Source organism: Oreochromis niloticus, linkage group LG11, assembly GCF_001858045.2.
Source record: "Oreochromis niloticus isolate F11D_XX linkage group LG11, O_niloticus_UMD_NMBU, whole genome shotgun sequence".
NCBI classification, from domain to species: Eukaryota; Metazoa; Chordata; class Actinopteri; order Cichliformes; family Cichlidae; genus Oreochromis; species Oreochromis niloticus.
The window spans coordinates 13937982-14010070 of record NC_031976.2 but is presented as its reverse complement, the minus strand read 5'-3'; the positions used below and the strand labels follow the sequence as shown (position 1 = coordinate 14010070).

Below are 72089 nucleotides of genomic sequence, written 5' to 3'. Positions count from 1 at the left end.
TGAGAGAGGAAATGAGGTGATCGGTTAGATCAATCTTACAGTAAAACCACTCAGCCGCTGCAAGGAGGCAATGCAGGTTACATCTCTCTCCCTGTGTCTCTCTCAGCCTCTCTGATCATCCACTACAGTGAATTTTTAATGCGCTGTTTGCAATGGTAGAGGCTGCCCCTGCCAGTGATGTGGTTACACAGTGGCTGCTTTAACAATACCATTACCATGACATTTGCATTGCGCTCAATGCCTCCTCAGCTTAGCAGATGCCTGTAATGCAGATGTATTGCACAACAAATCACAGGATCTGTTCACCTCTTGATCACCTCGCTGTTTAGCCCCTTCTGTTGTAAATCACACAGTACTGCTGGGATCTGTTGATTTAATTTGTATCAAATTACTAATGTGGTTATTTGTCATGCATGGCCTCTATGTATGCTTGTTTCCCCCTATTATGCCTATGCATTTACCTCTAATTATAGCAAATAATGATTGCTTGCTAGTTTGCTGCAGTAAATTTTCTAGGTGGCGCAGAGTGTGTCCTTGAGAACGACTTCACCGAGCCAAGAAAGCAGTTTGTTTTTCTCCTACGACGTTGGAACAACGCAATGGAAATATTCAGCACATTTACATCTATACTGCCTTGAATGATTGTGTGTTTCTATTTTTTCAGCTGTGCTTTAAGCTAAATGCCAGTTCTAGCATGTGCACAGTTACTATGTATGCTGATGTGTAACGAGTATTGTGCTTACTATACTTATGATAGCATGCATTCTGCTTGGGTTAAACATAAAACGCAACTCATGTAAGTAGGGAAATAGGATCCAGCCTCTGTTGAGCATGTGTATGTGCATAAAATCAGTCTGTCCCTAGAGCATAGTGCCTAGTATCACAAGAAAAAAAATCAGGAAGCTGACCTTTCAAGATCAAATCAGCAAGCTTGTTGTCTTTGCTTCTACTGACAGCAAAACTATTGCCATAAAAACCTGCCACTATAATTAAATTTCCATGTTTGGATGAAAACTGCAGCTTGCTGATACATCCACAGATGTTTAACTCAAAGAATAATACTGTTTCCACCTCCAGGAATAAATCCAGTCTCCCTGTGTTCATTTGTTCATTTGCAGTTTCTGCTCTTCCTACATGGCGCTCGAAAAACAGAAATCAGCATTATCTGGAATTCAGCAGCAGATAGAGGATAGACTCTGGAGGGAGTCAGCAGCAGTGTTTGGTCTGAGGCCCAGACCAAAAGCGGGCGCTGCAAAGCTGACTGCAGCACTGCATTTCATTTTCTCTGCAGTGTTGTGTTACCGATTGGTATCAGTCTGCTGAGAGATGATACTAACTGGTGGAGAGAGGGAGGTGAATGCACCTTGAAATCTTAAAATAAGACCTCTTTTATTGATTATTTTATGCAAAGTCGGTCATTTCAGCAGCAAATAGATCGGGTCCAGAAAAAAAGAGAACCTAAATAATAAAAAGAGCTCCCTTTTTTTTCAAGAGGTATTCAGAGTCTTTACTTTAAGTTAATTTGCAATAACAGAAATGTGAAGCTACACATTTGTAAGTAAATGTATTATATTAAAAACTAAAAAGCATAAGTGTTATATGAAAATGCCTTACTCTGGGTTCATTATGCATTACAAGCTTTCAAAGGGTTATAAAACAAATATTGCAGGAGTGGTAGCTTTCCAATGAATTGAGCCTTAGCTTGAATCCACAGCCAACAAGCTCTCCAAGGCTGAACAAAATGTAAAGAAAGGACAGTTAGATAAACTGAAACACAGAGAGGTTCAAATAACGAACTTATTGTTTTCATTTATTTCTTGTGAGGACAAAAAAAATGAAAACAGTTAAAAAGGCAAAAAAGGGGGGGGGGAAGAACAGACATTACCATATTACCATTATTGGATGGTAATGTCTCGGTGCAGTGACTCCTAAGCAAGGCGAGTGGCTCCAGCAGATCACAGGAACAACATCCGAGATCTCTGTCCAGAAGAGCGCAGTCCTAGGAACAGCAAAGATACTCCACAGGACCCTCAAGCTCCCAGGCCTCTGGTAGAGGACCCGAGCTTGAAAGATAAAGACTGCCTGCAGTTGCGGGTGAGAGGAGAATATATACATATATATATAATTTGACACTCCAAATCCACAGTCGATGTTTCTGTCTTCAAATTGAGATTGATACTATACTTTAAGACATTAGAGGGGATATCTTGTGTCATATCACTTCAGTAGTTGGCTGCAAGCTCAATGCTAATTCTTTACTAATATATAACCTTCACTAAGATATAACCTTTTTAGTATCACTTTTTCACATCCGCCAGGTCACCAATGTCCCAAGTAGTACGTTTAGATTTTTTAACCACATGCTTGGTGAAAATTATATATACAGGGCATGGTAATTGAACTCCAAATTCCAATATCCCAAACACTATGTGCATGTGTGGAAGTTAGGAAGTTAAACATTTCTTTTTATTTATTATATTTTTATTTATTTTAAACATTTATCCTAAAAGTTCGAAGAAGGCCAGAGCTGGGACTCCACGAACAGATCTGATTTGATGTGAGCGCTTCAGATTGAACCTGTTCAAACTCAAAAATGGTTTGGAGAAACCTGTGAACAGTAAAATGTTTGTGCAACCTATAGAAACTGGACATCATGAAAAAAATATACAGCTGGTTTGAAAGCCAATGCTCAACAGCGAACCAATTTACCAATAATATTATTAACATTATGATGGGGAAATCGTCGGAGGATGTTACAGCAGAGGAAACGTTTATCTTCATGAACAGTCACTTCTGCTTATCTTATTCATTTGTACCAGTATAAGTATAGAGTCCTCAGAGCGATATCAGTTACATGCACCAAGAAAAGGATCGCTGTGCTAGAATTACAATCACCCATATACAGTAATATTGCCGTCAGTAATGATGATGCTTCACCTTATTGCCTGAAGATGGCAGCATTGGACCTCTCAATGCAATCCAAAGCCCATGCACTTATTGCCCTGTCAGCACCGAAAGTCTGACTTTCTGAGAACAGGCTGTGTGAAATCCCTGGATTACAGCACTGAGTTCTGCAAATCACTGCTGTTCTGTAAAAAATATATATATAAATAAATAAATAAATAGTGATGTGAAAATTTAATGCGAGCCACCCTACCTTTTCTCACAGCGCTACAATCTACTGGCATGCCCCTCAGTACATTTATAAATGCAGGCACACAACTTCCTCTGGAGGATTCCTCTTAGAAACCTTCCTTCCCCGCCGAGGTATTGTGCAACATCTGGCTCCAGCTGCGTATTGATCTTGGCTGAGGTCAAGACGAGGGGGTGAGTATGTGTGTGTGTTGTGGGGGAGGAGGGTTGCTGTAGTGTGAGTTAAGTGCATAGGTCTTTTTTTAAGGACCTCTTGTTTGTCCCAGCGAGCATTTACCGTCAAGTGGTGCTCTAACGTTAGAGGAGAGCTAACGGCAATCCCAGAGGATATCCTCCAGCCAGAAACTGAATAATTCATCCAGGCCTGTGGCTCCTCAGAACACCACGAGTCTGAAATGATGAGAGGTTATAAAATGCTCCTTTACCTCCCAAAGATCCTACACTTTTTTTATTGTCTTTCCCACTTTAAGCTCATGGCTTTTTGCTACCTCATTGTAAGAATTCTAACCCCTTTGCACTCCCTCACTTTAATCCACCTTTTTCCTTCCTCTATCTCCCGCGTCTCTCATTTTTCAATTTCAAAGTTTGATGCAACTGATACACAGATGAAGATGCCTTGGATCTGATGTCTTAACGCAATAATACCTCCACCCTCCTAACCTCCCTCCACCCTCCCCACCTCCCTCAATGCTCTGCTGTGAAGGGGGCTCTTTGCGGGAAACTCTAGCATTCAATCGTATCTGTTCGCATCTCGAGTTTCTCAGTGGCACATCGCACCGATGTGAGGCAGTGCATTCTCATCATCCTAACCTTCAAATTTGCTTTTCTCCTCTACATTCACCGCCACTGCTATCTCATCCTCTCCCTGTTTTTCTGGAACTCTCCTCTCTCTTCCTCTCACGTTTCCCTTCCCTGTATTTGTCTACTTCATGGTCCACCTTGCAATGATGCAGCTGAAATTCCAATGGGGAAAAGTGACAGCAAGAGTTTGAAATCATGCATGCACAGGTCTGACCTATGAAACGGCCATTAAATGCATTAAAAACTGGTATATAAACCTAGGAGTGGTTCTACTGCTAATAACTTTGGAATTTTGCTTTTATAAAGTTTTCATCCTTTGCTAATTAATGCTGCATCCTCTCTTTTACTCTTGTCAATGCAAAACATGTGGGTTTAGTGAGAAGCAGATGTTAGTCCTTTTTTACATAACAGAAAATATCTCACTGACAAAGTGTAATACTGAAGTGCCTCAACATCCAAAGTTCCTGTAACAATCAATTTGTGATTCAAGTAAAAGCAGCTATTCAGGGGAAGACTGGCATCAGTGTAACAGTGAAGAAGAAATGTGATTTTGATTATTAGCATGATGACTAATAAGCTTCCAGTCAACCATTGGGAACATCCGTAGGCCAACCGCTAGCTTATCCCAGCAAGGCCTGCACTTCTTTAGCACTCCTGCCTTCAACTTTCAAGAGCAGGTTCACATGCTTTCACACTGTTGCCAAAAGTATTTGCTTGTCTACCTTCATGCGCATTGACATCCCATTTTTAATCCATAGGGTTTAATATGATGTCGGCCCACCCTATACAGCTATAACAGCTTCAAATCTCTGGGAAAGCTTTCCACAAGGTTTAGGTTTAAGTGTATATGGGAATTTTTGACCATTCTTCCAGAAGCACATTTGTGAGGTCATTCATCGATGTTAGTTGAGAAGGTCTGGCTCACAGGCTCTGCTTGAATTCCTCTTGAAGGTGTTCTGTTTGGTTGAGGTCAGGACTCTGTGCAGGCCAGTCAAGTTCTTCCACACCAAATTCGCTAACGACTGTTTTTATGGAGCTTGCTTTGTGAACTGGTGCACAGCCATGTGGGAACAAGAAGATGACATCTGCAAAATTTTTCCACAAAATTGCGAGCATGAAATTGTCCAAAATGTCTTCATATGCTGAAGCATTAAGAGTTCTTTACAGCATAATCCCCCTTCCACCAAACTTTACACTTGGCACAGTGCAATCAGACAAGTACTGTTGTCTTGGGAACGTACAAACCCAGATTCCTCCATCGGATTGCCGGAGAAGCGTGATTTGCCAGAGAACACATCTCAACTGTTCTAGAGTCCAGTGTTGGCGTGCTTTATGCCACTGCATCCAACGCTTTGCTTTGTGGTTGGTGATGTTAGGCTTGGATGCAGCTGCTCAGTCATGGAAACCCATTCCATGAGGCTCTCTACACACTGTTCTTGAGCTAATCTGAAGGTCACATGAAGTTTGGAGGTCTGTACCGACTGACTCTGTAGAAAGTTGGTGGCCTCTGTGCACTATGCGCCTCAGCCTCCGCTGACCCAGCTCCGTGTATTTAGCATGGCCTGCTACTTCATGGCTGCCTTGGTGTTATTCCCTGTCGCTTCCACTTTGTTATAATACCACTATCAGCGGACTGCGGAATATTCAGTAGCAAGGAAATTTTACAACTAGATTTGTTGCACAGGTGGCTTCTTGTCACAGTGCCACACTTAGAGCTTCCCATTTTTTCACCAATGTTTGTAGAAGCAGTCTGCATGCCTAGGTGCTTGATTTTATGCACCTGTGACCATGGAAATTATTGGAACACCTGAAATCAATTATTTATATTGGTAAGTAAATACTTTTGGCAGTACAGTGTACATTTACATGCCACACTGGTCACTGCTGCTCATGGGAGAGGCAGGATTTATTTTTTCTCAGTGTGTTCACCTGTTACAAATGCTGGAACCACATGATATGGGATACTTGGATTCTTTGAAATCACATGTTTTCATACTAAAATGCACATCTTAAATTGATAGCAACAGTATTATCATAGTTTTATGATATAGTGATTACTTTGCATTTCACAATTATGCAGTTGCTTTTTTCCTACTGAAAAAAATGACTGTAGAATGTAAAATGACTTAAAATGAGATCTGCAAATAAGATACTGAAATCAATTAATTTCTAACTTTATAATTTAGGAATTTGCACACAAAGCAAGTCCATCACAACAATGCTATGCAATTCTACATGCTTTTATGAAGCAGGTAATGGTTTAAAAAGTACTATTCAGCCCTAAGCTTTTATTTATCAGGATACAGTAAAAAGGTCATCTGGTACTTTATTGATCTGCAGCATTCAGGTGTGTCTTAACACAATGCCAAGAAAGAAGGACATCAACAGAGATGTTAGGAATGTAATTGTTGTCTGGGAAGGGTTATAAGGCCTAAAAATTTAAGGTCCATCATCTACAATGAGAAAGAGTATTCACCACTCATAGAAACTGCAAAAAACCCAACAGCTGAATCTCCAACTCTACAGACCTCAGTTAGCATGTTAGCATGACTGTACAATTTGAAAAAGACTGAAAAATTACGGCTTGTTTGCAAGGGTTGGCAGGAGAAAGCCTCTTCTTTCTAAAAAGAACATAACAGCACAAGTTAGGTTTGCAAACGCTGCTTCTGAACAAATCACAAGATTTTTGAAACAATATCCTTTGGACAGCAGAGAGCAAAGTGCACATAGCATGTAAAGCACCATGTTTGGAGAACACCAAACGCAGCAGGGGTGATGATTTGGCTTGTTTTGTAGCAGTAGGACCTGGGTACCTTGCAGGCACTGAGTGGATGAACTCCTCTGTATAACAAAGTATTCTAGAGTCAAATGTGAGGCCATCTGTGTGTCAGGTAAAGTTTGGCCCAAACTGGGTCATGCACAGCACCAAATTTACAACAGAATGGCTGAAAAAGAAAAGAATCAGTTAAAGCCCAGACCTCAACCTGATCGAATTCCTGAAGCAGGACCTTAAGAGAGCTGTGCATGAACGAAAACCTCAATGAACTTAAACAAGGTTCTATAGAAGAGGGGGCCAAAATTCCTCCACAACAATGTGAGAGACTGATAAAGTCATACAGAAAACCATTACTTCAAGTAATTGCTGCTAAAGGTGAAGCTACATGTCACTGAATAGTAGGGTGTGCTTAGTTTTTCCTGCACTATTTCTGCTTTTTGATTAGTTTTTGTTAAAAAAAAAAAAAATGACACAATTCCCCTCACATACCATCTGCTATGAAAAGACAAGGCAACAGACTGGTTGTTTCAAACAGGACAGATTTATCAAGTTTGGACACTAACAACATTAGCCTAGAATAAAGCACAAGGCATGGTAATACACAAATATATGCAGAGTTCCGTCTGGAAGGGCAGTCACTTACTTACCTTGCTAATGGCTACATAAAGGAGGGGATGCTTGCTGGACTGAGGGGGGTTGGAAAATTACTGGAATTAGTTCATAGTAATTATAGGAAGCAGCCCATCCAGATCAAATTTTGGAGTGGTTTGGGGGTGAGGGCTCCAGACGCTGAATCTAAAACATACTCATGTCTTTGAAAGTTATAAGTCTGTTTGTGTATTGTGGATACAGAGGTTGATATCAGCTCTACCGCTGAGGTCCCAGTACTAAAGTTGCAAAAACTGTTGGACACTGCGCTTCTAGTTGTGACCCTTCGAAGGTGTGGGCAGAGGAGGTATCCAACAAGCTTGCCTGAATCATCCCTAGACCTTCACTCAACAATATATTCATCATCTTTGTTTATAGTGGACACCAAATTCGGCTCATTTAAGTCTGCTGTCACTCCATTATTGGATTAAAAAAAGTTTCTTTCTTGTGTTCTGCTGAAGACAGACTGTGGATGATGTAATAAGGGTTTTGGAGTCAACAATGCATCGAGACCGATATAGATTAAAAGTCTAAATTCAGTGGCTGCACACAGGGCCGATGCATTACATCATCCCTTGTGTGCTGTTATTCATTTCTTGCAGCGTAATTGAAGCAGCCACAGATGATGTCATCTAAACAGAGGACTTCCATTCAGAAGTTGTTTTGTTGCTCCCGTACACGATTGGGTAGACTAGCCCCATCACCATAACTCTAATAAATGGACTGGATATGGCAAGCTGAGAGTGTACTTGGCCTTTACTGAGGAGATTGGCAGGTGTTTGATATTCACGGAAGGCTTACCCCATGCATCTCTGTCCCCTACCACCACCACCCATCCCATCTCCCTAACACAATTGCACTTCAGAGTCTAAATGATAGACTACAGGACTTGTAACTTGTTAGGAACAGCAAATAAGACATCTTGCACCGAGAGTTAGGGAGGTGAATACCCCTAACCCATGCCACTCATGAGATTAATGACCTATCAGACTGTGAACTGACACAAATGAAATCACTCCTCTTCGCTTACGCCAAGGGTCTTTCTCTCACTTTGTCTTTCCATTTCTGTGTTTCTCTCCCGCTCCATCATCCCCCTCCTCCCCCACTCCCACCACCATTCTCTCTGTCGCGGTGGCAAGGTTAGAAAGGTGCAATGAGAAAAGGGTGGGGAGTTAGGAAAGAGAGGGAGACGAGGTCTAAACAAATCTCTGTCCTGCCAGGACGTCCTCCTGCCAAGGTTTGTCTGGGAAGGCGGGGCCGCTGGGTGGGGAGGGCGGAGTGGAGGTGGGAGGGAGGGACGGGGGGCAACAGGGAATGACGTGATCCCCTTTATTCCGGCCAATAAAACAGAGTGGCCGGTAAGATCCGGATCCGTACGTGCCATCAAATTCAATAAGGTAGTGCTTTAATGTTTTCTTTTAATCAACCAAATTGCATTACACACTGCCTCCTCCACGAGGCTCCGCGGCGCAGAAGAAAGGGGGACTGGAGGGTGGCTGTTCTGGGGTGGTGGAACTACCAAGAGGGGGCATTCCCAATATCTAAAGGAATTTTAGAGAAAACTTTCTGATGAATGTAAGTTAAAGAATTGGTGCAGCACAGGCCCACCCAGTGTCGGTTCCCACTCAGTGAGAGGAGGAAGGGGCCAGTGTGAATTCAGGGTCAGACTGGGGACAGACATGGCGCACAGACATGGCGCACAGACAGACTACGTCATTCTGGTAATGAATGCCAGCTCAACATTGAGAGGATCGGCTGCTTTAAAGGCAGAGCACTCTCCTTCCTGGACGATGTTGTCTCTTATCATGTGCAATGCCCTCGGCAGTGCCTTCCTCCCTTCTTTCTCTTCCTCCTTTCCTACTCCAACAACTTCCTCCTCATCATTCTCGTCTCCCCATCCTCACTGACCTTACTCCTCCTCCCGCCGTTTGTCCTGCATAACATGAGTCAACCTTTCACGAAGGTACATCACGAATGCTCTTCGAAACACTTAATCATCAACCCCCCCAGCTTGTTTTTTTTTTCCCCATTATTGGACAGAGTAGCACAGGGCCCAGTCAAACGGGGAGGGATTGTACATCTGCGTCACCGGCTGCAAGATCAGCCTGCTGCCCCAGTCTGCTCGAGTTACTGGGGTTTTTATTCTGATTGGAGTTTTACGGTTGGATGTTTCATTCCACCTTAGATCAGGCACTGCTGTTGTGGCCCAAAGGATTACAGCCTGCTGCCGCTGTTGGCCACTCATCTGCGGATAGATGAAACTTCAGAGAGCAGTAATCCACCGAAGTAGGGTGGCTTTGCTGCTCAGCTGCCACAGCCACAACTTTAGAGCCAGCTGACATTTAACATAATGATCAGTCAGAGTGGCCGAGCGTTTACACACAGGAAAGGTTTCCCGGACACAATTAGACCACAGTCCTTGCATGGGCTAAAAATGAATCACAATGCACAATACCATAGTGTAGTCCTTCTATCCATCTAATGGTAAACTGTGAGTGGAGTGACTGGAAGAAAAGCCTCAGTCTCAGCTGTGATATTACAGTGGTCTATCCACAGAGTTTGAAAAGATGACCACAGCTACAATCTACTGTACAGTGTATAGTCTAGGAAACAGGCTGCATTTTGGTTTTAGCCATCCATCCTGGTGTGAGTCATTTACGGTATGCTATTAGAGAGAGGGTTACCCAAGTTTTCCAAATGCTAAAACAGGAATGATTGCAGGATGATTACAGGAATGTACCTCATTCAACCTTATCTATATTGAGGAAACAGTTTAATAATTTAGTACTCAGCTTCTCTCCCTCAATATACAACACACTTACATCACTACAAATATTTGTAAATGTGGTCAAATATAGGTGAATTAAACACCTTCTGTGTTCTCGCGCTTGCCTCTAAACTAAACTGATCTGAAGTTTGTTAAGTGTATTTGTAGCCAGTGAGTGGGCAGCCAGGATTCCTGCCTTATAAAGAAGCAGGAATGAGAAGAATTTGATTTCTTGCAGTATTTGGCTGACGTATGAGCATTAAACTTCATGGCATATAGGATGGATTGTAAAGTTTAGTAAAATTCCCATCGGTATTCACGTCAAGGCGGTACAGTACAGTTGTTTCCTGACATGAATAATGCGCAATAATACTGCTCTGTCTATTAGATTTGTGCTTAATTACCTCATACGACAGGATTTGGCTGATGTGAGACATCATCTGCTTTTTCGGGCACTTCTGCATTGTTACTATATCATTAAGTCAGAAAAGTGGAACTTTCAGAAGAATTTTCTGCTCATGATTTCAACTCACATGATGTGTATGCTATTTACAAGTCAGAAAACTGGTGATTATGGTCACTTCAAGATGCCATTGATGCAGCATAAGAGTGGATGTCTGAAACATCAATTTTTCTTTTCACTTTGTGAAAAAGAATATTTTTATGTCTGTAAATGATCAGTGACTTTAAATTATGGTTGTGTTAATTTAATCAAAATATGCACTGATAAGCTCTAACAAGCATTAAGCTAACCATCAGCTTTCACTATGAATGATTCATGTCGCCTGCAGATATGCAGGTCCGCCCGCTGCTCTACATCAAAAAGAACAGGAGGATACAAACTGAAACAACAACAACAGCATGCTGCCCGGTTCACGTTGAACTCATCCCCGAGGTCCCTGATGGGTGGATGACTTCAGCTGCAAAGTCACTTTGACTCAGTGAATCAGGAATCAGGTAACGGGATCAGGCTTCATTAGGTGACTTCAGCCGAGCTGGCAGACGGCCAGGTGAGTTGGACGCACAAATGGACATTGATTTTTCAATAAGGGCCCTGAAGCTGTCAGCCAACCAGGCTATGGTGATATCTTCTCTCGCGGGGATGGCCTTCTCTCGATGATGGCCTGACTGGCACACGACCACAGGCCACCACACCAGCCCTGGCTCTGTCTCATGACCCTACACTGGTGTTAATGTGCATTATCCTGGAGTACAGCTAATGGTATGAAGCGAGAAAATATTGTCATGTTTATTTAAAAGAGAAAAAAAGTTTTGTGTGGGTGGTTGTGTGTCTTCTTTTTACAAATCTTTGCTTAAGTTTCACATTTTTGCCCGTATTGTGGCAAAAAATATATAATGAGTCCAAAATATCAGAAGGCGATATCATGTTTTCGTGTCCTGTCGCCCATATATATCTAGTCTGATAGTCAGATAGGCTTTATGACACAGGCCATCCATCTGGCCTCCCTCTAGCCTGCCAGCAGCCTCAGCTCTCAGTACCTGTAAGAGCGCCATATGTTGGCCCTATGCTGAACCCTGAGGTCAGGAGGGCATCCTACTGTGAATGAGGTACAGGAGATATAGCCTGGAGTCAATCTATTGTATGATTGTACAAAATGCAAATAATAGATGTCAGACAGCACTGATATTAGGAGGGCAGCAGGAATGAAAGTAAGAGCAGAGAATAAATGAGACAGCCACAGCAATAAAAATAAGTTGTTTTCATACATGCACAGCAGTCCTGAAGTTTTCTTTCATTTCCCAAAGGGGTTTCATGTGAGAACGCAAACGTCTGATGCAGTACAGTTGGAAATTCAGCTGTGTCTAACCAGCCAAGTATAAACTGGATGTGATGGCCATTAGCAACAATGTAAGGATAGCATGGTTGGGATGCTGCATAAAGTGTAGGAAAAAACAGAGTGCAATGATTTGCAATGACTGGGTATAAGAAAAAGCATCTAAGTGAGGTGTTTAGGCACTTAGTTTCTCAGAAGTAAAGATGTGAAGAAGTACACAAATCTATAAAAAAAAAAACTGTGTCTACAAATTGTGTGACATTATCAGATGTTTCTCAGGGTAAAAGACTTTGAATATCTTATCAGCTACATAATATCATCAAAAGAGAATCTGGAGAACTGTCTGTGTGCAGGGGACAAGGCAGAAAAGTAATAATGGCCATGATCTCATCCCTGTTTTCACTGCTTGGGTTCAAGAAAACACTGTATATAAGGACAATTGACAGATAGTCCCCAAAATCCAGGTTAAAGCTCTACAGGGAGTGCAGAATTATTAGGCAAATGAGTATTTTGTCCACATCATCCTCTTCATGCATGTTGTCTTACTCCAAGCTGTATAGGCTCGAAAGCCTACTACCAATTAAGCATATTAGGTGATGTGCATCTCTGTAATGAGAAGGGGTGTGGTCTAATGACATCAACACCCTATATCAGGTGTGCATAATTATTAGGCAACTTCCTTTCCTTTGGCAAAATGGGTCAAAAGAAGGACTTGACAGGCTCAGAAAAGTCAAAAATAGTGAGATATCTTGCAGAGGGATGCAGCAGTCTTAAAATTGCAAAGCTTCTGAAGCGTGATCATCGAACAATCAAGCGTTTCATTCAAAATAGTCAACAGGGTCGCAAGAAGCGTGTGGAAAAACCAAGGCGCAAAATAACTGCCCATGAACTGAGAAAAGTCAAGCGTGCAGCTGCCAAGATGCCACTTGCCACCAGTTTGGCCATATTTCAGAGCTGCAACATCACTGGAGTGCCCAAAAGCACAAGGTGTGCAATACTCAGAGACATGGCCAAGGTAAGAAAGGCTGAAAGACGACCACCACTGAACAAGACACACAAGCTGAAACGTCAAGACTGGGCCAAGAAATATCTCAAGACTGATTTTTCTAAGGTTTTATGGACTGATGAAATGAGAGTGAGTCTTGATGGGCCAGATGGATGGGCCCGTGGCTGGATTGGTAAAGGGCAGAGAGCTCCAGTCCGACTCAGACGCCAGCAAGGTGGAGGTGGAGTACTGGTTTGGGCTGGTATCATCAAAGATGAGCTTGTGGGGCCTTTTCGGGTTGAGGATGGAGTCAAGCTCCACTCCCAGTCCTACTGCCAGTTTCTGGAAGACACCTTCTTCAAGCAGTGGTACAGGAAGAAGTCTGCATCCTTCAAGAAAAACATGATTTTCATGCAGGACAATGCTCCATCACACGCGTCCAAGTACTCCACAGTGTGGCTGGCAAGAAAGGGTATAAAAGAAGAAAAGCTAATGACATGGCCTCCTTGTTCACCTGATCTGAACCCCATTGAGAACCTGTGGTCCATCATCAAATGTGAGATTTACAAGGAGGGAAAACAGTACACCTCTCTGAACAGTGTCTGGGAGGCTGTGGTTGCTGCTGCACGCAATGTTGATGGTGAACAGATCAAAACACTGACAGAATCCATGGATGGCAGGCTTTTGAGTGTCCTTGCAAAGAAAGGTGGCTATATTGGTCGCTGATTTGTTTTTGTTTTGTTTTTGAATGTCAGAAATGTATATTTGTGAATGTGGAGATGTTATATTGGTTTCACTGGTAAAAATAAATAATTGAAATGGGTATATATTTGTTTTTTGTTAAGTTGCCTAATAATTATGCACAGTAATAGTCACCTGCACACACAGATATCCCCCTAAAATAGCTAAAACTAAAAACAAACTAAAAACTACTTCCAAAAACATTCAGCTTTGATATTAATGAGTTTTTTGGGTTCATTGAGAACATGGTTGTTGTTCAATAATAAAATTATTCCTCAAAAATACAACTTGCCTAATAATTCTGCACTCCCTGTATAATGTAAAGAAGAAGCTGTATGTGAGCATGATCCAGTAACGCTGTGGGCTACTCTGGACCAAACTCATTTCAAATATACTGAGACAAAGTGGGCACTGCATCACCCAAACTAAGGAAGGGAGTGACTATCCAGCTTGTTACCAGTGATATGAACATCACACTCAAAATGAGTCACTGTTTTTCATGAAATAGTAAAATGACTCATTTGATAAACATTTGATATATTTTCTATGTTCTATTGTGAATGAGATATGTGTTTGAGACATTTGCAAATCTTTGCATTTTGTTGTTATTTTACATGTTACATAGAGGCCCAACTTTTTTGATTTGCGGTTGTAAACCAAAGGAGGTTAAATCAAAGGACAAGGACACATGTTTAGTTGAAAATGTACCATTTTCAGTTGTTTGCTACATATAAGAAAGGGCAGCTTCAGAAAACGCTGCAACATATCCTCCCACTACTGTCTGAAGTTCACGTGTGAAAACAGCTATAGAGTGAGAATCTCTAAAATTCTTCTGCTGGAGAATTGCCCTCAGAGATTCTACACAATGGCAAGAGATAATTTCTTCACTCAGCGCAGTCTGACTTATCAAACTATCAAGGTATAAAAACAAAGCCTTCTCTTTGTGAAAAGCTTGAGTCCTGGGAACAAAGTCCTGTTTGGTTAGCCCAACTTGTAGCTCCAGTCCCACAATGGTATTTTTACATCCGCCCTGCTGAAGTGTCTCTCAATTTCTCTGAACTGTGTGAACTCTGTGAGGGGAAAAAATGTTATTTGACTGCAGCGATCTAGAGTAAGAAACTGTTTCATTTTCCTCAAAAGCACATGTTGGGATTTCGGTTTGTATGACTGACTCAATCTCAAGTAACAGCATAAAAGAATTGTAATAGGCTGCCAAAGGGAAGCTCTGAATATGATCCTTAGTGCAGGTTGTTGGACTCATTTTACTCGAATTACTGGTTTTAAACAAAGAATAAGGAGTTCTAATTAAATGTCCAGCAATGAAATGTTCAACCAGGTCATTATAAATCTTTCCCTCTGACAGGCACGCACAGATGAGCTGCATTTCATTTAGGAAATGAGCATCCCTGTATCAACAATCGGCCGCTAATAAAAAACCCTGCGTTTGGATTGGATGTCTGGGCTGTAAAAGAATCACCTGCAGATTTTTTGGAACTACTTATAGCCTCGTGCATCAATCAAGTGGCAGTTTAGTGCTCGCACTGGCCAGATTTTAATTTTTCTTTAAGCTTTATTGGAATTTGATTTGCCAAGATAAAGCTGAAGCCATTAATCTTGTTCTCCCCATGCGTCCACTCCAATAAACTCACTAAAATGGGCCTAAACGTGTCTGTGCTCCAAACCTCTCCAAAGTGAATTGTGTGTGTGTTGGTATTTGATGACACAATTTTGGGCTTTATTTAAATATTTTCTGTCAGGATCAAACACTGAATTAAACTGCTGGAGATGTTTGAAATGCAGACAGAAACCGCAGCGCTGATCACTTTCACAGCTCTAAGCATCAGGCCAAAGCAATGGGCTCGAAGAAGCTTTACACATATCCACAGAAATGACTAATAGCTACTGTGTGAACAAATCTTCCAATATCAGGAAATAGTAGAGGTATTTCAGAAAAATCTCAAATCAATGAGAAAACATAAGTCAGAATTCCAGTTGTTATCAGCGGGCTGCAAAGTGTGGACTTTGGGACCGCCCATGCTCAGTCATCTTTCCTCAGTTGTTTCCCTTTGCATCTTGAACATGTCGATCCATTCCGCATCTGTCAACATCTATTACCCATGGCTTTCCCCTACATCGCTATAACCACTACCACCTCTGTTGCTGTGACAAACACAACCCTCCCCTAACCCCACCCACCCAGCCACACTTTTAAAATTGCTCATGACTCTTCAGCCGTTGTCCCAGCTCGGCCGGGGCCAAAACCAAGAGCATCTGCCACACAAGTTGCAGAAGAGGAAGTGGAGCAAATTCGAGTCCTCTGGATCGCACCGCCACTTTTCGCCTGTCTTATTAACCACACATTTCTCAACGAAATTCTCCCAAACTGTCTAGATTCTTGCAGCAATTAAAGCATTTCTCTCATTCCCCTTTTCTTTCTTTTCTGCCTCTTGGCAAGGGGCTTGACCATGTTGGTCAGGTCGTCTCAGTGTTCCTGGGCCAAAGCTGACACAACCAATCAGAGGAGGCAACCGTGATCTGACGAATAAAAGAAACAGAGGATTACAGCAGGGAGGACGTCTTAGGTTCGAGGAGCAGCGAGAATCACACAGGGCGTGCCATTGTTTCTCAACCACCGATGGTTTTTGGCAGCTGTCAGGCCTTTTCTTTCCTAAACCCAAAGAGCCGTCCTGCTCTGGCAAAAGCCTCACAAAAAGAGACATAGAGAGGGTTGCAGTGAAAATAAGAAGCATTTGTGTGGCTAGAGGGCTGCTGGCATGTTGCTGTAAACAGGAATATAAACTCTCTTCTGGGGTGAAAGGGTGAGAGGCAGGAGAGGAGGACTCTGACGTTTGCAGGGGATGCTTTCCATGAAAATGATGAGTCAGTCACAACTACTGCAAAATGCATGTGATAAAGAGAATGTGTAACTTTATATGAAGATAATGGGGTAGCTGGTTGCAGCTTTGGCATGTTTTATTTTGAAAAGCACAGCAATATTGTGATCTCTGGGAGTCCAGTCTAGCACTTATTTCCATTGGCCCTGCATCCAAAAAACTGGCCAGAGAGTTTGCAGAAAATGATACCAAAGACAGCACATTTTCCACTGCACCTCTCAAAGTTGTTATTGGAATTTTGCTTTATTTGTCCTTTATTTCCTTTATTTTCTTTAGTTTGTTCGCATTATTATTTTCTCTTCACCTCAGTTTGCAGTGGTAATCAGTCAGTAGCTCTTTTCACATGCTCGTGTCACTCCTGTGTATGGATCTACAGTTTAGGAGACGTGATCCAAAGGGAATGAGCCCAATTTAAAAAAAAAAAAAAAAAAAAAAACATTTAAATTTGGCTGATCTCCTGTTCAAGCTCATCTTCTCATGCATGTCTGGATGGTTTCCAGCGAGGCTATTTTTGAGATCACTCACTGGTCTAAACATTGACTACTCCAGAACCGATTCCACTGCAGACCTGATGCAATGCCTTTGAGCTTGGAAACTGCAGACTCTTCAACTAAAAACTGCTGCATTATAGTTGAAGACACAGCTCTGATCCTCCATACAAGAACCAGAAACAGAGGAAAGCAGATTTGACTGAAGGAAAAAAAATCCGCCAACCAGTACAGTTAAAGTTCACTAAAGTGTTGGTTAAATCTACAAAAACAACCAACATGTAAAAGTGATTTATTATGGCTTTTATAGTAGGTCAGAGGGGTTTATGTATGACTATAACTTGGAAAGATGCAGGGTCTTTCCCTTTTGCCTCGGAGTTATAGAAGGAAGTTTCTACTCTGGGACATAACCAGCATAAAACTCTTCAGGGTGTATAAATATACACAGTTATTGTGCAGCTTACGAGATAATATATTAAATGGTGATTAGTATTGTTTACTTATCTCTGGACAGGATTAGGTTCACTGTTCCACTTTTGAGGGATCATGGTGATCCCTACAAAGTGGCTATATGCCATGACAAGTAGGTGTATGCATGTATCATGAAATGCCAAATGGCTTTTTTAATTAATAAAATGTGACAAATATATAGGTGCACTGCTTTCTGTACATACAGCAGACAATTGCCATGAACTTTAGAATCAAGAGCCAGTGAAATGCTGCAATGTTACACATATGTGCCCTCGACACTGATGGAGACAAATGAAGGAGGGTGGATGAAACTGCTCTCTGGCTACTCTGCAGTGACAGCAGCGGTCTAATTGGGAAACGACCTGCTTTATCACTGAAACCAATGGGTAGGACGAAGCAGGAGACTGAGGTATAGGGCACCGAAGATAGCCAATGTTGGACTCCTTTTAATATTATTAACTATGTGTCCATTTTCATTTGTTCCTAGAAGAGGACAGTACAGTGTGTGTGTGCATGTGCATGCACTATGTGTACGGGGAAAAGGGTAGGAAAAGGAGACAGAGGACAAACACAAATTAATCTGACAGCTCTGAACAATGTCAAATCCATCCACATGAGAGCGTGCATACTTTGGACGAGATCTGCTCATTATTTATTACTTTACTACTACTTTCATGACCATAACATACTTCCAAACATCATTAACAAGCCCAGCACAAATCCCATCTTATTTACACAGCCAGGTGCACTGAGGGCAAGGCAGGGCAAATATAAAATATCCTGGCGAGCAAAGGCTGAGAGATTATGACAGTGTCCAGGTCGGAAAGTCCTTAATATTCCCACCTCTGCTTCAGGTCAATAAAGTAAATCATAAAAGGCTATTTATTTTAGGGCTTTAATGTTTGGTTTCCATTTCCATTTCTCATGGGAAAACTTTAAGCTTTAAAAAAAATGAAACACATGCTGCTTTTGCTTGATCCTCAAATGTAAATTGTCTTAATGATGTTGTTGAAGGGCCTTTTTAATGGACCTTTCGAGGGTACTGAAACACACTAATATTACCACTGAAAAGGATACCGGGTCGCTGATGACTCTTACGGCAGTGCGGCTCCTGAGAGGGATTCGTGTAAATCGAGTGAGAGCTTATTGCGAGTAATTAGGGAGAGATGAAATTGAATGCGATTCCTACAGCAGCGCTGCATGCTGTGCTAATGTAACAGAGCACTCATCAACTCCACGCCACAAAGCCAATATGAAAAACATCTGTTTCAACATCTCCCACTTCCCAAAGCAATGCGCTTGAGAGGATTGTGGCACTGTGACCTTGACGGTGTTCCGTTTTTATTCAGCGTCAGTGGCTGCGTTCGTGCCAGTGACTCCGTTGCCTCTGAGGCAGAATTATGACTGTGGAGGTTTGCTCTTGTTCTGTTATGACTGCTAACCATGACTGTTTTCACAGTCAGGCAGTCAAAAATGTGGTAATTCCCATTATATCATTACTGGGTGGAGTGTGAGGTCTATCTACGGTGTTGTGGTCCAAATGAGTGACTTCTTTTCTTTTTTGCAACGAATAAGCAAGTCCTAATTAGCCTGCATTAACAGAAAATTGACTGAAAATATGTTAAAATATTCGGGAGCTTACTGTTGGCTCCAGTCATGGATGTAACTGCTCTCCAAGAACTGGATTGTTCTCTAGTATTCAAAGTAGAAGGCATTAAAATGCACATCTTACTGGCAGCTTCAGACTTCCTACCAGAAATTTTCATCAAAACTGAAGTTATAATTAAAGGGAAAAGGCTCAGACATCTGATTTAAGCACTGATTCTAACAGTCTTTGGCTCTCTTTAGAGTGCACTTTGTTACACCTTTGTGAATAACTAAATAAAATCTGTCATTAAAGTTCATGCGATCTAGACAAAGTCTATGCAATTCCTCTGTGAAGCTTCACTGTTTCTACCTGTCTTTCAGTTCTATATGTGATCCTAAGAATAAGACAATGATGGAAAACCATCTTATATGTAGAAAGATGGCTGTACCTTATTTCATTTTTGCTTCTAAAAAAATGTATGAATTCTCCATTCTGTCTGTCCAAATGCCAACAATTGTGGAATGTGTGGAATGTAACTGTAGTTTGCAAATCATAAAAACATATTTAATAGCAAGTAATAGAAAGAGAACTAATGTTGAAACTCAGGAAAGGATGTCAAAGAGTTTTGTGATGCTTAAAGAAAGACCCAGCTGATCACTCAAAAATTATTTAACACTGTTTAGCAACAATTGAGTGACATGACTGGGTAAAAAAAAAAAAAAGTAATAACATATATCAGCCTAAAATTGCAAAGATTTGGGGTTTTTCATCATCTAGAGAACATTCAAGAGAAATCTTGCAGAGAAATCCAAAAATCTGGAAAAAGTCAAAGTTAATCACTGTGATTTTCAGCTCCCAGCTGGCAACTCATCAAAAACGAACATGAATCCATTATGAAGTTAGTTCATGTCAGCGAACACACCTAGAACACCAGTCAGTCAACACTGCTGCATCCACAAACACAAAGTTAAAACTCTACAGTGCATTAAAAAAAGGCCTAAAGGAAACACCATCAACTTATGTCGGCCTGCAACCTCTAAACTAAGACTGATGTGATAGTGCATCTCAATAAACTAGAATATCAGATTTTTTTTTTTTTATTTAAAAAAGTAAACTTTCATACACTATATCTATTACATCTAAACTTAAATATTTCAAGTCTTTGCTGTCATTTTTGATGATTCTGTCTTACAGAAACATCTCAAATTAAATTATTAGAATATTTTGTAAGATCAATGACAAAGACTTTTACAGTACAGTACAGAAAGGTTAGACTTTTGAAAGGCATGTGCACTTATACCTTTACTTTGAAAAGAGGATTTTGGAGCAAGAGAGGAACAGTCCAGTTCTTTTTCTCCTTGGCTCAGGTAAGATATTTCTGATATGTTGCTGGTTCGGGCTTAATATTAAGAATGTGTCCCTTGTAGCCCCTTTCCTAAAGATGTCTGCAGGCTGTGGTCATCCCTGCTGTTTTTACGCCTCTTCCCTTCACATTTTTCCAGTCAACTTTCTTCTGATATGCTTTGATACAGCACTCTGTGAGCAGCCAGACTTTACAGAAAAAACCTTCTGTGGCTTACCTGCCAAGTGAAGAGTGTTGACAATCATCATCCAGAAAACTGTCAAGTCAGCAGTTTTTACTATGACTGTATTCATGTGCAGTAAACTAGATTAAGAGATATACATTATTCATTGAGATAGTGGATTTCTGATTTTTATGAGGTATATGCCATCATTATGAATAAAAAATTTAAAAAGAGACTTGAAACATTTGAAAAATAACTTTTTGAACTGAATTAGAAAAAATAACTTTTTCATTATTTTTTCTTTTCCTTCTTTTTCCTTTTTTTTTGCATTAGTAATCAGCATCGTTCTGAAATCAGCATCCTTTATATTAGGATGCCCTAGTGCATAAAAGGCAGGATGGAATGGTTGACTTGCAAGGCTGTGAGCATAATTATATTCAATTAATTATATAATATTAATAACAATATTATTAATAATAATAATAATAATAATAATAATAATAATAATAATAATAATAATAATAACCTAAAAACTAAATGTGAGAAATATTTCACTCAACCAAAATGAACAAAATCTATATCATGTACTTGCATTCATAGCATTTAACATTTGTCCATTTAACTTTCTTTTTTCAGAACAGGCACATGAGGGATGCTACTCTGGCAGATGCATGGAGAATAAAAATTTTCTTCGAATTATCTTAATTAAAGAATGACCACAAGATATGCACTGTGATTCCTAGGAAGCAGTAAAAAGGCAAACGTATTTCAGACAAGTCTCATATTAAAATTTCAAAGGTAAATAGAGAGAGCTTCTTAAGAATTGTATTAGTACTGCAGTCAGACATACTTTCAAATATTATCAAGACAACTTCTTTGTGAAATTTGTTTAAAAATTTCATGACATTCTCATGTGGTTTATTTTACTTCTGTCATTTCAGAGAAAAAAAAAATCACAAATAAATCAGACTGCATGAGAAATGCAGTGAATGAAATCGAAGGAAACACGAGTTTGGCCTCTGGGTATTATTACACATTCTTCTTGGTTTTGAAGTGCTATCTTTAAGATTTTCACATGCTTCTCCGGGGGTTTTGAGGCTAAGTGAACAGTGTGGACTAAATGTGGGGCAGGAGGAGTCCAGAAACCCAAATATTATTTCACAGAAATCTAATATGTGGGTACAAGTATGACAGCTAATAAGTTGGCCCCTGTCCTTGCTGCGCACCACCCACAGAGCGACAACCGCTAACGTGTAAAATCTTAACCTCTGTCTGGATGACCTCACAGCTCAGACCTCTGCTCAGGCCAGGGTCCTTAACCTGGGTCCAGTAAGCCACCCCATAACTCGCTAACACTCTTTTTATTTGTCGTCCTTCTCTCTTTAGCATAAAAGCGCTACATAGCTGCATTAATACCGAGTGGTGCGCCAAGCGTCAGTTAAACACTAAACTAGGTGTGTCTAGATTAGCGTGGGTTGCAGGCTGGCGCCTCCATTGTTCCTCATTGTTATTTCAGAACCCAAAAAAATAAATAAATAAGACATTCAGGATGGTTTCCACAGGCTGAGCCATCAGTGAGGGTCGTGCGAGCTTTTGGTGCGGAGGTCTTTTCATGCAGTCATATGGCCCCAGGCTTCCAAGAGAGCTTTTTTACACAGGCCACACAAAGATAAACTCTCCTTTTTTCTTTTTCTTTGCTGTATCACAGCCCTTTTCCTACAATAATTACAATGTCAGTCTGTTTAAAAACTAGTCTTACGGGAATATGAGGCCCCCATTACCGAATCGCCCGTGCGCTAGGAGCTGGGGGGGCCATAAAACATTCATCTATGACCAGCTGTAAAAGAAGCAGTGAAGCAAAGGAGGAAGAAAATGGCACCCTGAGAGCATCACATTTAGTGGAATAATAATCACACCCCCTTTTTGCTTTTATTGCATGTAGGCTTGATTGATTAACTGCCCTGAGAAGAGCACACATGGAAATATACCTGTCACAGTGTTGGTGACTGTGGCAGCACAGTTTCCACAGATTAACCTCCATCTTGCTGTACCACATGTGCATTTTGGTTGAGATTATGGTCAAAATTGTAGTACCGATGGTGCAAATTGTATACAATGACTTGCATATGGCTTATTGTGATTTTTTTTAGTTTGTATTAAAATGCCATGTATTTTAAATATGTGATTGCATAGTGGCTGGGTAGCTTTTTCACAGAGGCTGCTCACATATAGATTATAGCTTTGAGCTGACATTATGACACCAAATCAGTCCAGTAGGTAACAGGATTCAAGATGTAATTTCATATGTGCATTTCCCTCAAAATTCCAATCATAACCAGGATAACAAGCGCACAAGTAAACACAACACGCATTTTTATTCAGCCAAGTGGCATCACAGCATGTAACAACTGTGTTAAAAGGCAATATTTATCCTTTCTGTTGTTCGAATTAGTATATATTTAGCTCAATTCAATTCAGTTTTAGTTATAAAGCGCCAAATCACAACAACAGTCGCCTCAAGGCAGCAATACAGTAATACATACAGAGAGAAACCCAACAATCATATGACACCCTAAGAACAAGCACTTTGGCGACAGTGGGAAGGAAAAACTCCCTTTTAACAGGAAGAAACCTCCAGCAGAGACAGGCTCAACTACGGCTGCAACTGGCTGGGGTGACAGAAGGAAGACAGGACAAAAGACATGCTGTGGAAGAGAGACAGAGATTAATAACAAGTAATGACTGAATGCAAAGAGGTCTATTAACACATAGCGAGCGAGAAAGGACTCGTATATCTAACTATCATGTAAAGATTTAACATGTACGTCAACTGAAATGAATGAGGAAAAAATGCTCGAGGCATCCAATCGCATTAGAAGAAGAAGAAAAAACATTCAACTTTGTGAAGCAGAGGACTGAGGCTTGTTTTCCAGTATGTAGTGTTTCTATCAGTATTAACATTCATAATCTCTGACCAGTGTCAAAGTGGCGTTTATTCATATTGCCAGAGGGCAGGACAGGAAAGCTGAACATATACAAGATCAGCATATTATCAACAGGTCTAGTGATATGCAAATACTGATGGTAATCAGTGGTAATGTTCAACAAAGTAAACCGATGAATGTCATAGTAATAACTTAAATATGATCGTGTAAATAATCTAGCAATAAGGATCCAGTTGCATAGTTACATCCAGTTGTACATACTATCTATCCACCTTTTTAAACTTGCATTTTGACTATATATTATCTGAGTTAGCAGCACAGTGATGCACTGGTTAGCACTGTCATGAGGAGGCTGGAGCTTGAATCCAAAGTGCCTTAAGGCTGTGTTCTTGCTAAATTCCAACAAGACACAAATTCTCTGGGAACTACAAAAATGAAGGGAACATGCATAAATAGCTATAAGAAAATGACCACACTTCTCACTTAAAAAATTCCTTTAGTAAATATTCCACAAACAAGACGTGCCTTATTTGCTAGCTTCAAGTCATGTTTAACACAGTATGGTGTTTAATTTGTAAATTATGGTAATATTTTGACTAAAATAGTAGGTAAAGCCAGGTATGCTTTATAACATAACCACCACGTGACTGAGAAGGAGCTACCACATATGCTTTCATAGAATCGCTGGGTTCTTAGTCACAGCAATCCTCACAACAAATCCACAATTCAGACTTTACATGGTAATGACAGCTTCTTTAAAAATCTTTGATTCTGTGAGAAACTGCAAAGACATGTGACATTCCTCTGTAAAAGACTCCTTTGACATCATTGTCCAGTTATTTGATCTGCTGTTGATACAGCCCCCTATGAGCAACATTTGGTGACAGTGGGAAAGAAAAAAATCCCTTTAACACAGGGGTGTCAAACTCAAATGCACAGTGGGCCAAAATTCAAAACTGGAACAAGGTCGCGGGCTAACATTAATATTTATTGAAAAAAAATCTTCCTCCAGATTTAAGAATGAATCTCTTCTTATGGACTCAAACAAGTTTTGCTGAAAAACTGAATATGGAACAAGCAAAGCTTAATACTAAACAATATATATATTAGCTGTATAATAGCAGTAGGCCAGCTCTAATAATAATTTGGTATGGCTTCGTGGGCCAAATGTAATTAGGCTGCGGGCCAAATTTGGCCCACGGGCCAGAGTTTGACACCTATGCTTTAACAGGAAGAAACCTCCAGAACCAGGCTCAGGGAGGGGAGGGATATGGAGTGGAATATAAAAACAGAGAGAGTGAAAAAACCGTGAGTGAAGCTATAGATTTAAGGTCAGAATTGTGTAAAACACTTTAAATAAAACCTATGACATGATGATAGTCATATAATAATTTCGTAAAGGTGAACCTGCTTCTCTAAAAGGCTAGTAACTTTTTTAAAACTTGTAAATTCACATTTAGAAACACTTATGGTCGACCCCCATACCACCACCACACAAACACACACTCCCCACCCCACCCCATGATAAAGAGTTGTGAATTTAGCCTTTGGTTTACAGGCAAAAGTACATAGCATAGTACCTAGCTCTCCACTGCTCCAACCACAACAGCCTTACTTTCCACTGTGCTATTCCTATGTCAAACCACCGCCTGTTTTTAGTCATGTCTCCTTCATGTAATTCTTTTGTGGTGGGAAAATGTATTTTTCCCTTGTACAGTTTAAGATGCACTCTTTCCACCAAATTTTAGGAAACCACATTCATAGGTTTGTCACAGGATTTATTGCTCATTGGAATAGATAGGTAGGCTGGACACTCTCAATGGCCTCTGAAACAGACAAATAGGCTTGGGGTTAAAGCAAATGTCAGTCCTAAAATATGATGAAACAATTACAATAGACATGTTAGATGTCAATGATCTGAAGGGGAATGTCAAATATGTCGATAACTACATGAACTGAATAAATAAATGTGTTTCAGTGGGGGGAGGATTACTAGTTTGTCTCCAGTCATGCAGTTTTGAATAACAAGAATGAGCCACAGTTGAGTAAAGATATTATTATGTGTGGTTTCAAAGTAAACATCACCATCTGTGACAGTAAAGCAGAAATAATGGACCAACAGTAATGATCTATAGCTACGAAACTCACACAGGACTTGAAGCTGACAAGTTAAATATAATTTCTTTTGTCCAATCTGAGAGAACACAGAATTATAATTAAATAATGATAGACAATTCAGAAGTTAATACTTACTGAAATCTAATATTCTGAGAACTTTATAGAGTTCAATCTTCTGTTCAATGTTAAAATCATAAAACACAGTGGGTTAGCCAAGATGGCTGTCGGCATCCATATTCACTTCAGTCAGAATAAACGTCCATTCAGCACAACCATATTGAACATTGATTTTGATCACAGACAAACACAAATGACAAACACCACATGCAATGCTTTAAAATGTCTGACCCTGTGTGATCCTTGGTTCACACGAAAACATCCCAGAAAAAGTCTGATGCTGTGATCAAGGCGAGAGCCCAGAGGGCCTGAACCAATAAAAGGCTGTGGACGGTATCCAAATTTTCCCGACTATTGTAGAATAAGAAGTGCTTGGCTCAGTTTGCTCTCTCCATCTGAGCAAAGGATTGGGCTGGAGGCCTGTCTTCACAGTCTTGACTGGATGCCATGGGAGCAGGCCGCAGCAGAAAAACAGGTCAATACTGACTGTTAATGCCACGATTGAATGGTTTGTGGTCTGACCATTTGGGAGACGGAACAAAATAACATTTTACTGGGGTTCATAAACCTCTCATGGATGTTAGAATGGTTCCTCCATAAATCCTAAAGTGTTGAAGGCAGACGTTAAAGTGAAAGCTACAAGAGTGACAAAATGTATGGAACTGCAGAGGTTCAGAGGAATCTCCTGCAAATGCTGGAGATTTAACTGTACGGGCAATTTTTAAAGCAACTAAAGGTCAGTGAGTGTGAATGATGCTTTATACTACAGTCTGTAAAGAAGTGAGGACAAAATCACTGCCTGAAATTCTCTTCAGTCCAGTTTACTTTACATCTTTAATGTTAAATTGTAACTCAAAATCAATTCTTTATGTGAAATATGTACACTGCTAAAAAACACTGCATGTTTTTTAGTGTTTATTTGGTTAAAATTTGTAAGAAAGAGGAAGAAGGAAGAGGAAGGAGGAAAGGCTTGACTTGAGCAAAACTGTACTAACAGTTTTGTGATTAGGTCTCACACCCGCTTTCACACCTTGGCTCATGTGATTAGAGGATCATCAGGGGGTCCTTTTGTCCCTCTTTGGGGGGAAACTCCCACTGGGTTTAAATCTGGGACTCTCGGCCATTTGACCTTAGAACTGAAGAAGCTTCTCGGATGAGAGGTGAAACGTCTTCAAGCAACTTAAAGAAGTCCAGACGCTTTTCTTTGCAAACTCCTTTGACTACGATGACCTGGATGACTGAGAACCTTCACAGACATGTACTAACAGATGTAGCTGAATCATTATCTACAGTTATGTTCAAAGAGAGTTTCCACACGACTCTTTGTAGTCCCGTGAAAACCTAAAACCCATGATTCAGCAGCTTGTAGAACTACCTTTAGCAGCAATGAATTGAAGTAATCATTTTCTGTACGATTCTATCAATCTCTCACATCGTTGTGGAAGAATTTTGGCACACTTTGCTTTACAGCCTTCATTGAGGTTTGTGGGCATTCGTTTATGGACAGCTCTTTTAAGATCCTGCCATTTCAATAAGGCTGAGGTCTGGACCTTGACTGGGTCATTGCAGCACCTTGATTCTTTTCTTTTTTCAGCCATTCTGTTGTAGATTTGTTGCTGTTCTTGGGATCATTATCTGGTTCGGTTGACCCCATGCAGGCCAAGCTTTAGCTCTCAGACAGATGGCCTCACATTTGACTCTAAAACATGTTGGCATACAGAGGAATCATGGTCAACTCAGTGAACGCTTCAATGAGTGCAGGTCCTGTGGCTGCAAAACACAGACATGGGACCTGTGTTTTGGTACAGTATGAGGCGTTTGTGCTGATATGTTGTGTTTAGTTTTTGCAAATGTGTAACAGTCTTGTCTGTCCAAAGGACATAATTCCAGGAATTCTGTTGTTTGTTCAGATGCAACTTTCTAAATCTAAGTCATGTACCATGTTTTTAGAGGCTTTCTCCTTGCTACCCTTTCAGACACGTCATACTTATTCAGTCTTTTTCTTATTGTACTGCCATGAATTTTAACATTTAACATGCTAACTGACACGAAAATCAATCAAGTGCATTTGATTATTAGGACCTGGTGCTACTTATACTCTCAATTTCTATGGGATTAGTAAGGGTGTACTTAGTTTTTCACAGGACTTTATGCAGTCCTGTACAAACCATTTTTTCACTATATAATTTAATATGAGATGCTAAAATACTGGGAGACTTTGTCTTCTCCAAAGAACTGCATCAAAGAACATCAGGAGAGAAATTATTCAAAGTGCTGAATGCATTCATGGCAGACACAGAACTAATGACAAAAACATGTGTCCATGTGCAACTAGCCACAAGAGGGGACACAAGGATAAAGGCTGTCAACCCCACTGTCATGGCATCACACTGTATGTTCCATCACCAAGCACTTGTATCCAGATCAATGGAGCCAGAGCCTCACTCCATTTTAAAACGCAGTAACTGTAAGTAACTCTACCTCAGTTCAATACTGTTAAAGTCCTAATGTCAAACCCAATCAATTTGAGTTTGAAGAGCACCTGTTATCAACTTTATCAGTTTTATAAAGGTAAAATCTAATTTTCTTCCAATTTAGGGGCTTGCAGGAACCTGATACATATTGGTTCCACTCCTGGCCTGCAGTACCAGTCAACTAATGAGCTGCTAAATGGATCAAAAGTCAACACAGAGTTCACAGAGGGTGAAGATGAGAAAGGAGATGTGTCTAATCACAAGAGGTGAAAAGAGGGGAGAAACAAAAATAACAACAATAGGTGCTATTTTGCTAATTACTGATCTAGTAATGCAAATATGTTATTTCAACTTACACATTTGCATTACGCAGATCTGAGTCAGGGCTATGTGTAATAGCAAGAGAAGGTTTACAAGGCATGGTGGGACGGAGCGATTCCGCAGGTCTTTCCTTCCTACTGCTGTCAGACTCCACAACAAGGACTTCGCAGCTGATCTAACACACACATCCACACATGTGCAATAACACGAAGTGCAATTCTCTTTTTCTGACAACACTGTATTTCATTCTATTGTATATAGTATCGTATTCTTATTCTTATTATCTTATCCTATTGCAGTGGGGTTTTTTGCTACTGTAACTTTGCACTGTCCACTTTCTGCTGTGACACAACAAATTTCCCATGTTTGGGACTGCTAAAGGTTATCTTATCTTCCTTTTTTAGGGAGACCTTTGTGTCCTCCATGCATCATTGTAAACATACCCTTCTAAATACATCCTATACTGTCCAAAGGTGAACAAGGGATATGTGAGACATTGTTCTTTACTTGTGTCACTTAACAGAATAAAAATATTTACAGTTGTAACCAGACTGCATTTTGATAGCTTCATTACTATTTATGTGCTATCGTTATGGGGAATAGACCCATGTGAAAAAAAACTGGAAGCACCCCCAAATTTGACTTAAGCATATGTATGATGTCTTTGTTACTATTCAATGCACTAACTAAATGTCCTTGGTGCTATAGTCGTAGTACGTCCTGTAACAACTAATATCTCTTTTGCATGCGTGCAATAACAGCCGCATTGATGCCACTAGGAAAATGAAGGTTTCTTTGATTTTATTGACGGGTGACTCATCCGATCGGCTGCAGTCTTTTCCAGCAGTGAGGACACCAGACCAAAGTACATCTCTGTATTACATTCATAAGGGGTGCATCAACTAATTAGATGTGATTTAAGCAAGTGCTTCCCCTTGAGAAGAAAAAAGTTGTACTAATATTATCCAAGAACTAACTGAAGTTTGAAGTAGAGCAAAAGCTCAGTTAAAGTTGATGCTCAGAGGTCAGACTGGAAATAAAGTATACCCACAAGGATGTGCTTTGCTTATGGTTATCAATATGTGTGCAGGGTTTGGCTCAATCATAACAGCAAAAAAGCATTCTTGGGGTTATATTAAAGTTTACAATTTAGCATGCATTTGTATAAAATTATCTTCTAAACCTCTGCATATAGACCAGCTCACAAATGTTTATACCCTGGTAAATGCTGTCTTTCTGAACCAAATCATTTACCTACATCATGTGGCGAGGGAATGTTACCTTCATTTTTAAGTAAAAGATCACACCTGCTGGTCCGTGTCCACTTTACCCCCTGCTTTAGGCAAAAGTAACAGAAGTTAGCATGCACATGTGGAATTTAGCCCCATGGTGGTTGGAAAGATGATCCTGTGAAAAGTGTGTAAACTCCAGAACGGAAGCCCTGCTGTGACCAATATATAACCCGGCATGAGTCATCCTGCCAAGCGCCCACAGATATGATGACCTTCTCTGCTTCACTATATTCTCAACAGTTGGGGCCCTGAAAGACTACGTATGAACATGCCCTCTGTGATCATCTTCAGATGTTCTTCCCTTTCCCTGGAGACAGTGAGACAGCAGAAGAAGGGCGGAGAATGGAAAAAGAAACCAGTAGAATCAGAAACTATCAAAGTCTCTGGGTCATTTACTTTATACACTACTTCCTGAGTTTATTTGATTTGATTTGTCTCAGATAGAGATTCTCTTTAGCACTGTTTTATTCAGAGAGTTTGAATCATTGCAAAAAATGTGTGTGTGTGTGTGTGTGTGTGTGTGTGTGTGTGTGTGTGTGTGTGTGTGTGTGTGTGAGAGAGAAGACAATGGGCAATCAGGAAGACTGATGTAATCATAAAATCAATCAGGATTTGACAGATAGCACCATCTCTCTGCTCACCACAGCCAGTATTTCAAAGATATCACTGTGTCAGTGCTTCAAGACTTGAACAGAACCACAGTTTGAGTTCTTTTTTCCTCGTCAAGTCTACTGCAACTGAAATGAACTGCAGGGATCATGAGGACAGTCTGGCTCACCCTTACATTAAAGAAAGCCCCTGGCAGGTGCCAGAAGCTCCCCAAAACACATATCATATGAAAAGGAGTGGAGCTGTTGAAAGTAAACAAATTAGCAGTTGGCTTTTTGTGTCGCCCTTAGGTTTGTGGAGTTTCATTAGCATTGGAAGAACATGCAACCACAGGTAAAAAGAGTCCTGGATAGAGAATGATGTGGTATGTGTTTGAAGTGATAACCACTGGCCCTCTGCAAAGCAAGAACTCACTATGTCCAGACCTACAGCTCAAACACAAATAATGAGATAGTCTACTAGCAAAATGGGATTCCCATTTTCCCTGTGGCTGTGTTAAAGTGTAACCCAAAGGGTCAAATTTACATTCTTAAAATTCCTCGGAATACAATTAGTATACTGTGCAAAAGTCTTGAGCCTTGATAAAGTCTTGAGCAGCAACTCAAAATGGTACTCTGTTGTTTGTATGGCCCTCATGGGCTTTCATGCATGCCGAACAATGTGGGACATGCTCATAATAAGACGATGAATAGTGTCTTGGGGGATCTCCTCCCAGATATGTACCAGGGCATTATTGAGCTCCTGGACAGTCTGAGGTGCAACCTGGAAGCATTGGATGGATGTCCTAGAGGTGTTCTGTTGGGTTTAGGTCGGGAGAGCTTGAGGGCCAGTCAATGGTATCAATTTCTTGATCATTCAGGAACTGCCTCCATACTCTCACTACATGAGGCCAGATATTGTCATACAGTAGGAGGCACCCGGGAACCACTGTACCAGTGAAGGGTCTGACAGTGGGTCCAAGGATTTCTTTGTGGAGGAGTTGGACTACCTGTGCAACCTCTGTAGGGTCCAGGTTTGATTTCATGCCACCAGTAGTGACACTGAGCTTAGCCAAATGCAAAACTAGTGAAAAAACAATCAAAAAATAAAAAGGGAAAAATATAGTAATCTCCACCTATAAAACCATTCCTGTTTGGGGGGTTATGTTATTGTTGCCCCTCTAGTGCACCTCAAACCTATTAACAACCCTCTGTGCTACTTAACTGACCAGAACAATATCCCAGAATTGATTAAAAAGTCTTCTTTTAATTTTTTTCTATTTATAACTTTTTTATTGAGTAAAAGACAGAAAGAGAAAACAAATGGTTTCATAGTGTAGTAATTCATGCAATTCTGTGAGGAGATAAAAAAAATACTGGCCAAATTAAACGTGGAGCCATCCGCTGTGTTGATCTCTTGTCAATAAGGGCTATACTGAAAGTAGCAACTACATGAATGTACTATTGCTGTGTGATTTATTACTATTACTGAAGGCTACTCGCCACCAAGCTAACATTATTAGCTGGCGTTAGCTGAGGTTAGTTTATAGACTTTGCTTTCAGAATTGCACATGATTATTTGTAGGTAGGAGGTTGTTAATGCTATCCATCAAGTATAACAGTCTGCAGTCTATGAACTAACCTCAGATAATGGCAGCTAAGAATGTTAGCTTGGTGGTGAGTAGCCTTCAGTAATAGTAATAAATCACACAGCAATAGTACATCGAAGATACTGAAGTGGCACATAACCCAGGTAGCTACCACAACTGAAACAAGGTAGTTGCAGTAAGCTAAGATTAGTTTAAAAAAAAAAATAACTTACTTCTTTTTGACTGGAGGTGGAGTCTTTTGACGCTGAGAGCAGCTTGGTTGCTGGCAAACAGAGTTCGCATTGAACGGTCAAATTTCGCCCATCCCTTTCTTGTTTAAATATGAAGTGGTGTCAGAATTTCCAAGTAAGGAATGAATTCCTGCCCATGCACTGCTGGCTCTGTTGTGCTGGCTTCGGGTCCATTGTGTAACTGATGACACCAACATTAACAGGACGCTTACATTAGAGCCTCTTATTTCGTGTTTTGTTTGGGTCTTCAGTAATGCGTGAAATTACCAAAATTAGAGAGGGGATAGCCTAACATAAACAGGAAAAGACCACCGTGTAATCCATTTATTTCAACTAAGTAACTGTATTCTAATTATCCCCCTTTTAACTGGTAACTGTAACGGAATACAGTTACTCGTATTTTGTAACGACGGTACATGTACTCCGTTACGCCCCGGCACAGTGGATGACACACAGTACATACATTATCTGCAGTATCAGTCTACATTTACTGTTGTTTGAGGATGAAATAACATTTGCATATTATACAAAAGTAATACTAGGGTTATGCTTGTCACAAGATGCCTGGATGAAGATAGATAGTAAGATTCAGTGTCTTCTGTGGTCTCCAAATGTGATGAATCCAAAATATCCACATATTTTCCCAGACACCCTATCTCTTTCATACCCTGGTCCAGCCAGTAGGCCATGTGAATTGGGCTTCACGCTTCCAAATCCCTTTGCCTGCCTTCTACAGACCACGACTTCCTACCACAGGACCCCTGCCGCTCAACCAGGCCCTCAGGCCAGACCACTGGTCTACCCAACACTAATGGCTCTGTTTAGTAACTCAGAGCCTTTTGCAATTCTGCCAAGCACTCTCCAGGAGTCAAATTTGACATGGAGACCCATAGCACATTCTCACAGATTCCACAACTTCAACAGGTCAAATCACACCAGCATCTGTCTCCACCACATTCTGTTTATTCACTAGTTAATTTTTTTGTAGGACGTTAGAATACATTGTGTTCTTAAAAAGGCTGCATATGGGGTCTGTAGCTCTGGGGGACAATCAAGGGACCACTCAAATGAACCGGAGTTTCCCACTAGCTCTTACCGTGATGTTGAGCTGAAAGCAGTTGATTTCACTTTTGCATGCTTTTATTTTCAAGGTTCTAAGGATGGTTGGTATTGATTGGACTCCCATGACGTCTGTATGTTTGTAAGCATTCGTGTATATTGGTATCTGACTTTGGAGATCAGATTTTTTTTCCTTACAAAGTTTTTCCTTAGCAAGTAAATATCTCGATCTCCACTGGATAGATAATCCCAAAATTCTGTACAGACTTTTACATGCTGCTAAACCCTACCTTTCTCTGGTACAACATACCAGCAAGTTGATATCTTGCTTAAGGCAGGCAAATATTTGCTCATATAGGCAAAACTCAATATTTGGAATCTCAGAAATATAAAATACTCTTCTGAGGATGTGTGCAAATACTTACCTATAGGAATAACTGAGGATTTTATATTAAGATATCATAAAGTACTGCAGGAAGACTACAATGAATCCGCAGACAGACCTGCTGAAGGGTCCTGACAGCCACTGATTTTATCAGCCTTGTCTCAGACCTCCTTGTGCTCACCAAAGATTTAGCTTACTATGTGCAAAACAAGGTGTGGTTTTCTGGGAATGAAGAGGATTCCACCATCCATGCTTCTGCTATTAAAAAAAATAATAATAATATGCACAATTTTGCCCCCATCAAAAAAAAAACATGCATGTACTTGAAAAAAAGATATATTTATCCTCACTGATAAAAAAAAATATATATATATATACCACACTACACATTCACCCCATCTGACTGTCAGCACTGCATCTTGAAAGTCTACAGCACAAACAACACTTTTAGTGTTTGCAGCCCAGTTACACCAGTGGTGATACTATGTTAGAGGGATGAGCTGGATTCAGTTACAACCCACCTTTTCAATAAACCATCGCTGTTTCAGTATGAAAACAAACGAGCCAACAAACAAGAGAAATTGATCAGAGTCAAATCAGCATATTTTACAGGATTTTCACCAAAAACACTCCTACTGAGAGTCATCACCCTACTCCAGAATTCCCTTCAAAGATGCAATCTATAGTTTCTTAAGAATTGCAGCTATTTACTGGGGCTGCTGTCTTGCATCCTGTAGTCAGAAACTCTTGCTATTTCTTCAAGGAAATGTTACAGACATGGTTTTCTGGCTTTGCTACCAATAGTGTAGCTGCTGTGATGAGCTGATAGAGAGGAAAAGAGACACTTCTGTTTCAAAAGATTAATCCTAACCTGACCATCACCTGCCAGCACACTACAGAGCCTCATTTCCTGTGTGGAGATTTGCCAACGGGAGTAAAAGCGGAGCGACATGCTGCAGACTACACGCTGCAGAAAAAGTCTGTCATCACAGCAGTATGGGGGGTTTTTTAATCTACTATAGCAATGTGTTTAATATTTTTTTTAAAAACTGACAGTAGTTTAACCCATTTGTACACATAATGACCTCAGCAATAAATACTCTAACAGGCTAGAGAGAACCATTCTGGTTCTTGTTCCACCTATTCAGTCAACTCCAGGTTTTTCTGTCATCACTCACAAGTGCTGAAGTCTTTCAACAGAACAATAGAGTTCCTTTTTTGATTCCCATCCAGAACACCGCCTTCACAGAGGCCAAATATTCTGAGGTACTGTTCAGTCTATAAGAACATACAGCATTCATAGCCTCCCCATATAATCACACATAAATGACTCTCTCATATTCAGGAAAGTATCTATACACAGTGGAAGTGGGAGTTTGTGAACACTACTGGCCAAACCCAGCTTGTACCTTCATGAAAAGAGTCCAGGCACTCTCCAGGAATTTAGTGCTAGGAACTGTGCAATGCTTACATGCATAAACTCTAACTATAACCTGGTTTTAGAGCCAGTGCTGGACTCAACACCATCTAAATGGTGATATTCATTGTCATTAGAAACAATTTGTGATGCAGGAGTCATCAAGCCTAAGTCACTGCCTGGACCTCCCAATCAATTATTTCTTGTTATGTCAAGTGTGTGGCAGTTTTATATCTGCCCTTCTGTTGAAATATCTTAAAATTGTTCAGTATAATATGCACAGGGGACTATTTCAAGTAGCTATACAGTCAACTCAGAATTTGTATTATTATTTGTTTTTTATCTGTTGTTATTTTATCTTATTTGTATATTTTTTTTTATATTTTTGTATTTGTTTTGTTTTTTTCTCTTTTTTGGCTCTCACAAAAACTTTTTACTACCACAAAAAAACATTATTATTGTGGAACAGATTCTTGAGCCATCCCTCATTTCTTTATATTTTGTTTCCAAGAAGCCAGACTTAAATTTTTCCAGTGATCTTGAGCAATAGCTGTAGAGGTTATGTGAAGGTCTTTCAAAGCTTTTTTGGACATTGACTGCTTTTTCACTTACTGTAATTTAGGTCCTTGTACCTGACCATTTTGTCACAAATAACACTTTGTCACTCTTTTATTATTGCTTTTCCTGTATTGACAACTTTAGATCATTTTAAATTTACTTACCAAATTAGTTTAAGTGCAGAACATCAGTGATTGGTAGTGACATTCCTCAACGCTATACGATTTAAAAAATAATATATTATTACTGGAGATAGCAGTAACTTTTATTTTATAAGCTTACTATTATCTGAAATATTATTTTGGGTGTAACCGACTGATCTTTTCAATATCTAACACTTGAAAACTCAGTTATACTGTACTATATACTATATGCTATACTATATACAGTTAGGTCCATATATATTTAGACACTGATACAAGTTTTTTTTTTCCTGCTTACTGAAAAATATTCCAATTATAGCTATAATGGACGTAACGTGTAGACTGACCTTTCATTTGAGGTGTGGCAGGGGTGTGGTCTCTGGCTCCAATGCAGTGGAGGGGTGGTGCAGCAGGCTCGAGGGGCAGTGCCAGGGAGGCTGAGGGCCAGGTGGAGGGGATTTCACTAATGAATGTTTCTCTTTTTGAAGTGACGCTGAGGACGAGGGAGGGGTGTGTGTGCAGAGGCAGCTGGGAAGCTGTCCAGAGCAGTCAAGGTGCCGAACAGGAAGCTCTGTGGCTGAGCTGCCGTGAAGAAAAGCATCTAGTGTTTGACACCCTGCAAATATAAACTGATGCACTATAACCGAATGTTGTGTGGGTCTGTGGTGTGTCACATGAGGGTATTCGCATTTAAACTGAATGAAGAGTTTAGGAGTTTCAGAGACTTAACAGGTGCCACCCTCTTGTTAAAGGGACCAAAAGTAAATGGTCAAATGACTTAAAGGCTATTTCATGGGAAGGTGTGCGCAGTTCCTTCGTTATGTCATTATCAGTTCAGCAGATAAAGGCCTGGAATTGATTTGAGGTGTGGCGTTTGCATTTGGAAGATTTTGCTGAGAACAGACAACATCCAGTCAAAGGAGATCTTCATGCAGGTAAAACAAGCCATCCTTAAATGTACAGTTTGGTACATCCTGAAGAAGTAATAGAGCACTGGTGAACTCAGCAACACACCTGGATGTCCACAGAAGACAACAGTGGTGGATGATTGCAGAATCATTTCCATGGTGGAGAGAAACCCGTTCACAACAGCCAACCAAGTGAACAACACTCTCCAGGATGTAGGCATATCAATATCCAAGTCTACCATAAAGAGAAGACTGCGTGAAAGTAAATACAGAGGGTTCACTGCAAGGTGCAATGCGACAGATGAAACCAAGATCAACCTCTTCCAGAATGATGGCAAGAAAAAAGTATGAAGAAGGTGTGGAACAGCTCATGATCCAAAGTGTACCACATCATCTGTAAAACACAGCGGAGTCAGTGTGATGGCTTGAGCGTGGATGGCTGCCAGTGGCACTGGGACACTAGTGATTACTGTGGTGTGACACAGGGCTGAAGCAGCCGAATGGATTCTGAGGTGTTTGGAGACATACTGTTGGCTCAAATCCAGCTAAATGCAGTCAAACTGATTGTTAAAAAAATGTTTTAGCTCTTCACATTTTTATGCAGTCATTTTGTTCAACCCACTGAATTAAAGCTGAAAGTCTGCATTTCAGCTGCATCTGAGTTGTTTCATTTAAAATTCATTGTGGTAACGTTCAGAACCAAAATTAGAAAAAAGTTGTTTCTGTCCAAAAATTTATGGAGTGTAATTCTAGTAGCATGGTGGATATAGTTAGTAGTTCTGTTGTTGTTATCAAGCACTATAGGGTTATGCTTAATTTGTTTTTATGAACCTAAAGAGCACAGGAACTGACCATGTATCCTGCCTTCAATCTTTAATATATTATAGTGTTATTTGCCCCTACATTTGAAAGCACATGAAATTACTATAAATATGCTTACAATCACAGTAGTAAATAAGATCTTGTAACCTGATATTGTCAGAAGTAGCATTATTAATCAGAATGCTGGCTCAACTGCTGCTGCTACCATCACAGCGCACTTTTTGCTTCTACTAAAAATAACACTACCAGCAGCTTTGAATTCACAGTCGCTGGCATGTCATCCTAACCCTCTCCACTTCGGCATCCATATAAAGCTCTGGCTTCCCACTTGACTGGCTGATGATGACTGACAGCATCCCAGATTCCCAGACACCAGAGCTGGCCAGCAAGGAGGAAAAGAGGGTGCAGGCTGAGATGCCAGCTAGCTGGATCGGGGCATCTGTTCTGGATGATTTGGCAAAGGCCTCGACTCTGCAGCCACGAACAAATCACCGCTTCTCTCCTTTTTGATGACGGACCATTTGCTTTCCTTATTCCACTGCTAACAGACAGGAGCTGTACAGTCCAAACCTAAAGACATCATATTTAACCTCTGTAGACCTTGCTGTGGCTGCAGTATTGGATGACGCTTTCAATGACGTCAGTGGTAACAGTGAGGATGGGTAATGAGATGGAATGTATCGCCAACGATAGGTATTTATTCAAATGTAATGTGCCAACCCTCAATCTGGAAGCTTATATGATGGTGGTGTCTGTGGTTTAATGTCTGCAGTTTCAAACCAGGGTTATTAATCTCCAGGGACTATGCTTAGCCCTGAGGGACAAGGGTCTGGGTATGGGAATGGGTCCATTCACGACTTACCATATATGAGCTTGGTTCATTGGTGGAAGAAAGAAAATTAACCACAATCTTACTCATTCCCTCTGTACCAATTAAGTTCAACTTACTTCCCCGTTTCTTGCAAATACCTCAGCTTTTCCAATATGTATACACCACAGTCCAAGTTTTTTTCTACCAACTGGTCTAATTGTAATTCAGGCCTCTTGTCTCTCCTGGTTTACCCTCAGAACATTCAGGTAGACTTGCAGACTCTGCTACTTTAAGGATTTGATACCATTCCAGCCATGTATCAAAAGAAAATAAGAACCATAAGAGTGTTGAGGCGTGAGGGCAAAAGAGTCGAGAAACGTAATAGTTCTGGGTTGTTATCCCGGTTGCTTAGACCTCTAAAAGGAAAAATAGCCCAATTTGGGCTAAAAGGAAATCGAACCAGCCTTGATCTTGGACTGAATCATTACCTCCACAACAAATCAAATTTGCATCAATGATTATTTTCCAAGGGAGGAGAAAATTCTTGCACAAAGTTTCCAGAGGTATAAACAGCAATTATTGACAAGCTTTCACCACAAAGGTAACCTAACCCTTCTGAAGAGCATGCAGCGTTCAGCATGTGATATGTATTACTTATCCAAATCTTTACGAGTGTTGCATTGCTGCATGATACAGTGGGCTTAATGTGAGCAGGCAGTGGCAATTGAGATTATTGAGCTGTACTAAAGTGTCTCAGTTGCCAAAGAGAAGGTAAACTTTATTGGATCTTGCAAAATTTGATAGCTTAAAGAAGAACTTGATCTCCTCTTTCTGTCTGCTGTGGTGTTGTTGATGCTCTTCTGGACGTGCTGATACACAGCTACAATATCCAGACTGGTGTCATTTAAGTAATTCTACCTAAAGCCAGTGCGATGATGATATTTGAAGAAGGTGGTTTGAACTTTTGCACTGTGTTATTCAGCGATGGAAAAAGAGCCACTGCTCAGAAAAGCAGCAATTTAACAAGAAAAAATCAGTTAAAAGTAAAAAAGGGATACTCTTATAATTGGACTTGATAAATTATAAATTATATGACAATATGAAATGATAAAACAATGACAATAGTAACTGACATAATTGTTTTGCAAAAAATGGACTGGCAATACATAAATAAGCATAAGCATAATTTATGCTTGGGGCAGGGTTAGGGGTTACATGCCATCTGATCATAAAACACTGAGTCACAATTCAGTTTAAATATTGAATATTAGCACCTGTTGCTAGTAGCAGGAGCCATTCAGCTATCATTGGACATGCCAGACATTTTACAATAAGTTGATCAACTATATTAAAATGTGACAATTTCATATCTTCACACTTAAAGCCTTACACAAAATGTTAGCTTACCATTATTTGATGATATAGTGTGATTGTCGTTGACTCGCAATAGCAAACTGCTAAAACATGAGTGGTGGTGGTGGTGGTGTGTTTTGGGGCTTTTTTAATTGAATTATTTCACCAATATATTCTCCACCAGTCACATGTTAGCATCTGCAATGATGCTTTGAATGCATGCATTCATCCACTGTGAATGTGATGTACATTTATAAGACAGCAAAGTAACTGCAAAGTGACATAGGTACTTGGCAACTTTGCTTTTATATAGTTTTAAAACCAGAACATGACTGTAGTTGTGCTCATATTGATTGCAATATGTAAACAGTCTAGTCACCAAATGGGAAAAAATTCAATGCAATCATCGGGCAACCACCAGTTTGTCATAGACAGGGAGGTTGCTGTCCTATTTTTAATATAGTGTGAGTAAGCCATAACATAATCCTCTTCTATGTTTTTTTGTTTGTCAAATGTTGTGTTAAGTTTATAATGTGCAATCTTAACGGTAATAGTGGATACATGCAAAAATAAAATAGTTTCAGTAGTTTCACAAATGTTAGGGAGTTTATTGACATTATTTATACAATCACATCGCATTTAGTGGAATGAACTGTTGTTCTTAAAACCATCATCGCAGCCTTATTAGCTATAGAAACATTCTTGATCAAGTACACTTGTTTATTGTGTTTGTTTGTTGCCTTTTAGCATATTTATTGAGTTACTTCCTCTGCTAGGTTTGATACATAACTGATGAATAATTAAAAGTTTACAAAGCAGATCACTGCCAGTACTGATTGTAATACATTATGCTTTTTGCACAGATCAACACACTTTGCAATGTAAAATGTGACAGTGGAAGAAGTATCTCCATAATCTGTTTTCATGTGAAAGATCCCACTTTGACCTCAGAGGAATATGTGCTGAAATTAGACTCTGTGGTTTGGCTCTGCAAAAACTTTCAAACTTTAGCCAACACTAATACCGAGGGAAGGTCACGGGGGCAAGGGCAATTTAGCTGATCAACTTTGTCATTTAATATAGGAAATGTACTGATTTATATGCAAGAATTTACACCTACTGTTTATTAGATTTGGGGAATCATAAAGTTGCATGCAGACTTTTAACTTTAATATGGCCACTGAAAATCAGATTTAACAAGTACCATTAGTGACTCCAGAAATATATGCATGTTTTAGTGTTTCTGAAATGGAGAAAATGCATAATTAAAACTTTTAGCTGTTCGAAGTCCAGATGAACAAAGAGTCCATTAAAATGCTGCCATAGGTAATGGATTTTTTTTACTCTGGCAAGCATTCTAACTATTCATTTTTGATGAGGACCCAACTCATAAACCAAGTACTTTTATTTTGTTTTTCAGTTTTTCTATTAGTCTGCTGGCAATGCCCCACTGTTTCAAGCTTTCTCTATGTGATCTGTTACTTACTTTATGTTATTTTCAAGGGCAAAGAATCTTCCACCAGCAGAACTTTACTCCCAATTATCATTAAAAAAAAAAAATCTTACCTTAAAGTTGGAAACTGGCTCCACAATTTACATATGTAAGAACTGGATGAATAAACGAGTCTGTCAGGTTTACACAAAACTACGTAAATGTCTGAGAAATATCACAGTAACTGCCAACTAACTGGAGAAGCACTTTGTCATTGTGCTGTGGCTCATGTTGCATGACATCCAACTGCAGTGGAACAGGGTTTCTAGTGCTGTCTGGGAGATAGAGACTGAATGGAACCCATCACTATTACCTTGAATGTTTGAGGTCAACCGCTTGCCATACTTCTCTCTCTGCAAGCAGATGGTAGCATTGCTAGTCTGCCAAGTTTGCGCTGACAAGAATGCATTTGTGTGACCAAAGTATCCATTGGTGTACATATGTGTACGTGACCACACATAAAATTGTACGCGGCAATAATATGCTAGACTTGATTTTTATTCATCGCGAAAACCTACTCAAAAATTCCCCCTATTGTCCACAAACAAGAGTGTACTGGTGTGTTTTCATGTCTATTACAAATCCTGTCACAGGGAAAGGGTGTGATGGGTTTTGACTGGATGGATGTAAAAGGAAGATGTACTGTAACCTTAGAAAATACAAAATGAGATGCAGGCAAACAGTGTGAAGTAGATAATACAAAGGGAGTTAGCGGACCACATTGCATGTCAGTATGTCCTGCAGTTGGGGGTCTGAGTTTCTCACTGCCATAATTTACATGTATCAGGAAACTGCAGGCGCCGTCAGGGCAGAGCCTGATCTTCAACAGGTAACAAAGGCAGTGATGAGCAGTAGCCTCCATTTCTACCTTTACATGTTTTAAAAGTACAAGATCTGATTTCCTTTGTTTGCAGCTTAACTTTGTGTTCACATGTAAAAACACTAAAAGACAAACTGTACGTGTGTCCTCATTAGGATTCACATTTGTTTTATTGTGTGGAACTGTAGCCTAATGTTTATACTGTTAACTGGTAATTATTTGACAATGCATTTCAGGTCGTTTTTAGGAGTAAGCAACATATGGATTTACTTTCAAGAAAAGTAAGGAATACTGCGTATTAAGAGTACTTTTTTAAGTAACGACCCCAAGACTGATGATCAGCCACCCTATAGGCAGTGGAATGGACAAGCTATCATGAAAATAAATTAAACCACACACAGGTGCAGCTCTTATGGGCTCAGATGGATGTAATTAATAACATACTACTGGTGATGCCTTAGAGCAAGATCCTTGGCCTAGCATGCAACAGGTAGGTGAATGCTGAGTCAGGCACTAACAGCAGTTAGCAGTCGAGCATTCATTTAGGACGACTGAAGAAATCATTTATTGTGTCCTTAATTTACAATGAGTAGGAAAGTACCTGGGTCATTTATAAGCTAATATGCCATGAATTCTACTTCCATAGTGCTCCATAGAAGCCTAAAGTTTGTGCAAAGCTAAGGCTGTTAGCATAGCTTAGCACAAACACAGGAAACGGCTTCCATGAGGTCGTAGTGCCCCTTGGGTTTCTCACAGCCAATTAGGGAAGATCAGGCTATGTCACAGATGGCATGTAACCCCTCCCTGCCCCCAAACAAATTTCCCACCTGTGGGACTAATAAAGGTCATCTTAAACTAACCATTTGCAACATAAAAATGAAACATTTTGGAAAAAAGTCAAAATAATTTTTGATAATAAGTTGTAATATGTAATATGGTTGAACTTTCCAAGTATTTCAATGAGTGCCCGATAAAGGGTTTAAGGCTCTACTAATATACATGACTGCAATAAAATGCAGTATTTGAATGACAGACATTACACTGTTGACATGATATATGGGTACTCAAACTCAAGAGAAGGAAGTGCTCAAACACCACTAAAGCTGCAATGTGAAGGAATATGTGTGTCCCATTGTTCCCAGTCGGAATGAGGTTTGGCAAAGTGCCTTGGAACTCCTCTGAGACCAGAACTGTAGCACAATAATGTTTACCATTCCTGGATGGCAGCGCAGACACAAATATGATGTCTCACAATGCCTATGGAATCAAAGAACATGTTATTGCTTGTTTGCATTCATAAAAACATGTAAAGCTTTGCCTGTGAAGCCTCCCCAACTTCCACATATATTTCCAATCTCTGCTGCATCACTCTCAGAGTATAAAATATCCTTTTGTGGTTGCCATTAACATTCACCCAGGAAGCTCAATCAGTAGCCAATTCTGGTTTTCCCTCCTTTTTGTAATTAGGCCCCAGGCCTTGTGTGGGGTAGGCTTGTGCATTCTGGCTGAGAAGACACGCTGAGAGGGGATTTGTGGTTTGGGAAGCATGGGCTGGAAAGAACAACTGCCTGCTGGAGCCAACGACTTGCCCCCTCTCTGATTTGACACATGCCCTACACTGTGACAGACTTTGCAGACAGGATGCAGCCTCGACATGTGCACGGTCGAGGCCTCTGCCAGAGAGCCTGGAGCTGAGAAGCCGGCGCAACAACCAGAAAGGAGTGCGGAGGCCGCAGAATATCCTCTGGAAGAAGATAGCAGCAGTCTGGAGCCTCCTGGTCAAGAGGCTTTGGAGTACAAGCATCGCCTGAAGCCAATAGTTTTAATTCCATGGGCAAAAGTTCCTCATATTGTTGAAATTACCACATAGTCTCGCTTGCATGTGCGCGCAAACTCAAGCTGACACAAAGGCATGCCTGCACATTGTCTGCACATTCATAATCACACTTTCATAACCACACATTCTCGTCTTCTTTCCCTCTCTCACACACTCACATGCTTTTCTCAGGGATGTTCTCTTGCCTTGAGAGGAAATTATTTCCCAGCATCGATGCCCTTGGAGAAAAAATTAACTTTGCATTCATGCCGGTGCAATTGTGTACAGGAAAAATAAAACAGAACCAACAAGGAGACATTGTGCAATAGGAGCCAGAAAAAAAAGTTTTTCCAGATTACACCACTAGTTCATAAGCAATGCTTGCAATGTATTATGTATTGCAATCCCTTCAGTTTTAAATGTAACCATCTTGCCTCTTTATCAGCATGTATTGAAGCAGTTCTTGACTATGTTATGCAAATGGGTGAATGAGATGCTTTCAGCTGGATCTAAGTAAAAAAAATAAAAACTGCTTTGATGAATATACGCATGTCAAACATTTTGCACAAAATGAAAACAGCATTATATTGACACAACAAGCCAAGCAGATCTATGCAAATACCACAGAATTAATGAAAGTCATTTATTGCAGTGTACACGTGTTAATATTCAAAGGTAACTGAGATGGAACAAAGCACTCAAAGTTGCACATTATTGTAAATTTGCTAACTGAGCCCCGGATGGCCAACTGCATGAAAGACGTCATCTCATTGCAGGTCTTTAAGTTAGGTACTACTTGACAGATCCATCTTAAGCAATCCAACTACTTACTTCTGCATCTCAAAAAAAAAAGAAAAAAAAGGAGCGGGTCAGGTCGTCCCTGCTCATGGCCAAAACACTATCTCATCGCCAAGCCCGGCTGTGTGACTGGACAGGGCTGGATTTAGCACTGCATGCCTCATCCATCTTTGGCACTTCCAGTCTCTCTCCCTAAATCAGACAAAGATGGATGAATTTGCAGGAAGCCTCACTCCTTCTTTCCATTCACTCCCTCACCTTGAGAAAGTTACCCTGCTCCACTTCCTGCATTTGTCTGCCCCTTACCTACACTCATATTTTTTTCTCGTCTCCTCTACTTTGATCTTGCACAATCACTCTTCTTACAAACTCTTGTCCCAATCCCATGGTCTTTTCCACAGGCTAGCCCCTTGCCCTTTATATGCAGTATAACATTATTCAACTTGTTAAAATACTAGACAACTTCAAACAGTTGTGCATGGTCAAAACTTTGACCATGAAATGTAGTTAACATTCCTGTATTTTAGCTAAAACCATTTTTTGACTTAATTTTGTTGTGTAAACGTAACCAAACTGCAACTGAAAATATAATAGAAAAGAGTAAATCTTGCTACATGTGCCTGTGGCCTCCCGTGCCAACGAGCACAAGAATGGCATCATGAACATTTAGCAGCATTATCTGGCATATTTCCATTTGCTAGTTAGCATCATATATATTGTATAGCTGTTGGGAACATCATTAGATCAGTGTACGTACAGCTGATACTTCAAAATGAATGGGGCTATCCATTCAAGTGGTCAAGACTCAGGCTAAACACCAAAAATGTAAACTTCATAATGGTGTTACAGGAAAACTTGAGGGATCCCCAATGTCATTAAGCTTTATCCTCTGGGAACTCTCCGTGTTTTTGCAACATGTTGTTCCAGTTCTTCCAGCCAGTTACTATGTCAATCCCAGTGTTGCAATAGCAATGCCAGAGATCACCGGTGTCAGTGGGCTTATCCTGTGGGTATGATGAATATCTTAAAAAGAAAACATCACAGCCAAAAAGCTAACTAAACCCCCAACACTTTTATCTGCTTTGGTTTAAAAAAAAAAAATGTGGGAATCATCCAGTGTCTGCATTAGATATCATTGCAATCCAAAGCAGGGGCATTTGATGAGCGTTGCCATTCAGAGTCATGCACTTGGGTTACCAAAAGAAATTTTTGTTTAAACTCTTAAGCACATCTTTCAATCTTACGGGGCACATTTTTCAGTCTGACAGTGGTTTAATGGTTTACCAGCAAGCATCTTGCCTTTGCCCAAGCACTTGATGATCACAAAAAAAACAAACAGGTGTCCCGTAATAAAAGTAATATTACTTGAGAAGTAACCTATTTCAATCTTTGTCATTCGGTGTAAGTGTTAATTGTAAATCACTGTCATCACCCCAGCTTTTGATGAATAGGCTGATCAGGCACAGTTCTTATCCAGTCCTCATAAGCTCCTCATCCTCAGGCTCATCCTTTTTCAGCTAACCTGACCATTGTAGAGCAGCCAAGGACAAGCAAACCCTCTCCAAGGGCTAATCTCCCAGAGAATCCAGGATTATGAGCAGCACTAACAGTGACTTCACTATACACACCAGGCTGAGCCAGCAGCTTAGAGGGATTAGAAGGTTCTCTTCTCAAGCTTTAGGACCAGGTATGCACTAAAGTCATGCTCCTAGACCCTAGACCACAAGGAGAAAACACTGATGATCAGGTGCTTCTGTAGAAGTGATGCTAGGATTTAGTCTGACTTAATACAAGCACAGGCCAAGATTCTATTTTCCTTGACTCTACAAGGACATGTTTGGACTGCACAGCTGAACACAAAGAAAAGATTTATCAGATTCATGACTGTTAAATGGTGCGTAACAGATTTTCTTCCTCTACAAATCAAGGTTGCAGACAGGCTAAAAATAACATTACATACAGGTTAAGGTTAGTGCATGACATTCACAGCCTCTTTCCAATGCATGTCACTCACTGCTGCATGCAAAGGCTTTACCCAAATTCTTCATCTAGACTACAGATGGCACTGTTGCCTCAGTGTGGCTAGACCTGAAGACCTGTTTCTCATAATGATAATAATGACTTCAATCAAACTGATTGACAACCTTTATTCATCCTTTATAAGTTCATAAATGACCTACTGAAGTACTGCAATATTTACATGGGCGCATGGGAGCATTAAAAATTAAAATAAAAAAATAAAAAGATCACAGCTTCAAATCAAATGACTCCAATTGTGCAACTACAAGAGTTCAATTTAGCCTCAGTGCTTTTCCTGTAAAAAATAATTCATGTCAGCATTTTCTCAAATGTCCCTTGGTTTTTACCAATTCCATCAGATTGGTGAGAAAAATCAAATGCAGACACGTTCATCCATTGACCAAGGCCAGAGAGTATTAAAAACTTGAGAAAATGGCTTTCCACACTCCCAGCTCTGGGCTAGTTACTCTCTCAGTTTAAACGCTGTCCAAAAAAAGACCATAAACTCGACACTCAAGTTTTCCATCCGCCGAGGAGTGAAATTATGAGACAATTGCCTTGACTTAATAAACAAAAGAAATGGAAGTAACAGCTGACCCCGCACGGGTGAGCAACAACTTGAGGTGCACGTTTGGATGGGATTCACATTCAACCATCACAGAACTGAGTGAACTGAGTGAACGGCGGAAGAAAAACCTACCAGAACTAAGATGTCTTTTCTTCCCTTCCTCTTATGAATGCACTCTCTATATGAACAGTTTGTTTTTTGTTTTTAATAAGATGCCGCATGTTAATGACAGAGTTAATCGCAAGTGTAATAAAGCTGTTTCAGCTGCTGTTCAGAGGGGTAACTGAGAAGCAGTGGAATATGTCATACCTCTGATCCTGCTGCTGCCTTAATGACAGATGCCCTTCTTAAATCGTCCAGGACAATTATTGCAGGTGCAAATTTGCCAACAAACAGAAATCCAAAAACAACCTACATATCCTGCTCTTAAACTGACACAGATGGGTAGAAAATTTATACTCAACTTCTATGAAAACATGTTAAAAGATTTAACAAAAAAAAAAAAAGAAGGAAAAAACGCTGGTTTATTAAATTAGATTTTTCATTTACAGATAGAATGGAAACAGTAGCAGACATCAGTGCAGACATGTGGGATCTCTTAAAAATAACATTTACTGTACAGCTTGTTTTTCTCCTGGTTACAGTCATATCATTAATGCAAATGTAGTAATTAGTGATATTAGCTGAACTTAAAAGAACCTAGAAAGGGGAAGAGCTAATACAGTCCAATCTGTGGAGACACTTTGTATGTTTGTTAGTTATTTTGAAATATGTGGATTTAACTCCCAGGCAGGTGGCAAAATCACTGCGTTTGAGCATAACAAATGTCCTCTTACAGAACCAAACCTGATTAAAAAATAATAATTTATACAACCGCTCTGGTCACATTGCAAGGCTACTTGAGCTGCCATGTTGCTCCAAGGACAGATGTACACAAGGGCGTCTAGGACATTGTAATCTGCATCGACTCCAGCATCTCCTCCACCGTCTTCATGGAGCATTTGTTCTCCTTGGTCCCACGACCAGCCAACTGCAAGTCAGAGAACGAAAGTGAGTGGCAGAGACAGAGTAAGGGGGGAGAGAAGGGGAAAAAAGAGGGCATCAACTCATTAGATCTCTCTGCCAACTAAAGTAATGGAGAGCCAAACACACTTAAACACAGCTTCACAGAATCAGAGATAACCTGATCCACCCAGCAGCATGCTTCAACGACTAACCAAAAACATCCTTTTCTCCATTTAGAATGGAGAAGTATAGAAGCAGAAATAATCAGAGACGCAACAGTGGTCATTAAATAGAATTGGTAAATGGGTCATGCAAAGTAAAATAATACCTCCAATCAGGATTTTTCCTCAACTGTTGCGTAAGTGCCATTTTCATTTTGAGTGCGCTCCGAGACAGGATGCCCACATTAGTCCTCTTCCATGGCCTCTAGTATAGAAGTATGTAACACCCTACTCTAATTTCTGCACTGTGTCCACAGGGTTTTGCAGGAAGTGCTGCAAATTATAATCCGCAGACATGTATCAGATTACTCATGCAAACACACAGAAGCACACACTTTTTCTACCCAATTTAACTTTGCCACAGATAAGGCACCCCCTCAAAAAATACCAATACGAAAGGCGACTTCCTTAACCATCGGCAAGGAACCAGGGACCCAAAAAGGGTCAGTTCAATTAACTTTACCTATACAGGCATAGATTTAATTTTGTAACTATGTCTAAAGAAAGACATACATGGCAAATGATATCAGCTAATAAAAGTTATGTGCCCTGCTCACGTTCACTTAATTGTAGTTACTGTATGTTATGACAATTCTGTATAGTAAACTACAACATATATGCAGTGAGTAAATCCAGAGTAAACAGTTCTAAGGCTCTATATTCATGTAGTCAGCTGGTTGAGGTCATGCAAAATGTAAAAGCATAGTAACAGAATCAAAATCAGATTAACAAAATGCTAATAATCAGCATGTCATTCTTCAGTTTTGGCATGTTAGCATGCCTACACATGCTGAAGACCTGCAGTTTCTGAAGGGACCACTTAACGCCATCCCTAAAAGTGAGTCTTGCTTTCAGTAATGAAATTAACATGTTTAGAGCTGGTCTCAGTCTCTTAACAATTATAAGACTGTTAAAACAGAGCTAATCCATTGGATAACAGCACGAGGCCACTTTTATTTTTTTTAAGTTAGAGAGTAGGGCTGCCACAAACGATTATTTTGATAGTCGACTAGTCACCGATTATTTTTGCGATTAGTCGACTAATCAGATCATGCATCCATTGGACGTAAAATGTACACCTGAAAATATGTTAAACGTTTATTTTGTGACCCAGAAAGAATAATAATTGTAATATTAAAACTAACTAGCTGCCGCCATTGTTGACAACTGCGCTGGGCCGCGCTATGAATTCTGGAACACAGTTTCTTCTTCTTCGGGGTTTAACGGCAGCTGGCATCCTTGTACATGCAGTGCTGCCATCTTCTGTTTCAGTCCGTTATTACACTCTTAAATACTACTACTTATTCCTGCGTCTTTTGGGATCTTACAAAGCTTCAAACGACCCGTCGACTATTAAATTAGTCGTCGACGATTTTAATAGTCGACGTAATCGTGACTAGTCGACTAATCGTGGCAGCCCTATTAGAGAGCTAAGCCTGAGATGGTGTGGATATGTGCAGAGGAGGAACAAAGAACATTGAATATGGTGCTGCCATGCAGGAGGAAAAAAGGAAGACCACATAGGAGGTTCATGGATGTAGTGAAGGAGGGCATGCAGAGGGCTGGTGTGACCAAAAAAAAACATGATGCTTGGGATGTATGAGGAATAACACCGCTAAGCAGATTACTCTAAATCTTACATATACCATAAAGCACTGATTTATTGCTGTGACATATTTAGTCACTCAAGCTTTGGTCCTTCTCAAGCCTCTACAAACAGGAAATAAATGTAGGCTTCACCTAGTCCATACTGTATTTCCATGGTAAAAGCTTTTTCCTTCTCCTTTTGCCAAACTCCAACTTAGAGAGGGCAGTTGGCTAAGGTGTACAATTGGGTGTGTAATTTCCAAGGGTGACTCATTCTTCTAGATTTAGGGCGTGTGTGTGTGTTTTTGTGTGGTGGGGTAGCTATAATGATCTGTGCATTTCATTGCTTTGCTGTCTAATGCGCCATTACTCTGAGCCCAGTAGTCAATTATCTCCTCGGCCTGAGGTGAGACCACCACATTAACTCCTGCTCTGCTCTACAAGTAGGAGCAGACTAGACAGCTCCACATCTATTTAGAGCATCTGATAATGGAGTCATGACGCAGTGTGAGCCTCTGTCCGTGACAGAAGAGCTAATCAGAGAATTTGTTTAGAGTTAGGGCAAGAGGCCAGGCTATGTGGTACTACTTTCACCCCTCCTGGAACAACAACACACACATCTCCAGGTCTCCTGCACATCCAACTTCACCACGGTAATTACTTCTTTTTTTTTTTAAATGCAACCCTGTCAGTCGTGACCCCTCACCAATGTCTGCTCCCTCGTGCGCTCACCTGCCCACAGTTTCCTCACACAAAGGTATGACAATCACCAGGTACCGGAGCCTAATAAAAGTGGACGACTGACAAGGGCGACGCTTTAAAGGAGCAATCAATCAGCCAGCACAAGCGCCCAGCAGCCTGCAGCTGTCTGATGGAGGGCAACACCGCTGTTCCCTTTTAAAAATCTCAAGAGTCATTTTACCCGAGGTGAGATCGAAGAAATAAAGGAGGCAACCTCACACCTTGTCATTTAACTCATCTCACACAACAAAGGGAAGAAGGGAAAAAAAAGAAGCACACGTGACACATGGTGGCAGCCAGGCATGCATACACGTAATGTGGTCACACGCTCGCAGCTGAATTGAAATCCACACAACTCCACTAGGCAACTTAAACAAATACTAGAGGTTGCAGAGCAGGGCAGAAGCAGAGGGCTGCGATGAATCTCACATCATGCTCCCTGGAGGACAAAGGTGTGACTGACTGAGGTGTTTCATTATCGTCAGCACAGGGTCAAAATCACACATAATCTAGCTTTTACACACTTGTCCAATGGCCTTTAAGAGTAGCTACTACTTTAGCCTGCTATTACAACTTGGCCCAGAGTATTTTCATCTTGGCCATTATTTTTTTAAGCACATTAAATCCCTGGGAAAAAATATAAATTGTTACAGAACTGGTAAATTCAGAAAAAAAATACACCAAAGATTTTTTTTCCCTATAAAACTAATGAGAAAACTTTATATAGTTAGGCACTATGAAAGTGTATCATGTACCAAACAATCAATTTCTTTCATTAGCTATATCACAGATGTGCTTCCTGTCTGTGATTAAAGCCTTTAACACACTCCTCGTTATGCTACTGTGTAACAACATTTAAAAACTTACTTGTAAAGCCCAATAACATGCATCGGGGCTGTTTTCTTATTTTAAGTCTTAGATATATGAAAAAATGCTATCAGTGTGGGATATTCATCTCTTCCCCTGCTAAGATCAAAGCTTTTCTAAGACAGGATAAGGTCAGTAAGCACAAAAACCAAAGTGAAAAGTAGTATGGACTTGACATCAGTGAAGACATTCTAAATTGACTAAGCCAGCTCAACATTTTTTAAATGTATCCAGACATTCTGCAAATATAAAAGTGCTAATCTAAACCAAATAAGCTGCACCACTTCAATAGCTCTTCTATTTTTATTTTATTTCTATTCTTTTTTCACTCAAATCGAAGGAGCAAGTGACAGCTTAGAGCGGTTTTGTGACACTTCTGCAAAAAACATTCACCATCATGTTACATGCACACTTTTTTCCAACAGAGCTGTCAGATTTGTCTGAGGGCTCAACATGTGAAACGTGCTTATAAGGCAAGTAGAGTCAAATGTGGTGAGACGAGGTCTTTAGAGGCTCAGCAGGAAGCCTCACTCAGCTTCTGCAGGACCCACAGAAGCTGAGTGAGGAACCACTTATTACATTACAATCGTTTGGTGCCCAAAAGAGCAACACATCTGGCAAGTATAGCAAATAATCTTTATGCTTTCGTACTTTGGTTGCCAGGACGACACTGTAAACCATTTTAGTGATACCATCTTACAAACTCCTTACTTTTGCCCCTTCCTTGCTAAAGCAGCAAATACATGCATGCATGTCCACATCCATCCTTTATTACCCTTATTTATCGCTTCCTTTTTTTCCTTTCTCTCCCAACTTTTGCTCTCTACAGTAATAGGGCAAAGCAAATACTTAACGGAAGACTGGCTCACAGGGAAGACTGAATCTGTTTGTAAAATATTAAAACAGCAGCTAGTTAAACACTGGAACTGAAGAACGTTTTTTTGGAATTGCTACGAACCTCCTACATTTTTCCTCAAATCCAGCTACGGGTCACTATATCCCACTTTGAGAAAGACTGAAGTAGACTACTCTCACGCTATAGTTTAGTGTGTTGTCCTCTGAGAATCAGCTTGTGGCTCTGCAAGAAGCTCATCTGTGAAGCCAGTTTGCAGGATAAAGTCTTAGCAGACGCTGTGGCCTTAAGTCAACACATTAACAGTAAATGTACCCAGACACAGTAAAAGACGTCAGGGTTGTTATTACAGCCATGCAAGTCAAAGGCATCCTACAGGACTGCTGTGCATTTAAGGGTCAATACTCGGTGGTGAATACTTTTCACATTCTATGCAAATAAGGGGGATTTTAGGATCTCTGAATATTGTGTGCAAATACTCCATGAAAGCTGCAACATAGCAGAAAAGTCTGATTGGTGGTTTTCAGTGTCTGGTAGAGTGAAGATTGATGTGGGGGGAAAATGTTTTTCAGTGGGAAAGAGACACCAAACAAAGAAAAATGAAAAGCTAGGTGCACTCACATCAGATCTGATTAAAGTCTATTTGTAACTCACCTTATAGGCTCTATTTATTTGAGTGGCAGCCCAAGCAGCATACTTCATGTTGTCCTTCTTCACCTTGGCACTAACTTTAGGACTGGCAGCGATGTGACTTGCAGACTAGAAGGGAAAAAAAAAACAAGATGGAAGGAAGATGCAAAGGAGAGAACAGGGGAAGGGGTGTTCTTATATCAAAACTTGGTGAAACAGCAATAAAAGCGTAATGGAGATGAATGTGCAACCACTCCTACCATCTACCACTCCACTAGTCATTGTGGCAGAATGAAGAGAAAAAACAGACCTTGGCCTGATGACACAGGGGAAATCATTTACGGAGAGGAAAAAGTGAGCATTTTAATGCTTCATACGTAAATTGTCACTTAACAGGGCCTAATTTCTCCAACACCATTGATTCCCGCCGATGAAAGGACCTTGTATGTTTTGAAAAAAGCCTGACGTGCAGTGAAAGGAGCGCCATGTGAATCACGGTCTCTGCCTGCCCCAACAGCTCCCCTCCGAACCACAAATCCCATGTCTTTCCCATGTTCCTGCCATCATCTCCACGCAGCAAACCCCAGAGGGCTTACCCTGCCTGCACTTCAAAGCCCAACCTACCAGTGTGCTGAAACTTTAACTACGCACCAATCAACCTGGCCCTATTTTTTCTGTAAAATGGTTTGGCTTCTGTATTTTTTTAGTAAGCATTTTTTTTTTATTTCTATTTTTTTTTTTTAACTCAAGAGAAACCTCAATTTAGATGATGTCAACACAGACAGGCTATCCCTGAATAACTGTGTGCACGACTGTGGAGGGGAATCCCCAAGTGAGTGTTGTAAGTTACCAGTCCACAACCAGCCTGTGGTCAGTGCTACCAGGTCTTGTGCCACACTGACTCAGATGGTGTAAGATGGTGAAAGTTTTCCCTTATGTTGAACTTGCACCTGTCACTGTTTGGACCATCGAGGCTAGCTGACAATGTGCAAAACACATTAAGACAGATCTTTAACTACTAAAAGAATAAATAACCACCTGAAGTATCCTTTAAAGACCCAATGGTCTTTGGACGATATATATAAAAAAAAAATAATAATAATGATAATAATAATCATCATGAAAAAAAAAAACCTGCTCTCTCGCCAGTCAGACTTGAGAATAAGCAGGACTAAATGTCTTGGATCTGACCTTCACTGCTCCTCTTCTAGACCTCTGTGAGGTTTCAGAGGGTGTGGGTTGATGTGAGGTGTTTGGACTATTTGAAGAATCCCAGTGCAGAAAACAGGAAACACCAGGGCTCGCTGCGTAAAGAGCTGCTTCCACTTTCTGCCTATTGCTCCCTGCATTGCTTTGTTTGTGTTTTTATGTCAGGTCTCCCTTACATATGATGCACTGGCACTAGCACACAATATCCTGTTTAAACAAATATGTAGATGAAGGGGCTATCTGGCCAATATTCCAATTAAACTGGAACCTGATTGGATAATTTGCCAGTGCAGTCACAAAATAGTGGCAGCAGCTGTGCTGCTCTCTCCCTTATGCTTTTCTCCTTTTTAGCCCATAACTACTTTATTTATTCAAGTCATAAACATGAAAAAGTCTCACCAAGGGGGTATTATTACTAAAATAAAGGGCTCCAGAGGGGCAGGCTTTTCCAGTGCTGGAGTTCACCGTCTGAGTCAGCAGCGAGCTGACCCGTCTGAGAGCACTTTCTTGCTCTCCCCAAAAACATACACACACACATACAGATAGAGAAAGTACAGTCTTGACACACTGTGGCCAGCCTCAACCTTGAAAAACCACAGCGTTACAAAAAAAGGCTCAACCACTGTTGTATTTCTTTCCCACTTTCTCTTCATTCAAAGCAGCACTCACCATGTACAGACCAAACAATGCCCTCATGTTTCGGTTGTTCAGCCTCAGCGCCTGGGCAAAATATTTCCTGGACAGCTCCAGGTTTTCCAGCCCCCCCTGAGTGTACTTCACCTGTGAGAGGAGTCATTAAACACAAGCAACAAGCTGTGTTAAAGGGCAGCTCAAGCAATGACAACATGACATCTGAATAAACAACATATGACCACCCCACGTAAACATTTTTTTCACAAGCCTATATTCCCAGTGACATAAGCACATGTCAGTGTTTCTCAGTGTTATAAAGAGACATCATTCACTGAGAGCTAGCATTTATTCCACAGTTTGCTCTGTATTTGGTGACAGACATCCAGGCGGTTACCTACCTCAGCGTACTGCTCACAGTACAAGTGATTGTGAGGATTGATCATCATCAGCTCCTCCAGGCAAAATGCAGCTTTTCCATAGCTGTGAAAGTGACAAAGAAAACAGTAAGCTGATTGATACAGCTGTGGATGTGTCATCCTTTAGGTTGTTCAACTGTGAAGCACAACAGCTATGCTCAGTAAATTCACAGGTCTGAGATGAGACTGCACAGGGTACACGTCATTTCACAGGTGACAGACTTATAATATACAAAGGCCCACCAGATGAGAGGTTTATTCACACGCTTACAATAAAGGGTATTCAGTCTAGACAGCTTGCTAAGGTAAAAGCCTATCTAGTGTGGTGATTCTTCCTCCACTGAGGACACTGTGTCCATCTGTGTGTTTTTCCTGTCTTTAATGTGTAGTTAACTACCTTCCTGAGGTCAGCACTACAGTAAGAGCTGGCACACTGTGCCTATACTCAGATGAGATCACTTCTCAGCAGCAGACTGCTGAGCTGTTGACCTCACACTAATCTGCTGCCACTCCACTTCTAATACACAGTTTCCCCCCCCCTCACAGGACCAGGCCAAGACAAGCTAAGATACAGTATATCATTGGACACAAAGCTATAAAACGTCTGCACACCTAACCAAATGCAAGCTAGCACATAGGCACACAGCCGAGCCAGAGCAGACCTACCAACAGAAAATGGGCAAAGTTTTGTGGTCAAGCCTTAATACCTTAAGGAATTCTGTATTTTTATTTGCCTTTCAAGATTTTACACATATCTTAACAAACTTTATCAAAGAATAAGCTGAAAAACAAAAATCTTGCTTGTGTGAACAGGCTTTTATGCTGTGATAGTTAAAGACTTTTTCTCACTTCATTAAAAAAAGCAAAATGCAAAGATGCATTTTGCTTTTTATATTGCTCTTGTGAGAAATGAAATGGTCCAACTGTTGCTTGATATAACATGAAACACTTATCAGTTTACCTGAAGTCTGCCATGGTAACTAGCTGAAAAATTAAGAGCATAGGAGCTAAAGAAAGGTGGGGACACAGAAAGGAAAAAAAAAAAAACAGTGGAAAGGGGCTGAGTAGAAAGGGAGATCAGAGGGCTTGGGAGGTTGGGGGCTGCTTACAATTACTACTTCCTCTCTATAAAGACTTTCAGATGTGCTCGTGCAATAGCTGTGGCCTACACCAGAGCCTGCTCCATCAGTCTTGTACTGGAGCCAAATTTGTACCTCTTCTACTCTTCAACGAAAGCTTCTAACCCAATCTGCTCTTTATGGCAGCTTCTAAGCTCCCTCTACACCACAGTGCTTGAGCGAGGGTAGTGTCACCATCATGTGCGAGACTCTGTATTTATTTCTTTTGGAGGTTAGTAAAACCATCAGCAGTGGCTTACCCCCATTTTAATACCACATTCTGACTATGCATTGGACAAAAATGGATTCAAAGTATGCTTGAAAAAATTATTACTATTTATCCTGCAATTTTGGATGACCAGTCCAATTTGGTTGAACAGGCTCATAACTTGGGTCAGAATGAGAGCCAGCAGCAGATTCCAACAGTGGCTCTGAGCAATACTTGCAACAGACAAAATAATCTCCTGTCTAAACATCAGCGGCATAAGGATTGTTTTAACAGTGTCAGCTCAGAGGCTATTAATTACATTCTTAATCTGTTAATGCTGTCTACTACAACCCTAACAGCAGCAAGGCAGAGACAGACTGCTTTGTTTATTTTTAGCTTCCAGGGTGTTGTGCAGTGAGGGGAGGAGAGTTTATTTCTCTTGCTTTGCTTCTCCATCAACTTCTGTTTTTTCTAGCGGCAGGGGGGCGACTAAAGTGCCACCACCTTCTCCTGGGAATTTCACAGCAAGTGTCCTCTCCCTCTGCCTCCTGATCTATCCCTGTGGAAAAGAGTGGTGATAATGCCTCACTATCCGGAAGAGGAGGAGGAGGGGAAACAGGGAGTTTGTAACCCAAAATAAAGAAGACAAAGAAAAGAAATTGACACGCCTGTAGATAGAGGGCTGTGGGAGTGAATGGTGTGATATTAGAAGTGTTGGGATAAGCTTGGAGATAATCCGCTCACCCTAGGATTTCCTCTGGCTACTACAGCAATAAAGCCTCCCAGACAAAGCATGAAATATCCAATAAGTAGCCTTCTCACCGTGCTACACATTCCTGCTGCTGCTGCCTTCCTACCAGAGCAACAGAGCAACAACAGTCAAGTGTCTCTGTCTCTCTCTCACACACACACATATATATATTTTTTTAAAAATGTTGTTAAACTGCAGACACCGCTTGACTAACTTCTGAGCCCCAGACAATTAAGGAAGGATGAACAGTGACACAAACAAAATTATTTTTTTCTTACAGTGCTCTTGTCTGTCTGGCAGTTCTCCCTGGCAACTGAGATATCAGGCTGGGGAGTCTTTCTGCTCTCATATGTCGGAGAGGGGGCTTAAGCCTGAAATCCTATTAAACCAGTCTTATGTGGCAAACTCAGCCAGGGTTCTTTTCAGACCCCTGGCTGAGTTAGGCATCTCAACGCCTTCCATTGTGGCCATCCAACGGCCCTCTGGAGATCAAGCCATCAGAATGATGTGAAGTCCTGACACAAGCAACCCAAACATGAAGCAGCTGTACCAAGTCACTTTTTATCTGATAACCTTGATTGGACAATTCTCACTCAAACAACAATTAAATACTAAATTTTTGCTACACAAGATGTCTGGATTAATCCATGTGCATTTGTTAATAAACTATGATGAACATGGTGATGCTGTGCCCTGTGTTAGCTGTTACAAAATCACATATTGGAGAATCCTTTATCTAAAAGAAAAGGGTTTGTTTATGCTCCAACTGTATAAAACAATGCTTCAGTTTGACCATACCATCTTTTAAAAATGTTTGACTTGAATAGTGTTTGGATTTGGGTATTGTAACTGCAAAGGTGGGTCCCAGTATAACCACAAAGAATGAAAGCTTTTTAAAGCTGTACATAGAACAGGCACATGAAAAAGTATATATGCAAGGAAATTTGGCTCTGCTTTCAGGGAAGTGAATACTACAATAGTTTTGGTTAAAATATAAAAATGGATTTACTCATGTTCGTTGATGTAGAGCTCTGACAGCTCATGCCATGCTTCCTGGTCTCCAACAAACCTGTAAGCAAACACTGACATTAAATTCTCTTCCTCCAGAGGAGTAAAACAATAAATGAAACTAACATATTAAAGAAAAAAATATTAGGATTAAGCAACCACTGTGTATTATAATAACAATGACAGTCTTGCAGCTGACAGCGTTTGTTGGCATTTTATGCTCAAATCATGCCAGCACTCTTGAAAGCAGGTTCGTTTTTAATTAAAATAAAAATCTAGGGAGATGAAGAGAAGGGGGTGGCTGATCCCCCCTTGTAACAAACACTCACTGCTCCAAATACTCATTGAGCTCCCGGATGGCTTCAGTGCTCTTCCCCTGGGCCTTCAGTATGGAGATCTTGCGCTTCCTTGCTGCCTATAGGGCAGAGTGTAAACAGGATTAGGAACTCAGCTTCTCAAGTGGTTGAGAGGGTAAAGAGCATGAGGGAGTGTAAGAGTTGTGAGTCTAAGTGTTTCACTTTTCAGTGTACCACAAGCTTTCTTAAAGTTCCATTATGACACTGAATCATTTTCTATAAGAAAAAACTGCACTTTTTTTCAAAGTAACAGCCACAGAGTCAAAAAGACAAGACTCTTTCAAGTTAACTTTTTTAAGTTTATTCATATTGTTACTGCGGGACTTTAATCATAATTGGAGATAGTTAGCGACCATGTCCAACGGGATACGGACACACATTATGAGTCAATGTTTGGAAGTTGGAATGAGCTCAGTGGCTGAGATAAAGTGGTGAGTCATCCCCTAACCAAGTGGGGAAAATGGCACACTCCTCCAAACCCCAACGCCTGTCTTCCTGCCGGCACAGCACGCATCTAGCACTGCACCAGCCTGACTTACATCAGCTGAAAATTGCTTTCCGCTTCATTTTGATGTTGAACTGACCTTAAGGTGGATTAGATTCTCATCAATCTGAATTAGAAAGTATTGCCCTGACTTTTCCAAATGTTAGACTCCCCCCAGACCACCTCCTTCTTCTCCTTTTGATAGTAAGTGAAAACCTTAACAGGGGCTGCTGCTCCATTAGGAGTGCACTGCCCTGCCACAGCTTATTTTATTTATGGACTGGCACTTGATTGAGTGGGGCTTCCTCTCATAACCAAAGCCATTGAGGGCTGTGTATGAGTCATGTCTAGGGACTGTAAATCTGGGTCTCCTCTGACACTGCCATCGTAAGAAATCCACTTATCCATCAAGCTGGGACAAAGACCTGCTGACACACTGCAGCTTTAACCGAAAAAATAAATAAAAGGAGCGCTGTGCAACAAAAGAGACATCATCGTCATAAAGGAAAGAAATATTTTAACATAAGCAGTAAGCAGGCAAATTGAGAGAAAATTAACATTTCATGAATTTATCAACCAGTAGTGAACTGTGAATGGGTAATTATTTCCTTTTAATACCTTCTTCTTTAATAAGGTTGGCTGATCTGAACTGCACATCTTTGAGCTGCAACTTATTTTTCAAGAAGCTAACAAGACAGATGAAGAATAGTGTCCTGAAATTCTTCAAAGGAGAGAGAGGTGCTCACTACATCTGGTCAGCACTTTCCCAATAAAATCTGAGAAGAGATAAGAAGGCTGGCCCTCTTATCTCGAGTTGGAGTGACACGCTTTGTATCCATACAGCAACATCGTGCATCACAATTCTATTGCCTACCTGTATTCAGACTATTAAAACAAAGATGGCGCCAATTTAATCTGCAGTCTATCATGAAATGTAGAATTTATACTCACTTCAGATTAAAGATACAAGTAAGATCTTTCCTCATCACACACCCACTTCTCTTTGCCCCCCCTCCCCTTTTTTTCTTGGATAAAGAACATCTTTGGGCTCAAAAGAACATATGGAACTTGTTGCTCTGAAAAGTCATAGCACTTTATTAAACATAAAGTAACTCCAACTTACTCCTCCCTGTTTTTTTCTAGCTACTGATCCAGAAAAAAAAAAAAAAAAACCTGGCATTTGACTATCTGATCCCTCTGTCGTTATGACTCTTTTTTTAATTAATGCTCTGAGGACACTCAAAGAGTACAAACTAGCATATTTGCGTCAACACTGCACCATGAGTTGACCTACAGCATTCGTTCCCTATGATGAGACATGAACACACAACACAGGTGGGCACACTTAGCACACTGGACATGTGTGAAACAGGTTAAAAATGTATTTTATGCATTTATTTATTTTTTCCCCACAGGTATGTTTGCACCCATACACAGCAGAATGGATGTTTTTAAGTTACAATCGAATCCTTTTTTAAAGTCTGAAAGTCAAACGCTTCCAAGAGTTTTCAGAGTATACTTCACATTTATGTGGTCAATAAACATTGACGTGAGGCTTTAAACTTCACATCGCTTTTCCCGCACAAATAAACTCTTGTCTAGCAATGAATCGCTAATTGCATATGATTGTGGGTCAACCTCAGAAGTCGTCTGTGTGACCTCAGCGGCTTATTTAAGAAATACTAGCTTTTTATATTGAACAATTAGGGTGAAATGAGAGCGTTGGAATTTAATATTAACGTAATCACTAAGTCCACTCATTTTTAAACAAATCCTAAACTAGCACATCCTTTTTTGCAAATGCTGTTTGCACCACATAATCTAAAATACTCACAAGAAGAAATAAAAAGGTGGAAAAATTGCATTTATGCACGCAGACAAGAATTTTGCCAGCTCATTGCTGTAGGTATTGGAACATAGCAAGCAATGGAAGGGCTAAGAGTTTGAAACATTTTTTGGACAGCGCCATGGCAAAAAAAAAAAACCTTGAGCAATTTTTGTTGATTCAACAATTTTGGTTAATGGGTACCACATCTATTCCACAGCCTGTAATTACAACAGCTCAGTTTCCAATCTGTGCTTCGCATGCTGGGATGCCTCGCAAGTCTTCCTTGTGGTCGCCAATTTTCCGCCATTTCTCAGGCCCATCCCCTGCCCGAATCGTAAGAGCATGTTGGAGAACATGTAGGGAGGAGGCAGCCCTCACAATAAGACAGGTGACCTAAGTGATGTCATCGAATGATCACTCCACCCTGCGTCACAACACCCATTGAGGACAAGGATTGTGGGAAAAAGGTTTAAGGTTAACATCTCAGAGACAGAGGACATATTTGTCTGTTTTGTTCCATTCCCAGTCCCAGGTTTGAATGACAGCCTACGCTTGAAAGGGTGGCAGTCTCTAGCACGCAGAGACCAGGAAACAGACCATTCCCTTTCCGAGTATGTCCCTGCAAGCTACATTAGATCCGTGCCATGTCAGGGAGGTGTCCTGGGACTCACTGAAATTACAACTCCCATTATCAGAACAGTGGATATATTTAAAGCAATTCACTACAGATCATTCTAATAACAAAACATAAGTTGGCTAAGTGCCAATCACTGTACATGACAACGACAGCGCTGAAGGAAAATCACAGAATTTGCAACTTTAATCTCATTTTCGTTAGTGTGAGTGCGACAAAGCCCAGTCAGAATATTCACTGCAATCACCCGAATCTTATTTCCTTGTTTGAAACGAACCGACAGAGTCGTTGAGGAGAGCAGGCAATGACCAAAATGTCAATGACACTTTTGTGCTACCAAATATTGGTAGGCATCACGACTGAAAAATTAAATCAGTGTTGGTAACCCATCCTTAAAATGTTTGCTCTGTGCTTTAGTTACAGCCATACTTGCAATTGCTGGATCCAGAGCAGGTCTGGTTCCGGATTGGTTCAATAACTGCACTCATTAAGCTCAGACACTAATCTAATAACCTCTCATTAAACTTTTTATCTTTCTTACTGCTCAATAAAGCAACAGCTGGGTATCTGTTTCATTGTTTTCAGAACAACCCATAGACATTATAACGCTACCATAACATCATCCATTGGTTTGTAAAGTCCTGTTCTGAAGCCTTGTTATAAGTTTTTTTGGGGGGGGGCCATTTTGGTTGCAAAAGACCAGATGTATTGAAAAGGAGGAGGGATTGTCTAATGACCTGTGATTGACAACTCATTAGCCAATAAACATGCAGCTTCATACCACAGATAATTCTCCACTTGAAACATAGTATGACCAAGATTTACTCAGCAATAAAATGTTTATAGATGTCACATGACGAAAAAACAAAACAAAACCAACAAAAAAAAAAAAAAACATTTTTCCCAAAGACTTCTATTGGACTTGAATTCTCTTTCCCAACCACAGCTATCACCATATGGTGGCATTCAGATGGGATGCAGGATTTTAGGCACTTCGCTACATCCATATTTTACATTATGTATGGAAAACTATTATCAATCCAACAATAAACCTTATATGACTCCTGCTGAGCATCTTTTTTTCCGGGTAGTTTTCGGGTTTTAAAATAAATTGTCACTACCTCTTGAAAAAGTAGCATTTGGTTTTTTGGGGGGGTTTTTTATCTCTAACAACCAACAGATCATCACAGTCAGAGGAAAAACTGAATTTCAAGTTCTTGTTATTTCTAGCCTTAATGAAAGCTAAAACATTTTGAACTTGACATTTGATCTGATGCCTTATTTGCATTCGTTAAAAATACCATTGCACTAGTAGCTGTTATGACACACAGTCATGGTCAGTTACTGAACACTGAAAGACAACACACTGCTCCATAATCAATCATGCTAGCTAGTGTTTCTGATATGCATGATGTCATCTGGTAGGAAGGAGGTGCCAGCTAACAATTTCCAGGAAAAGAATGTTAACCCAATTGCAACAGAAGTATAATTTCTCTTTTGTTTTCTCATGTTTACAGCTCTACACAGCTGAGTGGTGTAAAAAGTTCTCAACAGCTGGCAGAATGCACCATGTTTACCTTGGTAAGCCTTTCAGTAGTTACAGAACTGTTATGCAAGATTTAAAGAAAGATGTAATGCTAAAGTTATTTTTTCTGTAGCTTTTCTGTCAATATTATGTAGTCTGAATCCAGCATAAGGCTGGATAAATAAAAATGTACATTTATAATTGTAAAGTAAAACAAAATTATATTTATAATAACCAGCAAAAATAATTTACAATCTCAGTGTAAAACAGCGACAAATAATTATAAAGTGAGTGCGAGAGAGACGGGGAATGATGGGAGGCAGCAGCTCTTGCAAGATAAAGATAGGGAGACTATTTCTCCATGACACAAGGAGAACAACCATATTCCTATTTGTTTAAAGCACAAAGCTGATGTTGTGAAATGAAATCCAAAGTATCTATGATGTGTCTCTAGCACACTGCCTGCTGAAAGAAAATATCTAATACATCTAAAGGGATCCATATGTCAGCATGGCACAGGACTTGTTGAACATCTTTAGCGGGGGGGGACCAGGGGACGGGGGAGGGCTACAGCCAAAATAAACAAGCTACTTTCTTCTGAAAACCCTTTAAAAGATTTATTTTCTTGCATGGCCACATGTCCTTATGGAAACAATTACCAGCAGGTACATTGTGTTTAAGGATGGTATGTGGGTTTGGCAGAACACTGGCTAGACAAGTTTCTGCAAGTCATTTTACAGTGATGGATAGTAAATTGAAAAGAAAAGATGGCAAGGAGTGGGCTTCAGAGAATTACTTCAGACTTGTTTGTATTACCAGCTTAACATCCAGCAGCACTTTGCACCTGAAGCCAGTAGAGAGCAAAGGTGAAGGGAAGGGAGCTTATCTCTGTTCAGTTGGGGTGGAGGTCTAAAAGGCCCAGTAAATCATCATCTTCAAAGACCGGAGCTATATTTACGCTTTACTTCCACCAAACATGTCCGCCACTGACTAAGACTATGAATCACCCCCCCAGCCACCCAGCCCCCTCCCTAAACACTTTTTAGTTGTGTGGGTGATAGGCTGATCAGCAGTGTGGTTGAGGCCAGAGGCCAACTGGAGTTTAACTTAGCTACTCCCTCGCTAACGCCGAATTGCCTCGACAGATTTAAAGCCCTCCACAAAGCTGAAACCACAAAGTGAAGCAAAGTAGAGTGCTAAGCAGGGGACTTTTCTTTTTTTCTTTCCTTACCGTATTGGTGGGGTCGTCTTGGAGAATGGCATCATAGTGCTTGTTGGCCTCATCGTACCTTCAGCATGGGAAAGTGGGGGGAAGAAAAAAATTTTTTATTAAAATTAAACCAATCCCTATTCCCAGTCAAGTAAAATTAGATGGTTTGGAAATCAAAAAGAAGAGTTCAAGACAATCAAGTTTCTGTACACATTGTGGCAGGTTTCTAGGATTACAATGAGGCTGTACAGAAATCAGTAGTGATCTATAGAAAGAAAGAAACATTCATTTAAGTTTAGGTTATTGGTCATACGGAGGCTTATATAATTTCACAATGGCTCATGACATCAATACAAATAAAACTCCCTGTTTTTCACATTGTATTTTCATTTGATTGTGTAGTTTTTTTCACCTTTAAATAAAATTAAAATGCTGCCTTTACATCTGTCTGGGTCTGCAACAATGTTTTTCTCTCTCTGGGCCCACACATTTCCACAAAACATACATATGAACCTGATAGGCTGCTGCTTCCCAAAGAGTGTGCTTCAGACTGTTGGACAGGGCCAACAAGAACAAATACATGAGCTATAAATACTGGATCATATGGTTACAAATAAATAAATAAATAAAAATCTTGCAATCGGATGCATGTGCTCCCTACTTATGATGTGAAACCAGGCGCCAAAGAATGTTTTTTCTTATAAGGAGTAATCTGCAGTGCTGATGTTTTAGCAAACAACAGCATGGTTCCTTGATCACAAATGGTTCCTCCCGCAACAGACAGAAGCACCTCTGGTTCCCATTAGCAATGAGCAGCCCTACTTCCAGCACTGATGCTTCCCTCACATTCACTTTATTACTCAGCCACACTTTGGGAGATTTCAGATGGCACCAGGCAACCACTCACGAGCCACTTTGATTTGCTTTATTTATTTAGGGACCAAGCATGTGTGTGTATGTGTGGGCACGCATATGCATGTGTGGAGGGGAAGGCCCTTACTGTTTGAAGCTGCGTCATTGAAGTGTAGCTCTGTCTGCTGCCAATTAGATCCCAGTGTGGAGTTTATTTAATCTGACAGTGCCGAAGCAATCACTCTCAATTATCACATAAACTCTGACATAACCGATAAACCAGCAATGGTAATCTGGGTGGGGAATGTGAGTGAGGTAGTAAACAGATTGAATTACCCTGACTTCAGCTCAGTACAGACTAAAATACCCCCTTGTTTATCTTCCTTCCTCAGACTCCTTGTTCTGATTGTGGTGACATTTCAATATTTACACGGCCAAGACACTCTTAAAGCACTGAGATCAAAACAGAGAATGCAAAGAGAAAAAAAAAGAGGCAAATAAGAAGTAACAAAATAAGGAAACAACAGCAGAATAGAAACCAGAGAGGGCTGAGAGACCCCCAGAATAACAGTGGGATCTAACCACTTCCTTCCCGGGAATCCTTACCTCAGTCTAAAGGGCCACAGGACTACCCAGCACTGAACCTTTCCTCTCTCCATTCCCTTCTTTCTCCAAAAGGAATGCTGGGTGATCCAACATAAACACACATTACCCCACACACTGTACTTACATATACCCAGACCACTGTACCACTTAGGATCTGCTAACATTTTCTTGTCCCCAAGCCTCTCAAAGTACCATACATAACAGTAAGGCCGTGCTTTTTTTTTTCTGCCTGCCCTCTCTCCCAATGCTTACCTTTCCAAAGCTTCCAGCCTCATGCCCGTTAATCGCTTCACTCTGTGGCTATCTGGAAACTGCTTCCTCAGTTCCTGTAGACAGGTCTGCAAGGATGTGGGCAGAAGGGAGACCAATTATAGATGGCAGTATTTAAACTTTATGTTACGCTGACTCTCACGCAAATACCAAAGCTTCTTTGATACAAACGGTCTGTCTTGAGACTTAACTGAACAACCAACGATACAAAGACATTCTCGCATAAGGCAAACTTCACTGTCTTATCACTGTCGCATAAGGCAGATTCTCCTACTTCCACTTTTTCTTCCTCTTCTACACAAAGTCTGAATTTGTGAAAGAGAAGACAATAGTAACAATAGCATTCACCATTATCATGAATGAGATGGAAAAGTCTGCAGTGTGACCTGGATTGTTTCTGCTATCCATCAGCTTAAGTCTAGTCCTTCTGCTTTTTTTTTTTTTTTTTTTTTTTAAGTCTGGCAGAAGTGCTGAGAGGATAGCCAACAGACAACTAATTCTAATGATTGAGTTCAAGCCTTCTCTGTACTCGGTGAGTCACTCATTTAGCCAAAGGGAGCTGTCACATCCATACTGACTGGAGATGAACTACTTGATTTACTCCCCCCCCCCTTCTAGTTTTGCATGCAGATTTGACCATTTTCATATTTCTGAACCTAAACTCTGAATAATTACGTGACGCTTTATGATGACAAATAAATCCTAAAGGGAAAAAAAGGTGGAACTTTGTTAGAGATGGCCAAGTTCCGTGAACACTTGAAGCATGCATCTCCACGTATTTGTTACATCCACTAACTCCAGTTCTTATTAAATTGTTTTTCCAAAAGTACAGACGGAGTAAAGACCACTTGGCCAAATAAATATCAGATTTTCACATTTGGCAGCGCAGGTGCTGCAAAGTAGTAATGGTTGTGAGAGAGTGAAGCTTTTGGGTGTGTGAGGAAGTGCGACGAAAACTTACCAGAGCCAAGTCATCCCGACTGCAGTCCAGGGCTGCAATCATCACCTGCTCATAAATAATCCATACTGGGCAGAAAACACACAGACAAAGAAGACAGTGTTGACGCCCTTTCCATTCCACTGTCTGTCATAACATCTAAAACTTGATATATTAAACTATACACTTGACACAGAGACTTAGAGTCTGTCCCCAACAGCTGCATGGGATGTTTTTTCCCCCTTTTCCACAATGAGAACCAACAGTTTATTATTATTACTAACAGAACTGTTCTGTTTCATTTAATACATCATGGAACATTTATCATTTTCTTTATGACATACACTGAATATTACTTAAAAACTACCCTGCCGTATTAATAACATCCATAAACACCCTTCTGAAAAATTTTACAGGCATCCTATTGATTTGCTAGCAGTGAACTGGTCATAAAATGTAGTCAATTTCAGTAGGTTTTTTTTTTTTACATTTAAGGAAGATTCTTAGAGCAGGAATACACATGTATATTCAAATTATAAAACTTTTTTATATCAACTGGATTCAACTGGTTTCAGTTAATTCAATTTCAGTCAATTTTCAGAGTGGGCATGTTTGTTTCTAATTCATTTTTACTGTTAAAAATGTCACTGATTTAATGTGAGATTTTGAATTTAATTTTTGTGATTTATTTATTTATTTTTTTTGCTTAAGTAAGTGGGAAATGGATTATTACTTAAACAGCTTTTCTACTTTGAGCCTATGGTTACCTATGGTTATACTATATTGCATGGTTTATAACTATCACACAGACACACAATAACACTCCAGTGGGTGGAGTGGTGACTTGGGGTTCAGTATCTAGATCAAAAACACTTCAGCATGTGGAACTGACATCTGGACGGGAACCGAACGATTTCTAAGGAGTAAAAAAAGCTTCTATGGGGGTCAAGTGGGGAATTTTCTCAGATTTGACTATGTTAGATAGAATGATCCTAAAAATAACTTTGACTGTACGACAAATATAAATAAATATATTTATTTAAAACTATGTTTTTATTAGTCCTGACAATCATTTTAATTACATATTAGTTGCAGAAGCTTTGCAGATCACTTTGAAAGCATTTACACAACCATAAACACAGGTGGAGCATCTTAATATGGTTTTGTGTGAATTCAAAAACGGTCACCATGACACATCAAGATAGGCTTGACTTGGCCTGTGGTCCTTAAGTTAGACTGTTTGAAAGTTACACTCAACCCTATAATTTGCTTTCCTCACTATCTTGAAATGGTGCCTATGGCTCAAGAGGTAGAGCAGGTCATTTACTAATCATAAGGTTAGTGGTTCAATCCCTAGCTCCTCAAATCTGTATTCCGAAAGCATCCTCGGGCAGAATGTTGAACTGCAATTTAACAGAGTGTGAATCTCTGTGAACGCTAGATAGAAAACACATAGACATAGAAAAAGCATTTGTGAATGGGGAAATGAGACATAAAACATTTTGGGTGCTTAAGTAAAGTAGAAAAACACTATATAAGAACCAGTCTGTTTACGGTTTCCAAATAAATTCTACTTTAATAATACAATACAAAGTGTTAGTATGGAAATAATTATCTCTTGAGGCACCAGGGGAAAAAAAACAACAGTCACAATTTGGGCGGTTTAGTAAGAGTGCAGCAATATTCTGAAGAAAAAAATCCTGCAAATATTACTAGCATTCTTAAAAACAGTGCTGACGCATTGTGAAACTAAAGTAGTTAAACTAACAATTCTGTAGATTCCATGCTGAGATGTTTCGCTCGGGGTTGTATGACTGTTATAACACAGACTGTAGTTTTTGTGCCAAAGCAAGTTGGATCTGCTCAATGTGGTCGGGTTAACAACATATTGTGACTGTTTTCACTACAAATACAAAGATTGTACATATCAGTTTCTGAGTTTATATCAGTTTATATAACTATACCGCTAATGCTTAAACAATCCAAACATTGTAACGCTTTTTAACACCAATAAAATTATTAATGGACATTTACATAGGTGTTATAGGTGGTTATATGACAACACTTTCTGCATTTTCTTCCATGTTATATTTATTTGCTTGTGAAGCAAGTCATGCTGAGCCTCACCAACATAACACGCACTAACCCTTTAACATGTTTAACTCTGTGGTGAGCTATAAAAATATGAAATGTTTATTGACAATTTTTCTGCAAGTCAATTTTAACATTACAACATTCTATAATACATAACAGAGTGCTTGCACAAGTCGACTAATGGAAATCAGCGCAACATGTTAAGCCAGCAGCTTTGATAAGTAAACTAGACATGTTCAGCCAAATGAAATACACCCAGCCTCCACCCAAAAGGTTTTATGCCAAAACAAACAAATGTCCTTAGTTTTTCTTCACTTTAATGATTCCAACTCATGTTTTGATAATTGCCATCTCATTTCACAGCCAATTTAGGAGTTGGTTTCAATAAAAGCATAGCATGTCAAGTGTGCGTCCGCCTCTTTTAAGGGGTTTGTGAATCATTATGATTTGAGGAAAAGGGAGAGTTTAACAAAGTAATGCAGCAGGGCAGCTAAAACAATAAATAAATTCTGCAGGAATAACAGTATGGTGTGCACTGTGAAAGGTAACTGAATACACTCATTATTCCTTTTTTCTTCACACTATTAAACTGTGTAGAGCTGTATTCCTGCTCACTGTATTTCTGGAAAATAATCATATTTTAGAGTTTTTCCTGACAATCTACCAATTTAATTTCTGTATCGAAGTTTACTCATCAAACCAAAGATATAAAATTTGAACTTGTTCACCCTTTTTCATTTTAAGCATTAACACCTGCCCAGACTTGTATTCTCAGAACTGTCTTTGCTTATCTGCATGTTCCACATCACAGTAAGCTCAAGATCATTTCCAGAAATTAATGTTTGGATTCTCTCTAAGAACAAGAACATTACTATTGACAAATTTTACTGAGGGTTATTAAGTAGTTTTAGTCACTACAAAGTATAAATCCCCAACTATTGCCTAAATACTGCAATTTTGAAGGTTGCCACTAGTGAACGGGAACAAACAACTCACTGTTTTGTTACAAATATATAAATCAAATAATATGTCATACAAAGACTAAATTTTCTCTGCTTTTATGTTTAGTCACCTGTTTTAATACTACCAAATAATATTATATAATCCGTATTCTTAGGTGTAACGCTCCACCTAACCATACACGCAAAAACATGTCTATAATGATATAAGATGACGATCTTCAGATTTATTTAGCCTTGACACACTTACTGTCATCTCCCAGTTTAGATGCATGTTCACTAATGAGCTCTTCACCAACATCCACGATCTGTTCACTGTTTCTGCAGTTATCTTCTCTCCATTTCCGCAGCTTATCTCTCATCTCTTTGGACAAAGACAATGACAAATAAGGACAACTGCAACCTGAGACAATTAACAGATTGCAACACAATTTACTATTTCAAGACCTTCACTTCTGTAGCACTCTACCACACGTTTTTCAAGTGTGGACTCAAACCTTTCCGGCATTTTAACCGGTCTGGCTGAAGCGATTTGCGACATTAGGACCATTACACACATCAAACTTCATATACTATGCATGTATTTAGCTCAACAGATTTGACAGCGTGACACGAAAACGTTCGAGCTACTAGGAGACTTTATGACTGCACACAAGTGCAGGCGGAGAAAAGGCAGCATCAACATTAGTACGGTACTGCGTTACTGTCGCCGTGTTCCAGCTCTCTTACAAGACCCGACACCTGCGTAGTCTCAGCTGTAGTGGCCACCGTTAGCCGCTGCATTAGGCTAAACCAGGCTAAAATGATAACAAGCACTGTGTCTTTTCTTCAAAGAGACAAACGTCGGTTTCCACTGCACACTCCCGGTGCTTTCATGCCATCATTACGCTGAAGCTAGGAACAATGAAGCGGTTACTGACTACTGCGAACATAAAACTGACAGGGTAGCACACTGTGCTAACTATGTTTAGCTAACCACTTTAAAGGGTAGCTTGAAAGCTCGTGTATTAAGTCTAGAACAGCGACGACTCCACGCCATGTCAATGCGCAAGATAACGCTAAAAGCTTTCAAAAAGTAAGAACACGTGACTGTGTGACACTTGAAGAGTAGCTATTTTATATTTAATCTTACCTTCCCATCCTACATCGTACATTTCTGCTACCGACGCCATCTTTTCCTTTGTGATAACGTACGCCGTGCTTACGTCATGGACATGCCCGCTGCGATTATGCACTATTATTATTATTATGTCCAAGTCTTTCATAACGCGTGAGATGTGCTATAATTCATCCAAACAGCTTACGTATTTTTTTATTCATACAATAAAAATCCTTAGTGTTTTTGTCTAGACTTAGCCTTAGGGTAAATTAGGTCCCTCTCTTGCATACCCATTGCAGTATTCAGCAATACATCCCAAAATAAATAGCAGGTACAGAAGGCATTTACAGTCCAGATGATGTCGTTTTCGTGCTCTATTGCCGTTTTTATAAGTTTCCCTTTTAAGTATTGGGTAGGATAATCGGCATCTCGGTTTCCTCTGAAAATATGAAATGTGCTTTCCAAGCAAATCTACCGTTTTATTCTGATTTCCCTCTGGAGCCTCTGTGAATCTCATCCCCTCGCTGTGGATGCTTGCTCGCACACTTCTCTCTTACCACATTACACACTTGTTGATGTGGACTCAGCACAAACTTGCTTACAGAGACATTTCAGAGATTTGATGTCATATCCAGTGCTGCTCACTGACCATAACCTAGTGCTATGCATACTTTGCCGATGCTCTAACGGT

The 72089-nt window shown here is 40.2% G+C and overlaps 1 protein-coding gene across 1 annotated transcript; it reads right to left on the bottom strand.

Annotated features, from left to right (window-relative positions):
• Positions 1-46843: 46843 nt before the first annotated feature.
• On the bottom strand, positions 46844-71555 carry emc2 (ER membrane protein complex subunit 2). The gene is made up of 11 exons (XM_003453469.5): positions 71432-71555; positions 70550-70663; positions 67271-67335; positions 66292-66377; positions 64603-64660; positions 58874-58959; positions 58546-58605; positions 55442-55523; positions 55080-55190; positions 53226-53330; positions 46844-48327 (listed from the first exon to the last, which is right to left on the bottom strand). Exons 1-11 carry the CDS (start codon positions 71469-71471, stop codon positions 48241-48243), a joined length of 894 nt encoding a protein of 297 aa, XP_003453517.3. The 5' UTR covers positions 71472-71555; the 3' UTR covers positions 46844-48240.
• Between the last annotated feature and the right edge of the window lie 534 nt (positions 71556-72089).

Bases quoted from the DNA above. Each gene is read 5' to 3' on its own strand.
- emc2 (XM_003453469.5), bottom strand. From the start codon at position 71,471: ATGGCGTCGGTAGCAGAAATGTACGATGTAGGATGGGAAG. The intron at 66,378-67,270 runs GTAAGTTTTCGT...ACATCCTTGCAG, and splicing joins GTCGGGATGACTTGGCTCTG to ACCTGTCTACAGGAACTGAG. The intron at 58,606-58,873 runs GTGAGTGTTTGT...GTTTGCTTACAG, and splicing joins CTCAATGAGTATTTGGAGCA to GTTTGTTGGAGACCAGGAAG.